Genomic DNA, 61099 nt, shown 5'->3' with positions numbered 1-61099 from the left:
GCAGACCTGGGCCTGGGCCTGCCCCCCTCCCCAGGCCCTCCCCCAGCCTCTAGACCCTCCGGTCCAACCCTTGCTGCGCACTCTTCCCAGGGACGCAGAGATCCAGGAGGACCAGTTCCTGGACAAGGAAGACTGGGGGGCCCGGCGGACCTCACAGGAAATCAGCCATTTGCACAATGATTGCATGAGGTGAGCTGGGCCGGGGCAGGTCGGGGCGGGTGGGGGGACAGGGCTTCCCCCCGCCCCCACTGAGGTCAGGGCCTCGGGCTTGACAGCGGTGGGTTTGCACCCTCGCGTGCCCCTCCTCCTTCCCCTCTTCTGCCTGCTCACCGTTCTGCACTGGATGACCTCCTCACTGGCCAGCAGGTCCCCTCCCTCCCCAGCATCGGTGCCCTCCTTCTGTGTGAGCGGAACCTGCCCCACAGGTGCAGGAGGCGACCGCTCTCTCCCATCGGGCAACTGGGTGCCCGCATGCCTGGTCAGCAAGGCTGCCTGCAAGGGGACCCCCACCTTTAACTGTCCAAGAACTTGAGGGGGCAGTTTGGTCTGTGGAGCAACGGGGGTGGGGCTCTGTTCTCCGGGTGCCAGGCTCTGGAGTCTGTGTAATTCCGCGGCCACTTGGCCCTCCGCGGTGATGCCAGGGTCAGACCTCTGCCTGGAGACAGAGGTTTGGGGGGTGGGGCAGGGGGACACGTTCCCTCCGGGCTGCACGCGGGCTCCCATAGCAGAGATCCGAGGGGTGGGCACATTGATTCATACCCAGAGCACTCGGGCCGGGCTACTTCCGGGGCCGACCCTCTTGCTGGCCTGGAACCACTCAGAATTCTGTCATGGTCCCCGCTGCAGCCCAACAGGCTGGGATGGCTAGCCTGTGGGACAGAGCAGTGGCCCTTCTCCGGCTGGAGAAGAGGAAGACACACTCTTCATTTCGGTCTGGGTCTCCTGCTGTGAGTCACTGGTGGGGGAGAGGAACCCGCCCCCACCTATGGCTTTGCCAGGACAAGACTGGACCCTTGGTGAAAGCCCGTTCCCAGGTGGCCTTTCCAGGTCACACAGCCCAGGCAGGAGACGCGTGTTGGGCGCTGCGGGGAAGCTGCTTAGGACAAGAGCCTGGGGGCTGAAGCGGGTCCCTTTCCATTCTAGACTTCGGGAGTCACTGAGCACCATCCAAGCAGACAACCTGGCCCTGGGGGAGAAGCTGCAAAGGCTGGTGAGCCCCTCAGCCCGGGACCCCCTTTCTTCGTTGTGCCTCCCCCTCCTCCCTGCCTCCCAGCCCAGCTAGAGGGCCTCATAACGGGCCTCAGACAGTCCTGTCCGGGGTCAGTACCCACCTCTGGGCCCTGCAACCTTTTGTTCCAGCTGAACTTGTCATATAAGAGCCTCCAGGAGGAAGCAGAGGCCCTCCAGGAGGAGGTGAAGGCCGTCCACGAGGGAGCCCAGGCCATCCAGGAGGGAGCCCAGGCCGATCCGGAGGAGGCCCAGGCTGTCCCGGAGGATGCCCGGGCCGTCCAGGGGGTGGCGCTGTCCCCGCTGCCCTGACAGCACCCCTGTGGCACGTGGGGAGCAAGGGCAGGCCTTCCCAGCCGCCCACTCAGCTCCCCTTGCCTGTAGCAACCCAGCTCCCAGGAGACAGCACTCGTCCTGCAACCTGGTGCTCCCGCCACCCACAGACACCAGCGTCAGCCCTGGCCAGGCCCGAGGCTGGAAACTGGTCGTCTCCTCTGGAAGACGTTCCAGCAGCTCCTCTCAGGTCCCAGCAATAAACTTCTCCGAAGTTGAGCAGCCACTCCCCGCGTGTTTGTGGGCCCTGGGAATCAGGTAGGGTGGGAGGTGACCAGCTCCAAAATGAGCTTGGTCCCTGGGCCCCCTCTGAGACACCCCACCCCCCCGCCTTGGTTCCCTGGCCCTGAACTCCCATCACACCGGAAGAGGTTCCAGGCCTGGTGGTGTCAGCCTCAAGGGCAATGTCCCCGTGATAAGCACTGGGGTGGGACTAGAAGCCCCCCCCCCCCCAAGGATGGAGGCCACAGGTCTAACTCCAAAGGGCAGAAAGAGACTAGGGAAGGGCTGGAAGAGCCACTACCCACCTTGTGACCTCTGATAAGTCTCTTCTCCTTTATAAGTCCAATCATGGGCAGGGGTGGGGGCTGGTAGTGGGAGTTCCACAGGGGCCCAACACCTGACACTCGTGAGACCTCTTGCCCTACACCCATGGGACTCTTCCTGCCCTGGCTGCGGCTGGCTGCCTTCCTGTATGACAGGAGCATGGTTCATTTGGTTTGGTGTTCAGACTCCTTAAAGAGGGGCGCCTGGGTGGCTCAGTCGGTTGATTTCAGCTCAAGTTCCTGGGATCGAGCCCGGAAGTCGGGCTCTGCGCGGGCAGTGCGGAGCCTGCCTGGGATGCTCTCTCCCTCTCTCTGCCCCTCCTGCGTGCTGTCTGTCTCTCTCAAAAATAAATAAACTTATTTTTTTAAAAAAAGAGAAAAACAACTCCTTAAGGAGGAAGAGGACAGAGCCAGCAAGATTGATGAGGTTTTTGGGGTGACTGTGGGGCTCGTGGGGTCTGGAGCCGACGACCAAGAAAGACAGGACCCGTGGGCAGGAAGAGCTGCCCCGGGACCCTGAAGAGAGACTGGTTAAAGTCCAGGGGAAGTTTCCAGTGAGATTTTCATATGCTAAAGACTCAAAGGTTACCGGAGGCCTAGCTATTGTCAAGCTAAGGCGGTTTTCTCTCCAGCAAATCATTAGCATTAAGACTGTAAGTTTCTGGGGAAACGTTTTACTCTGCCTGCCCCAAGTATTTATTTGTCAATGGGCTGCTGGTTAGAAGGAAATTGAGTTCTAGCTGCCATTTCTTTCTGCCTTTGTTCCCCACCTCACTATGGAGGGGTGATGGAGACTTTTAGGTCCTTCGGGACTATGATCTCTATCAGTTAACCATCTGTTTTTCCCCTTTCCTTTGTTCTCGGGCAGCCAGGAGTGCCCAAGGAATGTCACACAAGTCCCACCTTGGTGGGGGTGGGGGTGTTTGCGGCCTGTCAGCTTGCCTCGTGCTCCCTGATCAAGATGATGAAACCAGTTTAAAGGAGGATACAAGAAATCGACACGTGTGTGTGTGTGTGTGTGTGTGTGTGTGTGGTCAATGGGGGAAACAGGAGGAATCCTGAAATAAGATTGCTGTTGCTAAATTAGATCAATATTGGTCAATATCCTATAGAACAGTGTTTTTCAGGGGCACCCAGGGGGGTTCAGTCAGTTAGGCGTCTGACTTCGGCTCAGGTCATGATCTCACAGTTTGTGAGTTCGAGCCCCGTGTCGGGCTCTGTGCCGACAGCCTGGAGCCTGCTTCTGATTCTGTGTGTGTCTCTCTCTCCCAAAAATAAATATTAAAAAAAAAAGAGCAATGTTTTTCAAAGCCCCATGACCCCTAAGGTGATAAAATGTACTGGGCAGAAATTCTCTAGTATGACACGAAAGGACTGGGGCCGTCTTTCTGCCTCATACCCACTGCAGGGAACACTAACCAAGAGGATGGAAATTCAGGTTTGCGGCCCCTCTTCAGACCTAGTTTGACTTACACCAACCCCGGTGGGATCACACCCAGGCCAGTAACTCCCGACAGATTTGATTAGTGAAGGTTTGATTTGATCAGAGCTGAGCTGAGCTCTGACCTAGCAGCCGCCTCCTCCAGGACTCCACCCTCAGGGCCTGGATGGTTCTAGGAGTCCGAGGCGCCCCCCGCCCCGCCCCCCCCCCCCCCCCCCCACTTCCTGACCAGTTCTTGAAGGCGGCCCAGCTGTTACAAAACAGCAATCCTGCCATTTTCCTGAAGGGAATCATCTGATGCTCAGGCCGGAAGCATGATCCCCTTTGAGCCTGCTTCCCCCGAGAGTCTCCAGCATCTCAGCCTGGGAAAGCAAAGGTATGCGGCTACGTGAACACTGCAGGGAATGGAGTCGGTCACAGAGCCCTCTCTGCCCATTTGTCTCCAAACCACAGAAGAGCTGACAGGTGCCCCGGAGGCCCCAGCATTGTCCTGCCCTGAGCTCCATCCCTACAGCCGCTCCTGTTGACACAGCAAGGCAGCAAGGCAGGGAGGCCTTCCCAAGGAGGGGGGTCCCACAGCACAGCCATGTGGGCCCCGGGACATTCCCAGGTCTTTTAACACACACACACACACACACACACACACTACTGTGCCATTCACAAGCTGTGCCCCCCGATCGTCCAGGCCTCTCTGTCTTCAAGGCACTGAGGCTGGGTTGGCAAACCAGCCTCCTGCATCCCCGTGATTCCGCCTTGCGAGGAGCAGAATGGGATGCCCCTCTCCGCCCGGAGCCTGAGAGGTGGTGTAGCTTTGGAGAGAAGAAGTCCTGCTCCCGGGTTCTAATCTCAGCTCTGCCACGTGCCAGCCTGTGTGGCCTCGACCGAGTAACCACACGTGCTTCTTTTATCTGCAACATGCCCACTTCAGAGGCCCCCGTGAGGACTGGTGACCCAGTGCGGGCTCGGGGAGTTGTTAGCATGCAGCGAGGGTTGGCAAGTAGCCTACTTCCGGTGCATCTACCCACGCCTCCGACGTGGCTTCGGGGGGCCCCGTGGAAGCAGGGTGGAGTGGGGTACCCGAGCAGGCTCCCAACTCCCACCCCACCTGAAGGGGCTGCTATTCCTGCCTGTGAGGGTGGCTCGATCCCGCGGCCCAGCAGCAGCACCCTCTGGAAACATCCCGCCCTGGAGGACTGTTAGATCCCACATCCCCGTCTCACGAGGGCACTTGTGTCATGCAGGCCCCCACCCGTGGCCACCTCAGCGATCCCACTGGGGCTCATTCAGATGGGGTCTGTTTCCCAGGGGTTCTGAGCCCACCTTTTGTATCCCTTGGGGTTGCCCCAGGCCCCCTGCGTTCTGCTCCTTAAATCCCAGATAGCTGGGCCATGAATGCCCAACGCCGAGGAGGTGCGCTGGTCCAAGGCGGCTTTCCATCCATTCGACAGGCATGTGCTGAGTGCCTCCTATGTACCAGGCTCTGTTCTGGGCTCCGGAGATTCAGCGAGGGTGATTCAGTGAGATTCAGTGAGGGCGAAGCTTCCATCCGGGAGCGGGGAAGGGTGAGCAGGCCAGGACCAGGGAAAGACAACAGGACCACTGGGCAGTGCTGAGAGCCTGCCTGAGGTTTGGGCTCATAAAGGTAAAGCAAGACCAGTGAGGTCACGTGATTCTGCAGGCCCATTCAGGGTCAAGGGTACAGGTGCAGAGTGGGCAGAGCACCAGGTTTTTTTCCCCAGCGAATGTGACCAAAGCAGAAGAGGAAGCCGGTGGTGGAGAGGCTTTGTAAGGGGCTGGGCGAGGCCAGGAGGGAGGAGAGGGAAAGTGGGAAGAGCTGGCACCAATGGATCAGGGGTCCTGGAGGGACAGGAGAACTCCTGCAGGCAGCAGGATCAACAAATGAGGTGGGAAAATAAAGAGAACGCGGTAGCTACCTTAAGTGGTTCCATCAACACCACAATCCAAAATGTTCAGGGAGGGGCCACACCAGCCACCGAGCCAAGATGGGGAAAGGAAAATTGGCCAGGTTTACATCCGGTGCAGAATGCAGCGTAGACACCAGCTGACTCCAACAGCCTGAGCTGGGGTTCTCAGATGGCACACAGAGATGTCACACACCCTTGTCCACGTGTTGCCATCTGTAATTTCACAGGTTCAAGCGGCTAAATCCCTCCAGGAGGGGGTGGTGTGGGACCGTGGGGCTGTTCCTCATGCCGTCATCACCGTGTCTGTTCCTCAACTTATCAGCCGATCTTGACGTCCCTCCCACTGCCTGCCAGGTGGTGACAGTCCTCCTGGTCCTCAGGAATGTATACGCTCCCCACACTAACAGGCTTCTGATAAGATCCAAGGTCATATCTGGCGTGCTGATAACCACCTTGCAAAAACTGTGGCTTCCTGGTGTGCCTCCCTGAACCACTGATCACACTAAACCCCCCCATAGCCCTCCCATGCTGTCCTCCTGACCAGTAGCACCAGGGGGGATGGACACAGGAGGGTGGGGGGCAGGTGGTGCCCACAAAACAGGGTTGTGAGCAGGAAGGGGGCTGCTCTGGGAGTGGGCTGTGAAATCACACACACACCAAGTCTACCCTGCCCGGCTCGCCCAGCTCTTGGGGCATCTGTGGGACAATCAATGGGCTGCAGCCTGGCTGGGGAGAGGCCCAAGGCAAGATAGGTCATGGGGGTAGGAGGAGTCACAGCTTGAGCCCCAGGGATCTTTCCACCCTGCCTGGCTCTCTGAGGCCCAGAAGGGGCCCAATCAACATTTGTAGTGAGAACTTGGTGTCTTCCTCTCCTTCTCAGCCTTTGCGCGTGCTGGGCCATTTGCACGGATGGCCTGCCCCTTGCCTTCTCTGTCTGCTGAATGCCTTCTCATCCTTGGAAGATCCCCTCAAATATTCCCTCTTAGAATTCCTCATTCTCCCCACTGGGAACACACTGGTCCTCCCTCTATAGGGGCACTTACCACATGGTTGAGCCCAAAGTCTGCCTGTCTCCCCTCTGGACCTGAAATCTTGGGCACCTCTTCCTCCTCAGGCCCTAACACGGGTCTTGCACAGAGCTGGATGAATGGATACTTGCAGGTATAAGAGAAGGAGTGAATAAAGGAATGGATGGATGGGAGGGTGGGTGGATGCGTGGATAGAAAAATGGATGGGTAGGGGCGCCTGGGTGGCTCAGTCGGTTAAGCGTCCGACTTCGGCTCAGGTCATGATCTCACGGTCCATGGGTTCGAGCCCCGCATCGGGCTCTGTGCTGACAGCTCAGAGCCTGGAGCCTGTTTCGGATTCTGTGTCTCCATCTCTCTCTGACCCTCCCCCGTTCATGCTCTGTCTGTCTCTGTCTCAAAAATAAATAAAACATTTAAAAAAAAAAAAAAAAGAAAAATGGATGGGTAAATGGGTTAGTGGGTAGATGGATGGATGGGTGGATGGATGGATGGGTAGATGGGTGGATGGGTGGATAGATGGATGGATGGATGGAAGGATAGAAGAATAGAAGGATGGATGGATGGATGGGTGGAGGATGGTTGGATGGATGGATGGGTAGTTGGGTGGGTAGATGGATGGATGGACGGATGGGTGGGTGGCTGGATGGGAGAATAGATGGGTGGGGGAATAGGAGGGCGGGTGGATAAATAGTGGATGGATGGATGGATGGATGAACAGGTGAATGGATTCCAGAGAGGGCAGATAGGGTTAGAGGATGGAGGAGGAAGTCACCTTGCAAAGGAAGAAATGGCTTCCCTTTCTAAGAGGTCCACTTCCTCACATAAGCTGGGACCCCTGCAGGATACACACAGAGAATTCTTCTGGATCCCCTTTCTTCCTTTAGCCCCAGGTTTTGCATTTTAGGGAGTCAGATGAGGCAGGAGTGGCTAAAATGTACTGAGCTCCCATGATGTGCCAGACACTGGGCTAGATTTTTCTGCAGATGTGGTCTTGTTTAATGAAAACAGCACCAGTTTTGTGAAACGGATCTATTATCCCCATTTGACAGCTTTAACAAAACAAAACAAAACAGAGTCAGAGAAGCTAAACGAATTGCTCAGGGTCACACAGCTTACATCCGGCAAGGACGGCATTTGAACTCAAAACCTGCTCAAGCAGCGGGGGCTGGATGCGCTGGAAATCAAAGGGCGCTGAGAAGACAGAGGCGGGGTGGCTGGGGGCAGGCCCAGCCTTGCTCTGAACAGTGGCTCTGAGTTCCAGTTCTGCCTGAGACCTGGTCCCTCTCTGGGCCTCAGTGTGCCCGTGTGGACTTGATACCCTGGGGGTCGCTTCGGTGAATGATGCAGATATGGAGGTGGATGGGAACAGCTCGCGGCCCTCCCTGCAGGATGCTTGCTGACTCTCCCCGCCAGCGGAGGGCCAAAGGGCAGGGCCACCCATGGGGTAATGGTTAACTAGACCTGACACCCATCTATAAGGAGTGACCCCAGCTGGCCAAGACTCCACAGGATGCAGTGGGTGAAGGTGCTTGGGGGGTTGGTGGGGGCCTCTGCCCTCTTGGGCCTGGGGATCATCCTGGGCCGCTTCGCCATTCCCAAAGGGGCCGACGCACCGGCTCCCGGCGTCTCGGTCTCCCAGGACCTGGATCTGGAGATCCTTGAGACCGTCATGAAGCAGCTGGATGCCAGCAAGATCCGAGAGAACCTTAGGTGAGAGGGCTGTCTACCCTCCCCTCCTGTTCACCAGAGGCGCCTCCCTGACCCTGGGCCTGGCCCTTTGTCTCCCCGCAGAGAACTCTCCAGGGAGCCTCACCTGGCCTCCAGCCCCCGGGATGAGGCGCTGGCACAGCTCCTGCTGCACCGCTGGCGGGACCCGGAGTCAGGCCTGGACGCGGCGGAGGCCCCCACGTACGAAGTGTTGCTGTCCTTCCCCAGCCGGGAGCGGCCCAACCGGGTGGCTGTCGGTGAGGTCCCTCCCACTCAGGTCTGGGGATGCCCTTGGGGCGGGACCTGCCGGGCCCAGCTCTGATGCTGCCCCTCCTCCACAGTGGGTCCCACTGGGACCATCCTCTTCTCCTGCCGCCAGAGTGAACAGAACCTGACTGGGGAGCAGGGGGGCCCCGATGTGGTGCCACCTTATGCGGCCTACGCTCCCCCTGGAACCCCGCAGGTGGGCCTGGGACACTCCCTCCCCTCTGCCGAGGCCCAGTCCCCTCTGGCTCCACCCCAAATTCTCCCTTCCTGACCCAGGGCCCTTCCCCCTAAACTCCACTGCCACACCTTTTGCCCATCGCCTAGCCATTTTACAAACGCTGATGGCCCCATGTTCAAGGTCAGGCCCACTACAGGGCACCTGGCCCCAGAGGAAACGAGATGTGACTCCGTTCTTGGGAAGTTTACAAGCTCTGGGTGAGGCGGGGAAAATAGAATCAAAATCCTTCACTCTGCCACTCGGCCTCCCTCTCTCCTTTCCTCACCCCGTCTTTCCTGGGCCTGGCTCTGAGGATCACCTTCCCTTGGGACCAGGGCCTCCTCATCTATGCCAACCGGGGATCGGAAGAAGACTTTATGGAGCTACAGACTCAGGGCATCAGACTGGAAGGCACCATCGCGCTGACCCGCTATGGGGGTACAGGGCGTGGGGCCAAGGTGAGCAGCAGCCCCCAGTGCAGGAAACTGGTGTGTGTGTGTGTGTGTGTGTGTGTGTGTGTGTGTGATGGGGTGGTCAGCAGAGGACAGGAAGAAGAGAGAGGAAGAGGAAGGAGCAGGGTTGAGTGGCCTGCGGAGCCCTGGGCTGGGGCACAAGAGGTGAGCTATATTTGTGCTGTTACCACTCATGATGTGCTGTGTGACCCTGGATGCCTCCCCTAACCTCTCTGAGCCTTAGGAAATAAATGGATCAGGTAAACTTTGATATTCTGGGGGTCTAAGTTCTCCTGAATATTCAACTTAAGTCCCTCCTGTTGCCTCCCTCCCGGCCTGCATCTTTTCAGCTAAACATTTTGGCTGAGTAGTTCACATGTGTGTTTTTCAAAAATGCGGGATTTTTTTTTTTTTTTTAAACGTATAGAGCGAGAGAAGAGAATAGGGAGTTAGGGTTTAGCGAGTACAGAGTTTCAGATGTGCAAGATGAAGAATTCTGGAAGTGGGTGGGGGTGATGGTAGTGCAATAAAATGTGGATGTCCTCCCTGCGCTGAACAGCAGGCTATAAAATGGTTAGGGTAGTAAATTTCATGTAGATTTCGGTTGGGGGTCACAGGCTCAGGTCTTGATCTCACAGTTTGGGAGATTGAGCCCCTTGTCGGATAGCTCCCAGCCTGCTTGGGATTCTCTCTCTCTCTCTCTCTCTCTCTCTCTCTCTCTCTCCTCTCTCTGCCCCGCCCCCCCGCTTGCACACATGTTCTCTCTCAAAGTAAATAAATAAACTTAGAAAAAAAAAGAGAAGTGCCCATAATAAGATCTGCAAAAGAGAAAAGAGGAAGAGCCATAATGGAATTACACAAACTATAGAATTTCCAGTTAAAAAAAGGAAAAAGTTTAGAGTGCAAAAGCTTTCCTGTCATGCCATCCTCCAAAGAGGAATCTATCCACAGTTTCTTTTGGAAGAAATGCATATGAATATATATTTTTATTTCTCCCTCTTTTTGTATAAAAGCAGCATACTATACCCACCTTTTCAAGGTGTGCTTTTTTTCACCTTAATACATCCTGGAGATGATTCTCCATAGGCACATAAATTGTGTCCTTGTTCTTTCTTTCTTTCTTTCTTTCTTTCTTTCTTTTATGTACTATTATGTTTTCATTGTGCTAAAATATACCAGTATAAACTGACCGTGTTAACCATCTCTAACGGTACAATGCAGATGCATTAAGTAGCTTCACAATGCTGTGCAAACCATCACCACCATCCATTTCTAGGGCTCTCGATCATTCCAAACGAAACTCTGTGCCCATTAAACATAACGTCCCCTCTCTCCCTCCCCAGCTCCTGGTGACCTCTATTCTACCTTCCAGCTGTATGAGTTTGCCTATTCTAGAAACCTCATATAAGAGGAATCACACAATACTGACTTTTTGTGCCTGGCTTCTTCACTTAGCATAATGTTTTCAAGGCCCATCGATGTTGTATCAGAACTTCATTGCCTTTCAAGTCTGAGTAATTGCCTCTTGCCTGCTGTATACCACACATTGGCTTATCCATTCATTCTGCCCATGGACACTTGGGCTGCTTCTGCCTTTTGGCTCCTGTGAGCGGTGGCCCTGCTCTCCTACGCAGCTGCCCAGGGTGCCCTTGTGCGATGCCTCCGATCACGTGACAGCCCTGCTGATGAGCATCGACCTGCCTATGTCCAGAGGTCTTTTGCTCCCTCGAGCAGGGCTGCAGTAAATGACTTGTGCGAGCATCATCTTGCCTGTGGGAAGACAGATCCATCCTGGCTGCCGCAGTGAGGGAGGGAGCGGAACAGGACATGACATCCCCTCTCCTTTCCCCTAAACACAGCCTCATCCCCCTCCCGCAGGCTGTCAATGCGGCCAAGCACGGGGTAGCTGGGGTGCTGGTGTACACGGACCCCGCAGACATCAACGATGGGCACAGCTCCGCCAGCCAGACCTTTCCGAACTCTTGGCGCCTGCCTCCCTCAGGGGTGGAGCGAGGCTCCTACTATGAGTATTTTGGGGATCCTCTGACTCCCTACCTTCCGGCCAATCCTTCTTCCTTCCGCCTGAACCCTGATACTGTCCCTGGATTTCCTCCCATTCCCACTCAGCCCATTGGCTTTGAGGATGCAAAAATCCTTCTCTGGTAAGCTCTGGTGCCCCCCGGGAGCCCCTGCCCGCAATCCAGTGGCCCCCAACCTCCAACCCCCACACCCTCCACCTCCTCCTCAGTAACCTCCAGGGAACCTTGGCCCCAGCTGCCTGGCAGGGAGCACTGGGCTGTGACTACAAGTTGGGGCCTGGCTTCCGACCTGATGGAGACTTCCCAGCAGAGAGGTGAGGTGGGGCCCCGCTTCCTCAAGGCTCCTCTCCTCTTCCCTTGTTATGCTTCTCTGCCCACGTCAAGGCCTGGCCTTTTCCTTTCTTCTCTCTCCCAACCTTCCCCTGACTCCAAAATATCTGTCTTGTCTTTGGGGAAGCCACAAGGCCCTGTGGGGTTCCACCCGCCCTTCATCTACACCCTCTACTCTCCAGCCACCCTCTCTCTCTCGAACTCATTCCCAAACCAAGGCCTCTGCGCTTGCTTGCTGCTCCCTCTGCCTGAACACCATTCCCCACGCTCCTGCCACTCCTGGCCTGTCCTCCCCCCATCTGCCACCAGGTGTCCTCTTACAGGTCAACCTGTTAGTGTCCTCGCCACACCCCTTCACCGCCTGCAGGTGCTGTCTTCCTCGTGGTTTGTCTCGCAAAGGGGAGGGAGGTCCCCCCAAGGGCGGGGCCGTGTCTGTCTCAGGCCCTGCCCAGAGCCTAGTACGGTGCAGGCATACACTAAGTATCCAATAAATACTCTCACCTGAGTAAGTCAGTCCGTGAAAAGAACTGACTCTAAAGAGCGGGGCTCTAGCCTTGCTGCCTCTCCAGGTACTTCTGGGCAAGTGACCTCGTGGTGTCCCTTTCTCGCTCTGGGTCCCAGTTTCCCCTGTATTGGGTTGTGAGGGGAGCGGGCAGGGCCAAGACTCTGCTCGCCCCCTTGGCTCCCCAAGCCAGGTGAACGTGAGCGTCCACAACCGCCTGGAGCTGCGGAACTCCTCCAACGTCCTGGGGATCATCCGCGGGGCGGTGGAGCCCGGTGAGCGCCCCGTCGGGGCTCCCTGACCACGCCCCCTGCGCTCCGCCCGGCTGGCCCCGCCCACCCTCCTTCTTCCCTGGTTTCTGAGCCTCTGCTCCTCTCTCCAGACCGCTACGTGCTGTACGGAAACCACCGGGACAGCTGGGTACACGGGGCCGTGGACCCCAGCAGTGGCACTGCCGTCCTCCTGGAGCTCTCCCGAGTCCTGGGGACCCTGCTAAAGAAGGGTGAGGCAACCCCCGGTCCCCGGTCTAGGGACTCTCCCAGCAGGAGGTCACCCGCAGCCCACTCCTCCCCCCAGCTTCCCCCCCCCAGTCCTCTCCCACCTCCTCTCTCTCACTCTCCAGTGCCCACTTGTGCCAAGCCTGAGGGCCCTGTGGGACGACCTGCACGGACACCAGCCCTGGCCTTGCTCCGGTCGCCCGGTGGGACATGGGGAGCTCCTGCGGTGGCTTCTGAGAGCCTCCTGTGTCCCTCCAGTGGAGGGAAGCCGGGTGCCACCGTAAGGAAGGCAGTGCCCGGGCTCTGCCTTCAGCCTAGTTGAGGCAGGGATGACAGGCAGTCGTTAACTCAACAAACATGTCCCCTATGCCTACTACGTGCCAAGCCAGTTCTAGGCACAGCAGACCCCACAGTGAACACCTGAGTGGCTGTGTGTAAAGACAACCGTGGTCACAGTTTCTCCTGCTCCAAATGGGGAGGTTATGGGGAGTGAAGACCCTACATGGAGGGACCTGTCAGAGGCCTTGGCATCCTCAGGGCCAGGAGGGATAGTGGGCTTGGGCCAAGGTGGGGGCAATGGGAAGGAGGTCTGTGGGTGTCACAGGTGCGGGAGAGGATGAGTGGAGGACTCCTGGCTCCCTGATTGCTGGTTTGAGCAACCTATATATGGCAGTGCCATTTATGAAAAACAAATTGGGGTCAGAGGGCAGATCGAGGGGGAAGAACGTGAGGTTAGTTCTTTACATGTTGATTTTTTTTTTTTTTTAGCTTTTGTGTGTGTGTGGTAAAATATACGTGCCATACAATTTGCGCTTCTAACCAGTTTTAAGTGTACAACTATGGCATTAAGTATATTCTGTGTTGTACAACCATCACCCCCATCCATCTCTGGAACTTTTTCATCTTCCATTACCTATAACATCCTAAAGTTATCACTCCATAATTTGAATGGATACCAAGTTAATCTCATAGGAAACTCTACTGCTATAAAGCGCTGTCTTTCCTCTTTACGTTACTGATGTCACAGATCACATCGTTATACATGCGTGCCCGTTCACACATGGATTTTGAGGGGCCTAGGAGACATTCCCCCTGGGGAGAGGACAAGCAGGCAGTTGAAAGTGCTGATCTCCAGGTCAGAATAGAGACTCCAGAGATAAACTGGGGAGTTGGTGGCATAAATGGCATGTGAAATCACAGGTGTGGTAGAGATCAACTGATAAGTGGAAGGGGGGGCTGAGCTTGTGGCTTTATCCCCTTCGTTACAAGGGCAGGAATTTCTGTCTCTGTCGTTGCCGTTCAAGTTTTTTATTTTGAAATAATTTCTGGGGTGCCTGGGTGGCTCAGTCGGTTGAACATCCGACTTCGGGTCAGGTCATGATCTCTTGGTCCGTGAGTTCGAGCCCCGTGTCGGGCTCTGGGCTGATGGCTCAGATGCTGGAGCCTGCTTCGGATTCTGGGTCTCCCTCTCTCTCTGCCCCTCCCCTGCTCATGCTCTGTCTCTGTCTCAAAAATAAATAAAAACATTAAAAAATTAAAAAAATAATAATTTCAAGCTTACGCAAAGACTTGCCAACATAGTACAAAGAAGCCTTAGACACCCTTCATCCAGATACTCCTGATGTTAGGATTTTTACCTTGTTTTCTCCTTCTCTTTTTGTTTTCTGGAGTGTTTGAAAGTTGCAGAAATGCTGGACTTTTACCCATAAACTGTGTATTTCCTAAAAACAAGAACATTTCCCTTCATGACCACCATACAATGACCAGAATCAGGAAATTAACAATGGTCCCAGTTGTTCTCATAATGACCTTCAGAGGAAAAGAAATTTCTGGTTCAAGGGCCAATCCAGGATCACACATTGCATGTGTGGTAGTGGTATGTGTCATCTGTGGAGGGTTAGGGGGTGTCTGGAGGAGGTAAGGGGCAAGCGAGGGCTGCTAAGGCTTCTGGGAGGCGGCTGGAGACTGCGGCAAGAGCGGTGTGGCATCGAGATTGGAGATGGAAACGCGGTCGCCAGAGGCAGTGAGAGGGAGTGTGGGCAGCTAGTGAAGCCCCTGGACTCTGGAGCCGGGCTGTGGATTTGAACCCTGGCTCTGCTTCCTACCAGCTGTGTAACCCTGAGCAAGTCATTTAACTTCTCTGTGGCTCAGTGTCAATTGCGAAAAGGAGACTGTAACAGGCCCTCCCTCAAGGCATGGAGGACTGGCTTAATATGAATAATGCCCTAAGGAGAACATCAGCGTCTTATTATCAAGTGGAGAAGGTTCCGGAAGAGTTTGGCATAGGATGCTTGAAGGAGACGTTGGAGGGGCCGAGGGTCAGGATGTCTACCCAGAGCATGCCTATAAGGAAGGGGGAGGGAGGGCATCCTGGCAGAAGGGACCACCTGAGATTGGTATTGGGGGCAATTTTGTGGTGGGGTCATAGCTCAGGCCGGGGGCTGGAAAAAGGAGGCCAGAGGGAGCCTGGGCCAGAAGGCTGGGCTGGAGAGTAGCTGGGACCTACCTCCTGTCTCTGGCAGCCCCGCCCCGTCCAGCCCTTCCTCCTCTCCACGTTCTCAATATTTCCAAGCGACCCCAAGATCCGGGGACCCTGTCCTCCAGCCCTTTATCCCCCTCCCCAGGAACCTGGCGGCCCCGCAGATCAATAGTGTTTGCGAGCTGGGGGGCAGAGGAGTTTGGCCTCATTGGCTCCACAGAATTCACCGAGGTGAGTGAGCCCTGCAAGGCTGGCGGTCAAGGGGATTCCCGAGGCAGGGCACCGCTGAGCTGACGTCGGTCCTCCCACCCTCAGGAATTCTTCAGCAAGCTGCAAGAGCGCACCGTGGCCTACATCAACGTGGACATCTCCGTGTTTGGTATGGGGGGCAGCTGGGCTGGCTGGGGGAGGCGGGTAATGAGGGGCTGGGGCCTGAATAGAGGCTTTTCTGATCTTCCCACAGCCAATGCCACCTTGAGGGCTCAGGGAACACCCCCAGTCCAGAGCGTCATCTTCTCCGCGGCCAAACAGGTGAAAGGGAGTGGGGCCGGGAGGAGGGCTGTCCCAGGCGGGGTGGGCGGGGCTGGAGCTGGTACTTATTAGAGGGTCCTGGCGTTGGGACTGAGGCTGGGGGCAGGCTTTGTAGGAGCCGCAGGGCTATGCATAGGAAGGAGACTCTAGTGGGTAGAGAGGAGGACGACGGCCTCTTGGGCCTTGGGGAAGGCCAGCCCTGGACTGGATTCCTCTCCGGGTCAGATCCCCGCACCGGGCCTCGACGGCCTCAGCATCTACGACAACTGGATCCGGTATTTCAACCGTAGCAGCACAGCATACGGCCTGGTTCCCAGGTGAGCCCAGGGCCAGGACAGGGGCCCGGGAAGGGCGGGCTGGCCCAGCGGACTCCAACCCGACCATCTTTCTTTCCACAGCCTGGGCTCTCTGGGTGCTGGCAGCGACTACGCACCCTTCATTCACTTCCTGGGCATCTCCTCCATGGACATCGCCTACACCTATGACCGGGTGAGCAGGCACTCCTGTCTCCCAGCTCCGTACCTTGCTCCACAATCCCCTTCCTCTTTTAGAGCTGCTCTAGTGCAGATTGAATCCGGCTTCACCACTCCGTAGCTGTGCTACCTCAGCCAAGTGTCTTAACCTCTAGGAACATGTTTATGCTCACCTGTCAATTTATCAAATTTAAGATACTACTGATTTCAAGATGCAATATGATGATGTGCACTATTCAGGGGGGAAAAAAGCAACACTGCCTGTTAGTTGTAGGGTGACATTGACTTAAGAAGCATCCTGGGGCAGGGCACCTGGGTGGCTCGGTAGGTTCAGCATCTGACTTCTGCTCAGGTCATGATTTCATGGTTCGTGAGTGCAAGCCCCACATTAGGCTCCCTGACAGCTCAGAGCCCGCTTCGAATCCTCTGTTCCCGACTTGTGCTCTCTCTCAAAAAAAAAAAAAAAAAAAAAAAAAACATCCTGCGCTCCTGGCTGGCTCAGTGAAGCATGCAACTCTTGATCTCAGGGTTGTAAGTTTGAGCCCCACATTGGGTGTAGACATTACTTTAAAAAATCAATTTAAAAAACATTTGTTTAAATGTTCATTTATTGTTAAGAGAGAGTGCGAGCAGGGGAGGGGCAGAGAGAGAGGGAGACACAGAATCTGACGCAGGCTCCGGACCCCGAGATGTCAGCACAGATTCGGCTTGAACTCACGAACTGCGAGATCATGGCCTGAGCCAAAGTTGGACGCTTAACTGACTGAGCCACCCAGGCGCCCCAAGAAACAAATCTTACCACCAAAGAGGCATCCTGATTCCAGAGATCTTAAAATATGACAAAAATGTTTACCCCAGAATAGACTAAGTAACAGTATAAAACAGGGGTGATTCATAGCACTGGTGTGAGGGTAAAATGGGATAAGGGATATGGAGTGCCCAGCTTGTGTCTCCCTGCTTGATGTTCCAAGAAGCCACTTCTCTCATCCATGGCTATACTGCTGCAGGGCAGTAGAGCTGGGATTTGAACCCTCTTGTCTGATTCCCAAGCCCTCTTCTTCACGTGAAATAGGAAACTGGCACCTGACCCGGTTCTGCTACTCTTAGCTGTTTGGAGTCAGGCAGGTGACTTCACTTCTTGAGCCTCAGTTTCCTCCTCTGTAAAGTAGGAATTCTGGAACCTACCTCATACCCGTGGCGATGATTCGAGATAATGTCCCTGTGTTGTAGCTCGCTGTTGATTTGCCTTCTCCCAATTCTCCTCTCAAGCCTGTCGCTTGGCCTTGTTCCCCTAGAGCAAGACCTCGGCCAGGATCTACCCCACCTACCACACAGCCTTTGACACCTTTGGTTACGTGGACAAATTTGTGGACCCTGGTGAGGAAGGGGGCAGGGGGAATCCTGAGGCTGGAGGGCGGTGGGCTGAAGACTGAGCCCTGGCCTGATGGCATTCCTTGCAGGCTTCAGCAGCCATCAGGCTGTGGCCCGGACAGCAGGGAGCGTGCTGCTTAGGCTCAGTGACAGCCTCTTTCTGCCTCTTAACGTCAGTGACTACGGAGAGACCCTCCGAAATTTTCTGCAGGCTGCCCAGCGCGACCTTGGGGTCCTGTTGGAGCAGCACAGCATCAGCCTGGGTATGGAGCCCCCTTAACATGGAGGTGTGGGGAGCCCTGCACCTCCAGGGCTAAGATGCTGGCTGTTGCCCACAGGGCCTCTGGTGACTGCAGTGGAGAAGTTTGAGGGGGCAGCCGCGGCCTTGGGCCAACACGTATCAGCGCTGCAGAAAGACACCCCCGAGTGAGAAAGGGCAGCGAGCAGGTGTCTGGGAGGGTGGCCTCCGGGGCAGGATGCAGGCTGGCAGCTGGGCTGTTGGTTCCAGGGTGACAAGGTCCTGCCACTTCCAGCCCCCTGCAGGTCCGGATGCTCAACGACCAGCTGATGCTGCTGGAACGGACCTTCCTAAACCCGCGAGCCTTCCCAGAGGAACGATACTACAGGTGAGCCTGCTCAGGGCTCTTGGGAAGTGCTGCACGGTGGGGGCCGGGCAAGGGGCACCCATCTGAGGGCGGAGAGATGTCAGAGTTCTGCTGGCCTTTAGAGCACAGGACAGCCCTTTGAAACGGGTGGGCAATCAGCCTCAAAGGAGGGGAGGCAAATCAATCAAGGTCACCTTGGGGCTATAACGTACATCTCTCACCCCCACTGCGACGAGGGCCGCAGGTTTCAGAGGCGGTGGGGAGGCGCTTTTGTGCCTAGCTGTACAGAGAGGGGCCCCTCCAGGCTGAAGCTCCCTCCTCTCCTGGTCCCTGCGTGACTTTGCGTCTCCCCCATATCTGCTTGCAGCCATGTGCTCTGGGCACCCCGCACGGGCTCCGTAGCCACATTCCCAGGCCTGGCCAATGCCTGCTCCAGGGCCATGAACACGAGCCTAGGATCTGCAGCCTGGGCGGAAGTGCAGAGGCAGCTCAGCATCTTGGTGGTGGCCCTGGAGGGCGCGGCAGCCACCCTGCGGCCTGTGGCTGACCTCTGACCCCAGCCCTCTTTCTCCAGCTCCCACCATCCTTTATCCTAACCTTCTCCCACCCGAGTTCTTTTTGGGTGTGCCCCAGTCGTCCTTGATGCCAACCTAAGGCACTATCACTGGACCCTCCAGAGCTTGAGACAACAGCTCAGGGTCCTGCCAGTTGTGGACACCTGAAGGGAGTGACAAGCCTTCCTCGTCCTGGATCTTGGTCGGCAGAGGGTGAAGATCCGGAGACGGGGATGGTGGGGAGTGTCAAAACCACCAGCTGGGGGGGGCGCCTGGGTGGCTCAGTCGGTTAAGCGTCCGACGTCAGCCCGGGTCACGATCTTGCGGTCCGTGAGTTCAAGCCCCGCGTCGGGCTCTGGGCTGATGGCTCAGAGCCTGGAGCCTGCTTCCGATTCTGTCTCCCTCTCTCTCTGCCCCTCCCCCGTTCATGCTCTGTCTCTGTCTCAAAAATAAATAAACGTTAAAAAAAAAAAAAAAAACACCAGCTGCTCTTGGTGGTACGTGGGCAAGGGAGGGATGCATAATGCCAACCAGTGACCACCAGACCCACCCCTCAGGGACCAGCAGGGAAACTGAGGCCCAAGATGGCTAGGGCCTTGCCCAGGCTGGGTTCCTCTCTCCCTACATACCTATCGTGTCTCCACAACCCCCTGCCCTCCCCTACTTAAATCAATTATAGTTATTGTCCCTACAAAACAAATTCCTTTTATTGTGTAGGAATGATGAGAAAAGAAACCTGAGTGCTTGGATCCATTCCTGGGCTCTGGGAGAGGGCACAGCTCCTCACGCAGGGGACTTCCGTCTAGCCACACCCTCATCTTCCTCCTCCGCCATGACCACCTCCTCCAGGGTGCGCCCTCCCAGTTTGCTCGCCACCAACACACTGCAGGTCCCCGCAGGTGGCAGCCCTTTCTCCGTGTAGCGACCCCTGAGAAACACAACTCTCTCCTGTCCGTCCAAGGGCAGTCCGTGGGCCTGGCACAGATCCCGTGCCTCTTCCGGCCCATCCAGGGCCAGCAGGTGGACCATGAAGCCCAGGGGCAAGGTCTGGCCTTTGGGGGTGCTCAGGGCACGAGCGAGGCGGGCCAGGGCTCCCCGGCGGGCACGGCCTATGTGGCACTGCACTGCGCAGCTTTGCAGATAGGGCAGGATCCGGAGCAGGCGAAATAGGCGGGCGGTATTGCCTTCTCGAAAGGCCGAGTCCACAGCCAGGGCCCTGCGCAGGGCGGGGCAGGAACGCAGGGCGGCAGGTAGCTGCAGAACCTCATGAAGGGCCTCCACAGAGCCTGTGAGGGCGGAAGCCGGGGGACAGCTCAGTGTGTGTCTCTGATCAGGTCCACGTTCCGTGGCCTCCGGTTAGGCCTCTCCCCCACCCTAGCCTCCCACCTGCTGAGGTCCTCAGCCACGCCCACCCCCTCTGGCCTACCACCAAGCCCTTCTCCAACCTTGGGCCGCCCACCTTCCGCTCTGGCCACGCCCCTCCCCTGGGCCAAGCTTACTTTCCCTCCCCCTTTCTCCATCAGCCCGTTCCTGAGCCTTATTGGAATGAGGTGCAGAGAGAGCCCCTTCAAACAGTCTGGATCCTCTTAGCAGAGTGAAGCATTGTTTTCGGATGAGGGAGACAGGCCCAGATGATTTCACGACTTGGCCTGAGGCTGTCCTTGAGTTCGTACGTAGAATTTGACACACACACACACACACACACACACACAAATCTGTTTTCTGGCTTCAAACTCAGCTCTTTCTCCACTGCCCTAGCTGCGATACAGACGAGGAAGCTCGTTCTGCCACACCTTCCCTGTCTACCTGGTGAGGCCTTTTCTTCAAAGAGCTTCTGCCCCTGCTTCCCTTCCAGGAGAATCACAGACAATGGAACCTCGGGCCTCTTTTGTCAACTAAGGCTTCTGACCCATTAGTGGGTTGTGAAATCAAGAGCATTTTATTACAGTTAAATAGGATAGTATTAGAACGCACCATCCACACACAGGGAGGATCTAATGTCTTGAAACTTCTGTGTCAGAAGTCTCATGGGCATATATTCATGGCTGCTTTGCAACACTGAACTGCAGGTTTAAAAAAGGTTGAAAATCACTTAGGTGAATTTTCCCGTTCCAACCTTGTCCTCTCCACTTTTATTACAAAAACACCCGAGACCCAAATATGGGAATGGACAGTCCGGAAGGCCCACGTCGGGGCTCGGCGGATCTTGCGCATTGACTCGACAGACATCTAGAAGGCAGGGATGGGGAGGGAGCTAATGGTGAGATTGTAGAGCTTCCCGTTCCTTCCCTGGCCTCCACCGTCCGTCTACAGGGAGGCACCCTTCCCACGCCCCGCCCCCGCCCCCTGCCCTGACGCCGGGACCCGGACTCACCCAGGTTGTAGAGAAGAAAGAGGCCCTGGAAGACGGCCTCGCGGGGATGCGGCCCCGCGCCCTGAGCGTAGCAGCGCCGCAGAGAACCGAAGCCCTCCTGCACCTGGGCCTGTAGCAGCACCGGGTCCGCTGGCCCGCGCACGGCGTCGGGCCCCAGCCGCGCCACCACGGCCAGCAGCACTGCCAGCGCCGCCTCCAGCACCCCCGCCGCCTCGGCGTCGCCCGCGCCCTGCAGGGCCAGGTCCAGCCGCACGGCGCGCAGCCGGTCCGCCACGAAGCTGGCCACCTCGGCGCTGGATGCGTCGGCGCGCTCGGCCACCTCGCCGGCCAGGTAGCGCACGGTGGCCAGCAGCACGGACGGCGGACGCAGCTGGCTCGGCGGGGGCCGGGCCTTGCCGGCGGCCGGCCGCCTGTACTCCTTCACCGCGCGCTGCGGGTCCGCGCGGGGCCGGTCGCCGCGGCACCCCGGCGCCACCTCGAAGCGGTGCAGGCGGCGCTCCTTCTCGCGCTGAGCGCGCTCGGCGGCCGGGCACATGTCCGGGCACGTGCCCACCGGCAGCTTGCAGCCGGACATGGGTGGGCTGAGGGGAAAGGACAGGCTCTCAGCATCCCGGGGACCGCGGCGGCCAATCGCTCCATTCTACGCGAGGGCTGGCGGGGACTCTGGCGGCGGAGCTGGCTGATTGTGGCGGGGCCCCGCCTCCCCGCCTCCCCGCCCGGGGCCTGGCGTCCCCCCCGCCCAACTGGCAAGCGCCGTCCTCTCACCGAATCTTGTCCCCTCCCACAAGGCCTCCAGCAGGACTCCCGAGACGCCCCGCGTTGTAGTTCAGCGCCACCATCTCCGGATCAGGCGTCCCTGAAGCCTCCATGATGCACCGCGCACAGCCCCGCCCACTCCCATGACACACCAGTTTGTAGTCCCTTCCGCAACCAACCGCTTTGCAGGAGGGGCGGGGAAGGACTAGGGCCACGCCTTCCCAGGTTTCTGCCTGCCAAACCGTCGCTCTTCGCCTCTGGGCACCTCCCAAAATGGCTAACGCTAATTTGGGTTCCTCTTCATCATCCTTTTCACCCAATAACCTGGTTCAGTCGGTCCTGCTATCATTCTCTACTCTTGTTTCCCTGGAGACTATTCTCCCTATTTTCTAGACCAGGGGTCAGCAAACTTTTTCTGCAAAGGGCAGATAGTAAATGCTTTGGGATTTGCGGATTGGAATTCGTCGACTCTGCCACTATTCACCTCAGCTGGTGTAGTGGGAAAGCAGCCACAGACAATATTAAACGAATGAGCCTGATTGTGTTCCACATTTTATTCTTAGATACTTAAATTTCATGGAATTTTCACCTGTCACAGAATACTATTCTTTTCTTTTTTTTTTTTTTTCAACTATTAAAAAATGTAAAAACCTTTCTAGCTCATGGGCCTTACAGAAAAAGGCACTTAGGCAAAATGTGGCTGCTGGCCGTAGTTTGCAGAACCCTGTTCTAGATGGGTAAACAGCTAGTTTAGGACCAGAGATGCTGCTCACACAAGATAGGATCACAAGTAGGAGTCCCTGATTCCAAGGTGGCAGATGTGGTCAAGGAGCTTCAAATTCATTATTTGTCTCATTCTTGGTCCAGTTACATACAGAAATGACCCCTAGAGTTACAAGACCAGGATATAGGGCCAGGCCCCAGGGACAGTAAAAGGGAGTAGCTGGCAGTGTTGGAGCTAGTCCTGGGTAGGGGTTCATGTCCTCTCACGGGGGGAGCTGGGACAGATGCAGGTGCAAAATTTCTTCTGCCCGCTTTAGATATTCAGCTGCCTTCTTCTTCACACCCTCCCGGCGGGCAGGTGATGGGTCACCTATGGAGAGAGAATGGTTCAGCTGAGACACCTGGGTTCAGAACCCCTGGTCCAGCCCCTTACAGTTCACAGAGCATCAACATGCATCTTCCCCCCTCCCCACCCGCCCCGCTGCTCCCCCGCTCCCTGGGAATCAGATTTATTCTCCCCATTTTACAAATAAGAAAATTGAGGCCACAAGAGGTAAAGAAACTGCCCAAGGTTATATACCTGGTCAGGGACAACACTTCTCCCCCTGGACTTGCTTGTTTTGCACCTTCCCTTCCCTTCGCTGCACTATCTGAGACTCTGGGCCTGACCTTCCACCTTCCAGGCCTACTCACCAGGAACCCCCTGTAGCAGGATGTGCACGCCGTCCCGATAGCCCTGCAGGGCTGCAGGGTAGGCACCTGCCTTCTCATCCCGCAGAGCCTGGGTGATGAGCTCTGTGGCTTGGCTCAGATATGCAGGGACGGGCCGTTCTTCCTCCTCCTCTTCCTCCTCCTGCCCTCCAGGCTCCCAGGGTTCCTGGTCCAGCCTTTCAGACTCCGCCTCCATTGCTGCCAGCTCACCCAGGTGGGTTGGACTGGGGCCCGCACCTTCTACAATCAGATATGGAGGACTGAGGCCAGACTGGCCCTCCTTTTCCCAGGGCCTGCTGCCCATCCCCAGAACTCTCTTGCCCATCAAGGTACCAACCTGTTCCACGTGGAGGGAAGCAGTGCCTGAGCAACTCGAGAGCCGTTTGTGCATAGCAAACTAGCCATGACCTATTTAATTGATGCAGTCCTTTGCTTTTGTAAAAACAAAAACAATGACCTTCCTAATTCTTTCCTTGGGTACGCACTAACATTAGTTTGTGAGGTTTGGGTCACTGGGCCTACTCCTCTCCTGACTATAGTTGATCTACAAACGTAAGAATTCTCTCCACAAAGTTTAACGGAAGGATGCTAGAGCAACCATACCAGGCCAAGGATAGAAAGGCTCCAAACCTTGGAACGTTAGAATAACGGATTCAGAGAATCTCAGGTCTTACAACTTCAGTTGAGAACCCCCTCCATGGGGGGCCTTCCCCCTTCCATGGGGGCGGGGGGGGGGGGTCTTGTGGTGCCTCCACCTGCCAGCAGCTGCTGCAGGGCCTCCTGTGCTGCTCTCTGAGCCCAAGCCTCACCCCTCCCCGATCAACAGGCCTCTCCTGCCTTCAAGATCTGCAGCGTGACCCCGAGCCAGCCGGAAAACCCCCACCTTGGGCTTCCAATGGAAGGAACTCAAACCCTCCGAAGACAGGGTGACCCCTGCCTGTTCCAAAGCTTTCTCAGGGAGGAGGAGATCCCACGGTGGGAGGTGGCTCATTTCCTTCCTTTGTGGTTGCCCACTGTCCAGGGGCCTCCAGCTTATGTGCCCTGGCACAGGGCAGGGGGGAGTATGGGGGGTGGGGACCTGCTTCCGATTCTCACTAAGGCTGCGGGCTGCCCGAAGGGGGGCTCCTTTCTAGGATTCACACAGGCACGACACGAGCTAGTTGGTGGCTCTGCCTACTCTCCTTGCCCCCACATCAGCCCCCCTCTGCTTGTCCCAGCTTGTTACCTTCCCTGGAGAAGGGGTCGAAGAGGGCAAGCTCAGCCTCTGTGAGGGGGCCTCGGGCAGGGGAACCGGATGCCTCCTCGGTGCTCCCACAGTTAAAGAGGAGATCCAGGGCCTCCTGGGCAGGGCTGGATGGTGGGGGATCCGCTGAGGAATAGATCATTGGTGACATTTCATGCCTGTCCTTATCACTTCCCAGCTTTCAAAATGGAATTGCCTCTCATTAAATCCTTGTGGCACCCAAGGGCACAGATAAGCCCACGTTTAGGGTTGTACCCCTTTTACAGATTAAGAAACTAGAGCCTAGAGAAGTAAAATGGCCTGGCTAGAGCTCCTCAGCAAGTTAATGGTAGAGGGGCTGGAACACATCCCAGAATTTTTACTGGGGAAAATCTTTACTGGGGAGGAAGTGTGTGCCCGCCACCACCCCCAGACCCTCCAGCCCTGCCGCCCTCCCCACCCCCCATGTACCTGGCACCTCCAGTTCCTCAAGGCCTCTCCTCTCTGCAGGGAGCGGCTGGGGCAACCAGGGTTCCTCAGGGGGCGGTGTGGGGATCAGAGGGGGTGGCAGGATGTGTAGGTCCCTGGACATGTCAGAGGGCCGGGTTACCTCCCCACCCTGCGGGAGAGAAAGACAGGGATGGGGAAATCTCCAGCGCGGCCTCGAGGGCAGGTAGGTTTCCCAGGTACCCGGGAAGAGGGACAGCAGGTACACGCACCCGGAAGAACTCCTTGAGCTGGGGGCTGTTGTTGAGTGCAGGGATGTGCACCGTGAAGCGAAGCAGGTCCTCGGCCCCCTTCCGCCGCTCCTCAATCACTGAGGCCTCGAACCGGCCTGCAGCCGCCCCAAGGCAAGGGGTGGGGAGAGAGGCAGTGATCCACAGGGGTCACTTTCCTGGTTCAGCCGGAGAGGATCCCAGCAGCCTGCTGCCGTCCTCCCCATAATCTTCCCTGGCTCCTCCCGGGGAGGTGGGGTGAGGGTGCTTGCAAGCAGGGACCGAGCTCCCTAGTCATCCATTTGCCAGATGTTTATCGAGCACCTACTAACGCGCTAGATTGGTGTTGAGAAGGCGAAAGAGAGAAAAGCAAGGCCTCTGCTCTCATGGATATCACATCCTAGACAGGCAGGGCAGACAGCCAGCAAGAAACAAAATAGTTTCAGACGGTTTTGATGTAACGGAGAGGAAAGTAAGGCTCAGAGAGAGAAGTGACTCGGCCAAGGTCACACAGCAGGTAGCTCTGTGTTTACGGTTGCCCTGCTCTGTTCTAGATGTCCTGCAGAGTCACCTAGCTCTGACCTCGTCATCACGCTGCCAGGGGAGCAGCTGGCTGCGCTGCCCACAGCCTGGCATGACCTGCCAGCAGCAAGCCTTCTTCTTGCTGTGAAAGGGTAGCTCACGCGAGTCTACAGACGCAAGTAACGGGTCAGTCCCGGCCACCCAGAAATACATCATGAGTGGCATACGTAATTTGTCATTTTCTAGTCACCATGTTAAAAAAAAAAAAAAAAAGTAAAAAGAAACAGGTTAACTCGGTGTTAATAATATATTCCATTTGGGGCGCCTGGATGGGCTCAGTTGGTTAAGCGTCCGACTCTTGGTTTCCACGCAGGTCACGATCTCAAGGTTCATGGGTTCGAGCCCTGTGTCAGCCATCAGCATGGCGCCTGCTTGGGATTCTCTCTCTCCTTCTCTTGCCTCTCCTGTACACACACACACACACACACACACACACACACACACACACACCCTCTCTCTCTCAAAATAAATAAATAAGAGATTCTCTCTACAAAATAAATAAATAAATAAATAAATAAAAATATATAAATAAATATCTTTATATTGAGTTAAGTGAAATGCTTTATATATATGTTTCACTTCACCCAAGCAACCAAAATAATCTCCTTTGGACACGGGATCCATAGATAAGCTATCAGGATAATTTACATTCTATTTCAGTGTGCATTCAACCCACAGGCACACCTCAGCTCAGACTCATCATGTCTGGCTCACAGCTGCTGCTTTTGGACAGCGAGGGTCTGGAGGAAACACCGGCTTGTGGGGAGGCATTCTGGTTCTGCCACTTACAGGCCAAGCCCCTTCATGACCCTGCGTCCCAGCGGCCTTGTCATGAAAATGGGGCTAACGAAGACGGAATGTTAAAGGGCCTGAGACGCACACTAAAGGCTAGGTTGCTCTGAGCCTCAGTTTCCCCCTGTGTGGAAGGAGGTTGTCTCTAAGGGCCCTTCAGCTCCCCAAAAGTGTCTCTGCTGGCGGTCTGGGTTCCCCTCATCCAGCCCCCGCCAGCAGGGGTCCCCTTTGCCCACCTGTCCCTCTATCTGCGGCCTGAATGCCAGGATGAACACTTACCAAACACTTGGGCACGGGGGAAGGCCGGGAACTCCTCCAGGCGGCGGAAGAGGTTGCGGTGGGTGTAGGCCAGGTCTCCATGCAGCTTGCGGAAGTCGCTGTACCGCTTCCAGACCACCACCTAAGGGGGACACAAGACTTAACCCAGGCCGGCAACGGTGGAAAGAGGCTTCCCCGCCCCCACCCCCGCCTGGCCCCAGCGTGGGTGTGCAGATTGGGGCGTAGCACCCCCTCTTCCCAGGGCTGCGGAGTGATCAGTTGTTCCTTTACTGCTCCTGCATCTGGAATCGGGGAATGGTCCCCCTTCCTCCCAGGAGCCTCACCTCTTTGACATCCTCTGGGTCCCTCTTTGAGATGAACTGAGGAAGAAAGGCAAGAACCAGGTGAGTCCAGAGACTGACATCTGACACCCCATCACCCAGTAAAATCCAGGGAGGCCCCAGGTACCTCCCAGCCCCCTCTCAAAAGGGCAGTGGCCTCTGGCTGTTGACCACGGCTATCAAGGTGTCCTGGCTTCGAGGCTTTGTGTGGCTTGGAGTAGTTTTTCTACCATACGCCAGTTTCGTCATCTGCCCAACGCGAGGATCCCTAAGGACCCGTCCACACCCCTCGGTCCTCAGCCCAACTTTCATCTCAGTTCCTTCGTGAATTACATGCCATCCTTCTGCAGCGGCCACACTAACCTTCTCTGTGTCGTTCCAACTGTAGCTTACGTACCACCTAAGTGAGCACTATTTCAGTTCCTTCAAAGGGCCAAGTCCCTGAATTTCATACTGAAACCAAAGAACCTCAGGTTCTCCAAAGAATCAGGTTCCGTCCCAGGAGCCCCTCCTTCCTTAAGTGAGGGAGACGCTGTGGGCAAACACTCCTGAACACAGAAGAACGATCACCGGGGTTGTGACCTTCTGGAAGGGCAGACTGGGGTCTGAGGTGTAAAGACCCTGTATTCGCTATGTTACATTTCTTTTTTTTTTTTTAATTAAAAAGTTTTTTTTTTTTACATTTTTATTTCTTTTTGAGAGACAGAGAGAGACAGAGTGCAAGTGGGGCAGGGGCAGAGAGAGGGGGAGACACAGACTCCGAAGCAGGCTCCAGGCTCTGGGCGGTCAGCACAGAGCCCGACGCAGGGCTCGAACTCACAAATTGCGAGATTGTGACCTGAGCTGAAGCCGGACGCTCAACCAACTGAGCCACTCAGGCACCACCCCTCCTTTTTTAAAAAAATTTTTAATGTTTATTTATTTTTGAGTGAGACAGAGACAGAATGCGAGTGGGTTAGGGGCAGAAAGAGAGGGAGACACAGAATCCGAAGCAGGCTCCAGGCTCCAAGCTGTCAGCCCCGACGCAGGGCTTGAACTCATGAGCTGTGAGATCATAACCTGAGCTGAAGTCGGAAGCTCAATCGACTGAGCCACCCGGGCACCCCCACTATATTATATTTCTTTTTTTTTAATTTTTTTTAACATTTATTCATTTTTCAGAGACAGAGACAGAGTGGGAGTGGGGGAGGGGCAGAGAGAGGGGGAGACACAGAATCTGAAACAGGCTCCAGGCTCCGAGGCATCAGCACAGGGCCTGACGCGGGGCTCGAAGTCACGAACCGCGAGATCATGACCTGAGCTGAAGTCAGACGCTTAACAGACTGAGCCACCCAGGTACCCCAATACTGCAATAATTTTCTATGGCGACAGATGGTCAACTACACTTATCGTGGTCAACATTTCATCATAAGCGTCGAATCACTATGTGGTACACCTGAAAATAACATAATACTGTCTGTCAACTAAACCTCAGTTAAAAATAAAAATTCTTTAAAAATCACACAGCAAGTAAGAGGGACAGCTAGGACCAAAACCCTGGCTTTTGCTTTTCACAACAAACTTGCCTGAAATATGTTGGGTAAAAGAAACTAGATTTAAAAACTGTTGAGGAATATATATACCTGACAAAAAAAACCCCACCTCATATCCAGAATATATAAAGAACTCCTACAGATCAATACTAAAAAGATAACTCAACTTTTAAAATTGGGCAAAACAGGGGCGCCTGGGTGGCGCAGTCGGTTAAGCGTCCGACTTCAGCCAGGTCACGATCTCACGGTCTGTGAGTTCGAGCCCCGCGTCAGGCTCTGGGCTGATGGCTCGGAGCCTGGAGCCTGTTTCCGATTCTGTGTCTCCCTCTCTCTCTGCCCCTCCCCCGTTCATGCTCTGTCTCTCTCTGTCCCAAAAATAAATAAAAACGTTGAAAAAAAATTTTTTTAAAAAGGAACTTTTATGTAAACATCAAACAAACCAGTTAACAAAACTTAACTCCCAGAGACTGGAGACCTGATATTTGGATGGAACAGAGCTTTCCTCTTAATTTAGAGAAATTCACAGCCTGAAGTGAAGACACCACACGTCGGGCGTGGGAACCCACCTCTCCCACTCCGAGAACTGCCGTCCACGCCCTTTTAAAAGGACAGCGCCCTCCCAGGGCCTCGCCCCCTGAAGGCTAAAGAAGTAAACGAAGGCTCCTACCGCAGCCTCCCCTTAAAGGGGAAATCCATTTCTGTCGTCTAAAAAGGGAGCTTCCAGCTGCTCCTTGCCTTAAGGTAAAACCCGGCCCCCCTCTAGTTAAAAGGGTAAAGGTCCCCGCCGGGCCCCACCTCACCTGCGCGGTCACTTTATATTCGGTGTAGCCTTTGGGGTGGGTCCGGGGATCGGAGACGGTGTAGTGCCGCAGAAAGTCGTCCTTCGCCTGGCGGGACATGGCAACCGAGCTGGAGCGGAGCTGACCGCCGGCCTCTGCCTCCTCCACGCCGCCCCCGCCCCTCCGGGTCAGTCTCCGCCAGCCACCGCCTCAGCCGGGCTTGCGCCCTCCTTCCTTGGGCCTAGGGAGCAGTCGCAAGTGACGGCGCAGTTCTCGGCCCAGGCGGGCGGCCAGGGAGCGTCTAAAAAGTTCACGGTTGTTGGTAAAGCGTGAACTGGGGGATTGAAGCTGGGGAGGTTGGATCGTTCAGCTGTGACCCGAGGTCAAACCCGCCCCATCAAGCATCGCCAGCTTCTCCTCTGCTTCCCAATTCCCTGCTTTCATCTATCCACCCACCTTTCACTGTGTCCAAAGCGTGCCAGTTGTAGCCAAATCATTCCCTGTCTCCCTCCATAGGATTCGATAATTCATGTTTTCAGGAAACGTAGGGGAAGCAAAAGAGAATTCCAGAGAGGCAGGATGGCTTCACAAGTTCTGAAGTCACAATTTTTTTCTTCTTTTTTCTTTTCTCTTTTTTTGATAGCATTTTCTTTCATTTTTTAAATCAATTAATTAATTTGTTTATAGTTTAATTTACATCCAAGTTAGCACATGGTGCAATAATGATTTCAGGAGTAGATTCCTTAATGCCCCTGACCTATTTAGACCACCCCTCCTCCCGCAACCCCTCTGGCAATCCTCTGTTTGTTCTCCATATTTAAGAGTCTCTTACATTTTGTCCCGCTCCCTGTTTTTATATTATTTTTCCTTCCCTTCCCTTCTGTTCATCTGTTTAGTATCTTAAATTCATCATGTGAGCGAAGTCGTATGATATTTATCTTTCTCTGACTAATTTCGCTTAGCATAATACCCTCCAGTTCCATCCACATAGTTGCAAATGACTTTTTTTTTTTAATGTTTATTTTTGAGAGAAAGAGAGAGTGTGAGCAGGGGAGGGGCAGAAAGAGAGGGAGACCCAGAATGTAAAGCATGCTGCAGGCTCCGAGCTGTCAGCACAGAGCCTGTTGGGGCTCTTGAGCTCAAGAATGACTGAGCCACCCAGGCACCCCTGAGGTCACACTTCTTACCAGCTGTATGGGTTTCCTTTAATTACTGGAGCCTAAATCTCTCATCTCTAGGTTTATAATAGAGGGTGTTTTATAATAGAATCTCCTGCAGTGGATATTTCTTTTTTTCTCTTCTTGGCCTGTCCAGCATTCACCCCCTTCTCTCTGTTAGCACCGTATCTTTGTTTGAAGATAGTTCTCTATATGTGTAGCCCTTCAGCCTCCTGCCCCAGAATCCAAAGGTGTTGGCTCCTTTCCTTGCCCCAGCTCCTGGGTCGGGGTGGGGGACTCTCTCCTGAAGCCTGGGTACCTTGAGTGAGGGACCGAGGGCACAATGTCTGGCAAGGGGACCAATTTGTTCCTGGTGTGCAGTGTTGGCCGCAGATTTAGCTGCCCAGCCCCTGGGCACTCCTGACGTCTGGCATCCTGAGACCTCCGTCCGGGAGACCATGAGTTCCGGGTATCCTTCCAAGAACCATCCAGTTGGCTGGGGGCAGTTGTGATCAGTATCTGGGGCAGGCCGATGAGAACCCTGACTGATAACCACCGCCGCCAGGCTGTGAACCTTAAAAGCAGTAGTGTGAGTGAGGCCCTCAAGTGCTCAAGGCCACTCCTGGTGCAGGAACTCAGATGTGTGGGCACCGTACTGCCAGTCTCCAGACAGAGGTGAAGGAAACTCCCAAATAAGACTTGTGGAGGCTCAGGCAGAGGGTAGATAACCAGGAGGTGTTGGGGAGGGCGCTGAGATGGGATATCCCCTTGAACGGTACACACCTCTGCAGACCCATTTGCTTTGTTTATTTATAAGTGTTTATTTATTTATTTTTGAGAGAGAGGAGAGAGAGAGAGAGCACAGGCGGGGGAGGAGCAGAGAGAGAGAGGGAGACACAGAATCCGAAGCAGGCTCCAGGCTCTAAGCTGGGCACAGAGCCTCTGCGAGAGGGTAGCGGCAGCCAGGGTCTGCACGTAGCCTTTATTTCATGTTCCATTAGATATAAACATCAAAGAGCCTCAAAGTATGAAAGGGAGCACAAAGGGTCTTAAACATTAACGAGACCCACATCTCGTGTTTATGTGCAAGCACGCAGGGAGCGCGTGCAGTTTCACGGACTGCCAGGCAATTACAGTGGGTCTGTTTCTTAACTACCTTCTGGGGGAGCACGGGGCACCTCGTGATGCTGTCGCGTTCGACAGCCTTGAGACCAGAACACTGCGGATGTTTCAGCTGTTGCCCCCTTCGCCCTCCGGGGCTTACAATACATTTTCTAGAAATAACTCCACAAAGCCCCGTTCCTATCTAGATCAGTTTCCCCCCGCCCCCGGCCTTCAGACTCCAGCTCCGCCACTTCCATCGGTGGGAGGAGCACCACCATTTCCATCAGCGGGAGGAGCGGAGGGAGGCAAGTTGCAGATTCCCGCTGCCAGCAGGGCTCCCCACGTTCCCACTGGGCTGAGTGCAGGGTGCAGGCTTTCTGCCACAGCTCACACTCCCCATCTGCAAGCCTTGGTAATGAGTATGGCCTTGTTATTTTCTTCTTTTTCTCCACCCATGCATAATTCATGCTTTAACTCAAGGATGCTGCTTACTACTAAGGGCGCCCCGGGAGGACTTGAACCCTGTGATGACGCATCTGGATCAGTGGATGGCTGAATTCACATCCACTGGATCTGCTTGAGCTCTTACTGGTTCAAATAGTGATAATTATAGCTAACACTGTGCAGTGCTTGTGACACACAAGACACCCACCCATTTGGTCCTTGTCCCAAACTTAGCAGGTCGGTGCCATGGATCTCTCCCCCAGACGGGGACACTGTGGCACAGACAGGTTAGGCAACTTGCTCAGCACCGTCCGGTGAGTGGCAGAGCTGGGGTCTGGTTCTGGAGCCTGGGTGTGCTCACGCGCCATAGGGCTTGGGAGCGCGGGGACCACGGAGTGTCTCACACAGAGGACAGGGCAGGTCGTTTTAATCTTCCACACGGTAGGACAGGTTATGTTCTGAGTTTGTCTACCTAACGCCAATTTCCCCTCGTCCACCCTAACAGAGCCCGGATTTTGCACATTCCCTCTCCAGGAAGGAATCCTAGCACCAGTTTAGGAGCAAATCTCTGTGTCTTTCTCCCCTTTAACGTCAGTCCCTCTGGGGAGCCTGCCTGGACTCTTCCAAGTGGGATTCGTTGCCGCCCTGTCCTGTGCTCCTCTAATTCTTTGTCTGTCCCTGTGACACTGCCGCGGTTAACCCTCTGATTGAAATGACCCGTTCCTTTCTGTGCCCTGCTGCGCCCTGGGCTCCGGGTGGGGGTCTTAAAGCTGCTGGATCAACGCATGACTCTACCAGGAAGTGGGGCAGGGAACGGTTTATTCTCACAGCTGAGCAAAGGATGAGGCCCACAGCCTTGGTAGCAGCAGAGGCGGCCCCCTCCCAGCCCCAGCCCTCTCCTCCGCAGGCGGGCCGGGTCAGGAGCCAGGGTGACAGCCAGGGAAGCAGCCCTCCGGCCACGGGAGGCCGCCGAGAAGCAGTGGGTAGTGTTAGCAGCAGCAGGTTACGGAGTGGGGCGGGGGGGGGGTGTTAGCCAGCCTGGCCGACTGCCATCCCCCCCCCCCGTGGATGGTGCCTGATGAGGGCCGGGGGAGGGGGCTGGACTGTGAGGGGTGGGGGTGGGGGTGGGGAACGTCTGGAGTGGTTCAGTCGGCCGTGAAGACGCGGCTGGAAATGTCATCCAGGAGCCAGTCGATGCCAGGTAGGAGGTTCTCCCCGGTGACGGCGCTGCAGCCCTGGATGCACCAGTGGTGGCTGTGGATGGAGTCCAGCTCCAGGGCCTGGGAGGGGGGAAGATGACGGTGGGCCCTGGGGACCACAGGCCCTGCCCGCTCACCGCCTCTTCCCTCTCCTGGCCCACGGGAAATCCATGCCTCCCTTTAGGGCCTGCTCTCAGGAGCCTCCCCTGGCCCCTGGGGAAGATCTGTCAGCCCCTCAGGGCACCTGGGCTCTCAGCACCCAACCCCACCGGCGGCACCCAACCCCACAGTAACCGAACAGGGACGCAGGCTCCTGAGCATCTGCTAGGGTCCAGGCATTGTGCTACGAGCCCCACAAACGTCCTCCCATCCACTCTTCCCAAGGCCCAAGGAGCCAGGGATTGTTGGGCATTTTACTTAGAATACCTCAGAGAGCTTAAGCAACCTGCCTCAGGTCACACAGCTAGTAAGTGACAGAACCAAGATTCTAACCCTACTCTTTCTCATGCTGCTGCTTCAAGCCCTGGAATCAGAAGTAGGATCGATACAATTTGGGGACACAGAGGCCTGTGTTTAAATCCCGGCTTGTCTGCTCCCTGGCTGTGTGACCCTGGGTGAGTCGCCTAGCTTCTCTAAACCTGCTTCGCCATCTACAGAGTGATAGTAACAGTTCCTAGTTCGTGAGGCTGGGGTGAGGACTGAATGTCAAGATAATCCACGCAGAGAGCCTGGCATGGGAGCACTCACTACTGGCTGGCTGCTATTGTCCTGAAGGATCATGTTCGCAGGCCTGCCCTCCCCCAGGCTGTGGGGCACAACCGTGTCTCATTAATCACTGACTCTCCAGTGGCCTGCATAGGCCCTGCCACACAGGAGAGGCTACTAAATGCTTGTCGAACAAGTTAACAAAGAAAACGTGTGCCTCTTTTCCTCCACGAACCTGTGCCAAGGCCCGGACTCACCTCACAGATGGCGTTAGAGGACAGCGCTCCGGGTAGGTCCTGCTTATTGGCAAAGATGAGGAGGGTCGCTCCAGCCAGGCGCTGGGGGGAAAAAAACGGGGCGGGGGGTGGGTTGGGAGTGGGGGCTCAGAGGGCAGCCCGGCCCCTCCCCCTCAACACCCAGAGCAGGTGGGGTCAGAGTTCTACCTGGAAGATCAAGGCAAGGCCCTGGGGTGGTAGGAGAGGCCCAAGTGGGGTAGCCCCATGGCCATGGTCTATGAGTCCAGCCATACTTGGAGCGGGTTGGGGGGGGGTGCGGAGCCCTAGGCTGGGGCCCAGTGGGCACCTCTCCCCTCTATGCCTCAGTTTCCTCCTCCATAAATGGGGAGGGGGTGACGGACATGATGATCCCCAAGCCCTCTGGTTCTAAACGGCTCCCATATCCCATGACCTGATATGCGCAATGAATGCAACTGTCCTGGAGACCACGGGGTCTGCTGGAAGTGACCTTTCCCTCTTCCAAGTTCATGTTGCCCTTTAACTGTGCACTACCCTCACAGGCCTCACTCTTGGCCTCTGCTTCCAGTTAGTTCCACGTGTGTTATTTCCGCCGGGAGTCCCTCCGCATAAGCAGGTGGGTCTAGCCCTGACAAATGGCCTCGAGGTGCCAGGCCAGGGCTCAGCACTGACATCCATGATCTCACTGAACCTGCCTGACACCCCTTGGAGGTGGCTCCTGCTACCCCAGGTGACCTGTCCCTGTGTGCCCAGAACAGTCCTGTTGCTGTCTGTTGTCCCTGCGTAAGTATTAACAACTTTCTCTTTCATTCTTAAAAGTGTCCTTGTTTTCAACTAAATGCAGTGTCGTACCCCGGACAAATCCTGCAGCAGAAAAAGGAGATTGGTGGAAAAACTAGTGAAATCCAAGTAAAATTTCTAGTTAAGAGTGACTTACTAATGTTACTTTCTAAGTTTTGACAAATGCAGGGTGGTTGCATAAGATGTTAACAGGGGAAGCGGAGTGAAAAGTATTTCTGTTTCTTCGCTATCTTCGCAACTTTTCTGTAAAACTAAAATTTTACTTAGAGCGTTTTGGCCCAGCTAATAAGTTAGCAGAGCACCCTAATTATAATGCCCAGCTCAGAAACGAGGAAGTGGAGGTTCAGAGAGGTTAAGTGCCTTGCCTGAGGTCACACAGCGGAGAGGCCAACTCCCGAGCCAGGCTCCGCCCGCTTCCCAAAGCTCCACCCACTGGCCTCAGGTGAGCCTCCCGAGAGCCCCATTCACGGTGCAGAAACTGAAGTTCAGGGTGGTGGGGCGGTGACATCATGGGGACGTGAACCCAGGTCCCAGTTCATAGCATGCCCTGCCCACAGCACTGTGGGTTTCCCTGGGCCAAATGTACAGGTTGTCTCTGCCTCCCCAAGGGTGGGCACCTGGTGAGGGCTCAGTGAAGGAACAGAGCCCTCCCCCACCCCCCACCTCCCTCACGGACCCCTCAGGGAATCTGCTCACACATCCGCGTATGTGCACAAAGTGTGGGGGCCTGGATGGAAGCCTGGCTCCCCCCTGCTTGGCCAGCCAGCCTGCCCACCTCCTCCACCAATAGGCTCTGGAGCTCCCGCTGGCAGTCCTTCATGCGCTGGCGGTCGGCGCTGTCTACCACCCAGATGAGGCCGTCGGTGCTCTCAAAGTAGTTCCGCCAGTAGGACCGCAGGGACTTCTGGCCGCCCACATCCCAGATGTTCAGCTTGAATCTGGGCGGGAACGGGGTGGCCAGAGGGTCAGCCTGGCCCCTCACCCGCCCTCCCTGCCCTACTCTGGGCCAGCCCGCTGCAGGGCCCCCACTCACCCCCGGTGTTCCAGGGTCTTAATGTTGAAGCCCAGTGTCGGGGAGATGGTGTCGATGTCTTCCCCGTTGAACTTCTTGAGGATGGTTGTTTTGCCAGCATTGTCCAGGCCTCTGGGGCACACCAGGTTAAGGAGAAGTCCCCGTGCTCTGCCCAGGGTGGTGACATCACCGCCGTGCCCCTCTTTTAGGGGACCAAGCGTTTCCCGCCACGTATCGAATGAGTTGAGCATGTGCCTGAGCCCCAAGTTATCGGCCCGTGAGAAATGGGAAAGTATCAAGAAATAAAGATTTTATCATCTCGTCCTGACCGAAGATTCCTTCATTCGCTCTACAGTATTTATTGAATACTATGTGCCGGGCCCTCCTCTCGTGCTGGGGGGGGGGTACCCCAGAGTCAAAGTCCCCACCCTGTGCACCTTCTAGTCCAGTGTAGAGACAGGCGACAGAGTGCAAACAAATGAGAATCAAGGTACCGTCAGCTCCTGGTGAGTAAGGAATGCAGCTAAGAGGCTTTCGGGGAGGGCCTTTGCAGGAGCTTCCGTTAGCTCGGGGTCTTGGGCTGAGGCCCAAACGATAAGAAGCCAGTTTCCAAAGGGCTAAGGGAAGAGCATTCTAGGCAGAGGGAACAGCAGGAGCAAATATCTGGAGGTAGCCAGCCTCACCTTTCTGTTTCTGGAATATTCCAAACCCTCTGCTGCTGAGTGCGCAAACAAATGGGAACCACCCTCCTCTGTCCTTCCAACGCTCGAGGGGGCTTGCAGCTGGGAGCGGGCCCAGGCGACTCAAACCAGTGGAATGAGGGGGAACCAAGAAGCTCTCCTGAGACCCAGTCTTCACCTCCGATTATCCAACTCCAACTCCATCATCCACTGGATCATTCCCATCAGCAGACAAGCTGGTGTCTCTCCCACCTTAGGAGAAGCAAACGTCACCCTCTCTTGATCCCTTCTCCCTCTTATTCCTTTACTTCCTTCCCTTGACAGCAAATCTTCTCAAAACCATTGTTCGTCAGCACCCTCTCCAATTTCTGCCTTCCTGCTCGTTCTTGAGGCTTTTGCTGCCACTGCTTCCCTGAAACGGCTCCTACCAAGGTACCTAAAGACCTCGTGTTCTTCTCCTGCTGGGCAGTAACCAGGCCTCGTCTTCCCGCACCATCAGCAGCACCTGACACAGTGGCCTGCCCCCTCCTCCACTGCCTCACCTGGTTCTCATCGCCCTGACCTCTTATCTAGGTAAGCTCGGTCCTTTCCTCTGTCCACACTCATCCCTTAGAGCTCTCACCCAGGACCATGGCTTCAGATACCATCTGGGTTTTTTTTTTTTTTCTTTTTTAAGCTTATTTTATTTTAATTTTAAGAGCACATGCCAAGAAAAAAAAAAAAAAAAAAAAGAGCACATGCACAAGCAGGGAAGGGACAGAGAGAGAGAGGGAGAGAATCCCAAGCAGGCTCTGCACTGCCAGTGCAGAGCCCGATGTGGGGCTCGAACCCAGGAACCAAGAGATCGTGACCTGAGCCCAAATCGAGAGCCGGAAGCTCAATCAACTGAGCCACCCAGGTGCCCCGCAAATACCACCTTTATGCTAATGACTCCTAAAAGTACACATCCCACCCAGCTGCTCCCCTGGACTCAGTCCCTCTCTTCAGCTGCCCATCTGGCACTTAGAGGATGTCTCAGAGGCATCTTCCGTGGCCAAACCTGAGTTCTCCTCTTTCTGAACCTGCTCCTTGCCCCCCTTCCCCATCTCAGCAAGTGGTTCCTCATTCTTCGAACCGCTCTGGCCAGAAACCTCAGAGTCAGGCTTGACTTGGCTCTCCCTCTCACTTTGTGCCCAATCCAGGAGCGATTCCTGCTGGGCCTGTAGGCAAAATGTTCCCCATCTTCCATCACCTCCCTGCTTCCACCCTGATCCAAGCCACCATCCTATCTCGCCTGTGGCGGAGCAATGGCACACCTAACCTGAGATCATGCTTCCTCTCCACACTTCTCATCGAAAGGAAAAGCCAAAAACCAAAAGGTTCTTCAGTCCCCTCTGTCTTCATCTCGTAATCTAGTAATCACTTTCTCCAGCCACACTGCCCTCCTTGACATTCTTTTGAACACACCCGTTGAGTTCCTCCTTCCAGACCTTTGCGCTCGTTCCTTTTGCGTCAACAAATTTCCCTAGATATCCACGTGATTCAGTCCTCACCGCCTCATCTTTACTCAACTGTCAATTTCTCCATTGTGGCCTTCATTGACCACTTTATTTAAACTGCATTTTTACCCCCATACGTCCTATACAGCTTACCTATTTGCTTTCTCCCCACAGCATTATGGACCGTCCAAGACGGTGGGGTTTGGTTTTGCTGTTTTACCCCAGCCCCTAGGAGAGTGCCTAGTACACAGTAGGCACTCAGTAAATATTTAATTGGATGGGTGGATTCTCGGCGCCTTTCTAAAAGAGAGCTTTTTCAAAGAGACATGATGTGACTATTATAGTTATTTCTACACTTAAATGTCTTTTCTCCCCTGCTAGGGGAGCTCTGGGTGAAACCCGCCCAGCTCCGGGATCGCGGAGTCCCGACGCGGCCAGGATAAGAGGGGGCAGAAGGCGTGCAGGCGCCTGTTAACGGGACTCGGAAGGTCGGCGGGGCCCTCGGGCCTACACGCAGTCAGCCTGCGGAGGGGACGGGAGATAACGACCGGCCGCGGGGCCACACAGACGGGCAGTTGGACACAGGGGTGAAAACAACCCGAGGCGTCTACACCCGCCTCCCCCCCCCCCCAAAGCGAGGGCGGGGCTCGCACGCCCCCGGGATTCCGACCTTGAGGGCGGGGCCGGGGTCTGGCACCCTCGGACAGGGGAGGAAGGTCAGAGCCAGAGAGGACAGCGGCCTCACGCTCGGGCCAGACCGACGGGTGGTGGCATCCGAGTCGCCTCCGGCCCTCCTCCCCGCCCCCTGCATAGGGATATCTAGTCTAGCCGCTGCGCCTGTAGGCCCTCACCTTTGGCCTTGGCAACGGAGACCCCCCGCCCCGAGCCGGTGGTACGACCTCCTCACGCCCCCCCACCCCGCTAGAGCGATTGGTAGGGCCCACGTGCGTGACGCACAATGGGCAGTTGGTACGCGCCGGCCGCGCACCCCGCGCCCGGTAGGGGGCGCCTGGCACCGCCCGCCCGGCGGGGCCCCCGCTACCCTCGCGGCTCCGGCGTCCAGGAGGATACAGCATGAGCAGTCGCAGCTCCCGCTCTTTCTGCTTCATCTTCTTCAGAATGGTCAGAAGCCCCATGGTCCCAGTAGCCCCCTCCCGGCCGCCGTTTCTTCCTAGTCCCGGGACCCCTCTCCCTGCTCCTATTGGCTATCACGCCCACCGACAGCGCAACCTATTGGTCGGCCTGTCGCTGGGTCCCGCCCTCGCTCCCACGTGACCGCGAAGCCGCCTGGCGGTGGGGCCGAGATGGTCCCTCTAGCGGTGCTAGGGGCTTCTGCGGGGCCACCTGCGTTAACCCTTCGCTTCCCGAGGGCTTGGGGGACGAGGGCACCGCCATTCCTTCTTCCCCAGGAACCCAGACTCGGCCAGGAACGGAAACCTGGATTGTATCTTGGCTGCACAGGGGGTAGGAGTTGTGACTCAGGAGTCGGAATCGACAGCCCCAAGGATGTTGACAAGCTCGTCCGGGGGCCAGTGTAAGGCCCTGTTCCCCGGAAACATGATCCAGGTCCTGCTCATCTTAGGTCTCGGCATCATTCTAAACCTGCCAGTTACAGGGCCTCCCCTTTTCCCCGTCTCCTGGACTCGCAGAGGGTGGGCCGGGGATTCTTCGTCGCGGGCGAAAATGCCCCCTAGGGGCCGTTTCGAAATGTGCTGGAGCATTTTGGGCTTGTCCCAATTACAAGATATAGTTCCTGTTGTTTAGATGACACAAAGAGTTGTTCTGCCTAGGATGCCCATCATTTCTCGTTTGAGAAGCACTGGTTTTCATTTTGCCAGTGAGAATATTGAGACGCACACGATGGTTAGCACAATAACTGGCGTATGGTAGTTACTCAATAAATATTTGTTATTGAATGAATGACTGTCCCAAGAGTTTGGTTCTTTACCTTAGCGCTCAAGTCCTGAAGAAGTGAAGAAAATGAGGCCAGGGTCAGGCAAACTGTAAAGTCAGAAGGGTGAGCTAAGCTTATGTTCTTATTTTGAGCCCTTGCCCCATCCCACTGCAGGGTAAATGTGAGTGGGTAACAGAGTAGGCTCTGTCTGGTGCTGGGGAGAGAACAGTCAGGCACAAGCTGAAAATAATGGCTGATTTCTGTGTGATTTGTTTATAAAGCTCGCCACCTTTTCTACTTCACTCTCCTGGCAACCCCGAGAGGTTTCTTTTTTGTAGATAGTGATAGTGAAGTCCAGAGAACTTAAGGAGCTGGGGCAGCACTTTATCATTTTTTTAATATATATATATTTTTAACGTTTATTCACTTTTTGAGAGACTGAGACAGAGTGTGAGCAGGACAGGGACAGAGAGAGAGGGAGACACAGAATCCAAAGCAGGCTCCAGACTCTGAGCTGTCAGCACAGAGCCCGACTCGGGCTCGAACTCACAAACAAACCCTGAGATCTCGACCTGAGCCAAAGTCGGATGCTTAACCGGCTGAGCCAACTTGGGCAGCGCTTTAAACTCAGATCCGGGGGCACCTGGGTGGCTCAGTCGGTTGAGCGGCTGACTTCGGCCCAGGTCATGATCTCGCGGTCTGTGAGTCCGAGCCCCATGTGGGGCTCTGCTGACAGCTCGGAGCCTGGAGCCTGCTTCGGATTCTGTGTCTCCCTCTCTCTCTGCCCCTCCCCCACTCATGCTCTGTCTCTGTCAAAAATAAATAAACCTTAAAAAATATATATGAAAAAATAAAAAATAAACTCAGATCCGGTTGACATTAAAATGCACTGTTTTTCAGAGTCTCTCCATAGTGTTTGTCTAGAGAGGGAGAGGTCTGGAGCAAGCCTGAGCTTCCAGTCCTGCAGAAGAAGGTTGTGGACAGATGAGGGCTGGACAGAACAGGGTCCCTGGCTGAGCCCCCTTGGTCAGTACTGTTTTACCCTCCACCAAGCACACACAGGGGGAACCAAGTGAGCCTAACTCCCGTTCAAAGGCTTTGAGACACAGCAACATTTATGACGAGAAAGTTCACTGTGGTGGTTTGAAACGACAAGAAATTGGAAAACATCCAAGTGCCTTCAGTGGGGATCCCATGAAGCCTTTGAGAAGGGTGAGGTGGAGGGATAGTGTATCTGCAAGGAAAGATCTCATGCCATATGAAGTGAAATAAAAAAAAAAAAAAAACACGTTTTCTTTTTTTTTTTCAACGTTTATTTATTTTTGGGACAGAGAGAGACAGAGCATGAACGGGGGAGGGGCAGAGAGAGAGGGAGACACAGAATCGGAAACAGGCTCCAGGCTCTGAGCCATCAGCCCAGAGCCCGACGCGGGGCTCGAACTCACGGACCGCGAGATCGTGACCTGGCTGAAGTCGGACGCTTAACCGACTGCGCCACCCAGGCGCCCCCCAAAAAAAAACAAAAACAAAAAAAAAAAACACGTTTTCAATCTCATTTTCATTTTAAAAATAACAACCCACTAAACAGTGTTTCCCGGGTACGTGGGTGGCTCAGTTAAGAGTCTGACTCTTGATTTCAGCTCAGGTCGTGATCGTGAGACTGAGCCCCACATCCGGCTCCACACTACAGCAGGGAGACTTCTTGGGATTCTCTGTCTCCCTCTCTCTCTCTGCCCCTTTCCTGCTCGCTCATGCCCTTTCTCCCTCAAAATGAATAAATACGCTTAGAAACAAATAAAGTGCTTTCCTACGGGATGCAGCCCATTAAGTAGATTGTGAAATGATTGTAGTGTCACAAATTAGTCGAACCATATGAAGTCACCTGTATTTGACCATTTTGACTACGAAGTTGTCTGTTTCATGTGGTTCAACCTAGCAGCATTAGCAAAGATGCGGAATGAACAGATTAGACGATATCACTGCCTTTGCCTTCCGTGAAATAAAGTAATGTTTTTTTTATTTTTTTTAATGTCTATTTATTTTTGAGAGAGAGCGTGAGTGGGGGAGGAGCAGAGAGAGAGGGAGACACAGAATCCGAAGCAGGCTCCAGGCTCTGAGCTGTCAGCACAGAGCCCCACGCGGGGCTCGAACTCACCAACTGCGAGATCATGACCTGAGCCGAAGTCGAACGTCTACCAACGGAGCTACCCGGGTGCCCCAAGGTAAGTCATGTTTGTTGAAAAATCAGATATCTATATGTACGTGTGTGCGTCTTACTCAGAGTCCCAGTCATGAAAATCACTGTTTGAAAATCACTGCAATGCAACTGCTAACTCGAGTGGGTGTTTTTTTGGGGGGGTGGGGGTTGGTATTTTTATTTAATTTATTTTTAAAAATTTACATCCAAGTTAGTGAGCATATAGTGTAACAGTGATTTCAGGAGTAAGATTCCTTAATGCCCCTGACCCATTTAGCCCACCCACCCCCACAACCCCTCTAGCAACCCTCTGTTTGTTCTCCATGTTTAAGAGTCTCTAATGTTTTGTCCCCCTCCCTGTTTTTATATTATTTTTGTTTCCCTTCCCTTATGCTCATCTGTTTTGTCTCTTACAGTCCTCATAGGAGTGAAGTCATATGATATTTGTTTTTCTCTAATTTCACTTAGCATAATACCCTCCAGTTCCATCCACGTAGTTGCAAATGGCAAGATGTCATTCTTTTTGATTGCCGAGCAATACTCCATCGTATCTATATCCCACATCTTCTTTATCCATTCATCCGTGGATGGACATGTGGGCTCTTTCCATACTTTGGCTGTTGTCGATCGTGCTGCTATGAACATGGGGGTGCATGTGTCCCTTCGAAACAGCACACCTGTATCCCTTGGATAAATACCTAGCGGTGCCATTGCTGGGTCGTAGGGTAGTTCTATTTTTAGTTTTTCGAGGAACCTCCACGCTGTTTTCCAGAGCGGCTGCACCAGTTCACATTCCCATGGAGTGGGTTTGAAAGAAACTTAAAATGATTACCTTAAGCACGTCTGGATTGTTTCACTTTACTACCGCCACTAGTACTGAAATCCTTGTTTAAATGTCAGGATGGAAGTCCTGCCCTGTCCAAACTGGTCTAGCTTCCCAGGGGCCACAGGGTAGGATTACAATCAATATCAATTAAGTAAAAGAAAAACAACAACAACCTGGGAAGGAAGTAACTGTGTTTAAGTTTCAGATAACAATTGTCTGGAGCTACAAATCTGGAGTGGAGGGTGGGGAGGAGAAGTGGGGGGCTTTCAAAGACACGTGGAAGGGTCTAGCAGGTGACAGGCAGTATTTTCATTTGCCTCACTGAAAGGAGGAAAGGGTGCTCTTAAGGAAGTGAAATCTTTAGGGAAAACCTTTGGAAGAAAACTGGGAAAGATCTATAGAGCTGTAGTTATATATAGCTATGAATATATATATTCACGAGAAAGAATCATGGGATTGAAATACCAAATCTTGGCAGCTGTGAAACCTGCTTTTGAAGGGAGAGTTTCTGAGGCTAAGCTAAGTAAGTGGATTCTAAGTTGAGGATAGAATTATAGATGCCTTTTAAAAAGACGTGTGCTATATAAAAGTATGTATATTAAAAAGGCATGTATGTTTACCCAATGTCTGGGGAGGAACTTTTGGCACTATAATTTTAATTTTACGAGGTATAGCTTTTTTTAAAAGTAATCGCTACACCTCACGTGGGGCTCGAACTCATGACCCAGAGATCAGGCGTCACATGCTCTCCTGACTGAGCCAGCCAGGTGCCCCTTAAGAGGTATAGCCTTTTTTATTCATCTGTACCTTTCACGTATCACCTTTATAATCATAAAAGGGAAGTAACAAAACTCTTTATTTTGGAACAACAGCAAGCAGGGGAAAAGACCCCGCTTTAGTTAAATCGCTGGTCATTAAGCATTAGCAAGACTATACCTAAGTATTTTATCGATTTGTGTATATAAGTATTTATTTTTAAGCTTACTGTAGATAATTTTTTTTCCATTTCATTTATTTTATTTTTAAGTTTATTTATTTTTGAGAGAGAGACAGAGAAAGACAGGCAGAGAGGAGGGCGGGGACAGAGGGCCCAAAGCGGGCTCTGTGCTGACAGCAGAAAGCCCAATGTGGGGCTCGGTCCCATGACCCTGGGATCATGACCTGAGCCAAAACCAAGAGTTGGTCGCCCACCTGACTGAGCCACCCAGCACCCCTAGATGAATTTTCTATTTGACTCCTCAAAACTATAATCTACATCGAGGTTGTTTAACATAACGTTATAGTTTTGATAAGAGAAAAATCCTGTGTTTCTCCCCGGCGAGACACATCTGTGATGCAAGTTTTAGTTTTTGGAGCACATGCACAGGCCAGAAGCAGCAACTGGCACTTGGGGGCAGCATACCCAAGGGCAGGCTTTGTCCTACCAATCAGTAAACAAAGAATTGGAAGGTGGAGGGCGCGACCTCATCCCCGAAGTGGCCACTGCCTAGAGACCACAGTTCCGCCCTGGCCTGCTCTAGTAGGCCCACCCCTCATCTTCCTGTAGGCCTGAAGTATCCAGGAAAGGCCCTGTCCCCGGCGGTGTGTACAAGGTGCAGGCCACAGCCACAGCCGAATGCCTCAAATGGCGAGCCAGAGTGTTCAGGCGTCCTCATTACGGTCTCAGTCCAGCTGCCTCACGTGGGAAACAGCGGTGTCCTCTCCGACTCACAGATGACACTGTGAGCTGTTTACTCACACCTTTGTCATTCACCTAAGGGCACAGGACATTCTCCGGCTTTTCCAGAAACTTAGGAGTGGGGAAGGACTCGAAAATCTGAGTCTCTTCCAGGAAACGTCGGTGTCCCCTCACCTGTGCCTGTGGTATCCTCAAGGGCAAGGCTGAGCCGGTGATTCTGTCTCCACAGGGCCCGGGTGGGCGAACGTTTCACCTTCACTCTGCAACCGGAGAGGCAGGTACGGCTCTTCTCTGCACTTGACAGATGAGCCAGGGGCGCCACTCGCCTAATCACTGCAGCAGCCTCTCCACCCACCGTTCTCCCCAAGGCAGAGGGACATTTTTATCCTGTGCTCAAAGCCTTCCCCTGTCTGCTGGGTGCTCCCTGTGTCTTCCAGAGTTAGAGCCCAAGATCTTCGGGGGCCTACAAGGCCTGCGTGAATGGCCCACGAGGCTCTCTGCCCCCATCACCTCCTCCTCCCCTGCCCTTACCAATCCCCTGATACACCAGCACATTCCTACAGCCCCAAACCCGTACTTTCCTGTCCCCTCCCTCTCTTCAATTCTTGGCTCAAATTTCCAATCTCAAAAAAAATTGTTTTTGTTCGAATGTCTCATTGAGGCCCACCCTGACCACCCTATTTATTGTTTATTTTTATTTTTTAAATGTTTATTTATTTTGAGAGAGAGAGAAAGAGTGCGAGTGGGGGAAAGGGGCAGAAAGAGAGAGGGAGAGAGAGAATCCCAAGCACGCTCCATGCTGTCAGCGAAAAGCGTCTCAGGGCTCCATCTCATAAACTGCGAGATGACGACCTGACCCGAAATCAAGAGTCGGACGCTTAATGGACTGAGCCCCCCAGGCGCCCCTGGACCACCCTGTTTAAATCTGAAACCCCATAATCTGCCACCCACATTCCCCAAATCCTTGACTTTGCTCTGTATCCCCCCATGACACTGAAACCCTTCTACCAGGCTACATAATTCCTTTAAGTTGGTACGTTTATTCTCTCCCACCCCTCCGTCCACCCTACATCCTCCACAAGGCCTGGGATCTGGATTTTTTTCCACAGTGTCACTGCAAAATAATCGATATATGTCACCGTGAAAGTTGAAGGTCTACAGCTAAATGATTTCTGCGGTAGGTTTAGCTAATATCCATCTTCTTATACAAACAGAAAAAAAGAAGAAGGAAAGGAGAAAGGAAACAAAATTCTCCTTGTGAGGAGAACCCTTGGGATTTTTTTCTCTTCACTTTCCCATACAGCCTGCAGCACCGGTAGCTTTGGGCATGGCTTTGCACACCACACCCCCAGTACTGTGTTATCTTGTAACTGGAAGTTTGTCTCTTTTGACCACCTTCCTCCATTGCCCCCTCCCCTGATTATTCACCTCTGTTATTGGATCCATTTTATTTTTTGGTTTTTGTAGGGTTTGATTTTTGTTTTTTACTTAGAGAGGGAGGGAGAGAGAGAGAGCACACGCGCGTGCGTGCAAGCAGGGGCGGGGCAGAGGGAGACAGAAAGAGGATCCCAAGCAGGCTCTGTGCTCGGCGAGGAGCCCAACACGGGGCTCGATCCCACGACCCTGGGATCATGACCTGAGCCAAAATCAAGTCTGATGCTCAACCTACCAAGCCACCCAGGTGCCCCATGTCTGTTTGTTAAAAAAAAATTTTTTTTAAATTTTTTAACGTTTATTCATTTTTGAGAGATGGAGAGAGACAGAGCGTGAGCAGGGGAGGGGCAGAGAGAGAGGGAGACACAGAATCCGAAGCAGGCTCCAGGCTCTGAGCTGTCAACACAGAGGCCGACGCAGGGCTTGAACTCACAGGCAGTGAGATCATGAGCTGAACTGAAGTCGGACGCTTAACCGACTGAGCCGCCCAGGTGCCCCTGTTTGTTTTAAACAGGTGTCTCCCAGCAGGGAGAACAGAGCCTGCCACGTACTAGATGCTCAGTAAATATCTGTTGAGTAAAAGGGACAGGGGTAGGGGGTCCTGTTAACTGCTTCCCAGCTGTTCACTCGGCCAGAAAGCAGCAGAGCTCTGGGAGACTTGCTCTGAACCGCCAGGCTTGTCGGCCTCCAGACCAAGGCAGATCTGGCCCCGACCTTGGCCGCTGAGATCCTACAGACGCCAGTTCCCATACGGAACCGGGCGTCCCTTGGGCACCCCTTCCCCACCGTTGTGCAGCGGGAGAGCTGAGGCCTGGATTGGGGGGCAGGCAGGTGGCAGTGCCGGGAGAGGGACCCAGGCCTCCTGTGCCCAGGTACCTGCCCTCAGTTCAATGTCTCCTTGTCTGGTAGAAAGTGCCCTCGGTTGTCTCCATGGCACAGACCCCTGAGGCTCCCAGGTGTCTATCTCCCAGAAGACCTCAGGCTGGCCGCAGGCTCCAGCCACACCAAGAGGGGCCCCAGCAGGCCCATTGTCACATTCTTTCCTTTTACAAATGGGAAAGTGAGCCCCACAGAGGGCACGAGTCTGCCCAGGCCTCACGGCTGGCAGCACACGCTGCCAGTGAATCCAGTTTTCCTGGGACCCTCTCCTGGCCTTTCCTCTGGAGGGGGGCCGTTTTCGGCTTCAGGAACCCCGGCCCAGGACCTGCAGGGGTCAGCCATCGTTCCCCTGTGGGCCCACAGCCGGTTTCCTCCCCAGGTACGGTGTTCCCTGTCCTCCCGAGGGTGCTGTGAGTCCTCATTATTTCCACGCCAGGGCCAGAGGCCATGAGCTGGATCAAGAGGAGAATGGTGGGAAGAACATGCTGGGACTGGGGCTGGGGCAGGGCCTGTCGGCCTGATTCGGCTGCGTGCCTGCTCTTGGTCAAGTCCCCTCCTCTCGCTGAACCTTACTTTTCCCACCTATAAAGCAAGGAGACCGGATGGACAATCTCTAGACTCTTCTGACCGTGACCTAATGCCAACCTGCCTCGCCCAAGCTCTTGGCACCTTTGGTACAGTGCTTGGGATGGGTCGGCCAAGGCAAGCACTCTCTTGTCTCTTGCTTGGGAGACGCTGGCCACACTCAGTTGGGCTTTTATTTATTTATTTTTTGTAATTATTTGAGAGAGAGAGAGAGAGAGAGAGAGCGCACAAGTAGGGGAGAGGAAGAGGGAAGAGGGGCTGAGAGGGAAAGAGGGTTGGAAGCCGGCTCTGCCCTGACAGCAGAGAGCCCACTGCAGGGCGAGATCATGACCTGAGTCGTAAGTCAGACACTTAACCAGCTGAGTCACCCAGGCGCCCCTGGGCTTTTATATCCCACCCCTTTCCAGCCCTCCAGGCTCTTGCCCGTGACCCTGGCTGGCTGTTTCCCTCTACCAGCCTCCGAGTAAGAGGGACAAAAAGGGAGAAAGACCTTCCTGCCTCTCAGGGCTCTTGTGGGAACCAACACAGAAGACAAAGAGAAAGCCACTCGAGGAGTGGAAAGGCTCCCTCAAAGGCCAAGGTGACAGTCCCTTTTCTCCAGTGCCCAGGATCTTAGCAGGGCGCCCAGCCTGGGCTACTCTGCCATCTACAGTGGACTCTGGAGATGTGACGTCACAAGGGAAACCCACCCACGGGCACTGGGGCAAGAGGGAACTTGCTGGTGACTGCTTTCCGTATGTGGTTTCAGTCGTCATGACCGGGCTGACAGAGCAAGGGTACTATCCCCATTTTACAGACGAGGAAACCGAGGCCCAGAGACACAAACCGTGGGTCATGTCTGAAGTCACGCAGCTAGAAGGGGCAGAGCAGGGATTTGAACCCAAGCCGGTCTGGGACTCGGACCACCTGGAAAACCCAGGAGCTGTGCTCACCGGTGCCACATCCTGTAAAGCCCTGGAAGGTTTGCTGTCACTTTAGCACTCAGCTGTTCTCTTATTTATACTCCCTGCTTTTACTTCCAAGAGTTTGAGTCCGTTTCCCGACCTGGAAAGATGTGTACGTTAAAAGAATAGCAGACCCTCAGAAGCACAAAGCTCTGGAGGCAGCAGAGGGCCTGGCGGGACTGGGGGGGTGGGGACACGCGCCAGCTCCCGCTGACCCTGTGATGGTGTCACAGAGCCCTGGTGGAGTCACCCAGTTCGTGGGAGGCCTGGCTGTTTGCAGATTCCAGCTTTGATGTGTGCTCACGGTGCTGTGCTGAAGTGAAAGTCAGTCCTCTCCTCCCTACGGGCTGGGGAGTCCCCACGATGTCGCTGCCCCAGTCCTTGTGCAGCATTCAGGTCGTCTGGAATCTTCCCCTTAGCAAGCCTCCGCTTTCCCGCCCACGGGTCCCTGGGAAGCAACGGAAAGAGAGTGCAGGCTTGGTGTCCGGGACGTGTGGGGCACTGTGTCCATCCCACCTGGGGATGTGATTCTGCCAAGGGATGTGCCGCGAGCGGCAGCCTCCTCATATCTGAATCTGAGCCACGGTGGTGGATCAGACCAGCATCCGTTAACCCTTCTCCCGCCAACAGCTCTCTGGGAGTTGCCCTTCCCTCACCCCTAGTCCCTAGAGTTAAGGTGGGGTTGACCCTTTCCCCTGGCTCCAGGATGGTCCTCGGAGCCCAGCCTTGTCTACCTTATCCTGGCCACAGTGACTCATGTCAGCAATAGCCACAGCACCCAAGCCAAACCGAGGCCTGGCCCCTTGTTGAAACTTCTGGGAAAGTGGCGGGGTGGGTGGGTGGAGGGATGCACCCGCCCCTCCCAGGGCAGCTGAGCTGGTATTTCTGTTTTAGTAAGGAAACAGCTAGGGTGAGACACTGGCTCCTGATGGCATTGTTTGGGCCGCATGATCCAGCTGTGCCTGAAGCTGGCCCACTAGAGACTTGTCAGTAACTTAAGCTTGAGTTAGGTCATTTAGAAAACCAGGAATCCAGAGAGCGCTAGTTTCCCACCTTTTATGATGCTCCCTTGTAAGCATGAGAAATTGTGAGCCATTGACCTCAAATATTAAATGCTGCTTCTTACACGTGGACACAAACATTAACTTCTCTTCACTAAAAACGCATCATGTAGAAAAAAAATCTTTTAAAAAATATTTACTTATTTTTGACAGAGAGAGAGAGCGCAGGGGAGGAGCAGAGAGAGAGAGAGAGAATCCTAAGCAGTTTCCATGCTGTCAGTACACAGCCCAATATGGGACTCGAACCCATGAACCGTTAGGTAATGACCCAAGTTGAAATCAGTTGAATGCTTCAGGTGCCCCAGGAAAAAAATCTTATCCCTCGTGTATTCCACCATTTTTTTCTTAAAGAGTAATCGTGGAACAAAATACAAGCCTTTGGTCATGCCAACAGAAATTTATCAGATTTGGGGCGCCTGGGTGGCGCAGTCGGTTAAGCGTCCGACTTCAGCCAGGTCACGATCTCGCGGTCCGTGAGTTCGAGCCCCGCGTCGGGCTCTGGGCTGATGGCTCGGAGCCTGGAGCCTGTTTCCGATTCTGTGTCTCCCTCTCTCTCTGCCCCTCCCCCGTTTATGCTCTGTCTCTCTCTGTCCCAAAAATAAATAAACGTTGAAAAAAAAATTAAAAAAAAAAAAAGAAATTTATCAGATAGTTATCAAGTGCCTTTGCTAAAAGTTTAACGGATGTTTATGTGACTTGCTGTGTGCCGGGCACTGTTCTTTTTTTTTTTTTTAATTTTTTTTTAACGTTTATTTATTTTTGAGACAGAGAGAGACAGAGCATGAACGGGGGTGGGGGGGGGGACGGTCAGAGAGAGGGAGACACAGAATCCGAAACAGGCTCCAGGCTCTGAGTTGTCAGCACAGAGCCCGATGCGGGACTCGAACTCACAGACTGTGAGAGCATGACCCGAGCTGAAGTCGGACGCTTAACCGACTGAGCCACCCAGGCGCCCCTGCCGGGCACTGTTCTAAGCCCTTTACGTATATTACTTCCTCAAATCCTTATGTGATTATGCCCATGTTACAGAAGAGGCATGAAGGGTTAGGTAACTTGCCCAAGATCAAGTTCCAGGTCCCCGGATGGACCCCTGCCCATCCTTCCATGTCCTTGGTAAAGAGCTGCTTCTTGGAAAGTCTGCCCTGATTTCCTCAGTAAGGAAGTGCCCTCTGCTGCCACAGACCACACCCTGCCCTGTTGGCTGATGTGCTGGGCGTGTGTCACACACCCGGGCGCCTTGTGAGTTTGTGCCAGCTGAGGCGCAGCTCCCGCACAGGCCCATCCACACTTGCAGGCGGGCAGTCGATAGCCAGCCTCAGCCCCACCAGCAGCCACTTGGCCTCTTTCTCTGCTACCCGTCATCTGACGCTCCCTCGAGGTGCCCTGAGGAGGTCAGCCCTCAAATGAGGGGTGCACAGGGTGGGGAGACCTGGAAAGAGGGTCCTCATGCCTGGAAAACTGGAGACCCCTAGCATCTGTCCAACCTGGAAGGTGTGGGAAGGAACTGGGAGAGAGCATCAGTGCGTCCTAGCTTCTCCCAAACCAGCTGCGCGACTGTATCCTCCCTGTCCCTCTGTTTCCTCACTGGTCAAATGAGGAGGTTGGGTTGAGGACAGTCCCCCAGGAACCCAGGGCAGGTCCCGTGGGAATGAGTAAAGCAGAAGCTTCGTTACTCGTCCGGAAAGCTTTTGGGGTTTCTGGCAAGCTGTCTGCTGGGCTTTCATTGGTTTATTCATTCATTGAACACCCATCATGCAGAGACAGTGTTGAGGGGATATACCTCAGAGTAAGACAGGCAACGATCCTGTTGCCCAAGAGCTCCCTCGGTAGCTGTGGTTTGGGGAGGCCTCCCAGCCTTCACCCACGGGGACTGCAGGCTTTGAACCAGAGGCTCAGGGTGTGGAGGAGGACTGAGGCCTTGGAGGAGAGACGCGTGTCCTCTGCCCCCTGCCTCTGGGCCACCTGGCCTCTCGGGGCATTCGTTTCCTCATCTTCTAAGTGAGAGGCTGGACTGCATGGCCCTGAAGCCTGCCCTGCCAGCCTGGGAAGGCAACCACCTCTTTGGAGAAGCCACACACACGGCCGTTCAGGGTTAAACATTACCCACCCTGTGTCCCTCATCCCTGCCACTCCTCAGGGACAGCAAGCCATAAACGCTGCCTCCTTCAGACTTCCTCCAGGGCTGTGGCCTCCTGGGAGGGGCCGCAGGCACACTTGCCGACTGCCTCTCTTCCACCCAAAGCCGGGGTCTGGAGAGGGAAAGACTGGCGGTCCCGGTCTGGGGCTGGGGGCTGAGGTGGGGAGCAGTTGGGCCCTAGCTACTGCCCTCCGGCCCCACAGATGTGTTTTTCCTTGGTTACATCACGCGTGTGGCTTCCCCAGATCCTTCCCTGTGGAACTCCTGGACTGGCTTAATGAGCCCCTTAGGTGCCCGCCGCAGGCAAGGTGACCTGGCCCTCTTGGTTTTTCAGAAACAAAAACAATCCAGAGCAATCGAGGCAGCCTCACTGCAAGGGGTGCCCCATTTCAGCCTCTGTCCCCAGACCCCTTACAAGCAGGGAGGGCTGGGCGCAGCCGTCATGCCCAATCCCACCCACCTGGGCATTTGAAATCATGAGCCTTCATTAATCCCGTGTTCCCGCAAATCTCAATGCAAAGAGCTTTCTCCTCGGCTCCTTCTTCTCCATCCTCAAAACAGCTTTGTAAAATACATACGATTTCTCTGTCATCTGTCGCGTACATAGGACAGCACTGAGGCTCCAGGCTTTCAGACCTTGTAAGTGCGGGGTGTGAGGGTCAAGTCTAACTCTAAAGCCCAGACTGGTTTCATGCCCAGTTTTAGGCAGAGCAGTGGCAGCGGGGGGGGGGGGGGGGGGGGGGGGGGGGGGGGGGGGAGATGGTCACTCTCCAGGCCCTGCTCATGACAGACATCACTAATCGATCACGGCGTGGTCGATATGGCGAATCATTTGCAGTGCTCTTTTCTGAAAAGCTCAGAGGCAGCTGTGAAGTCCCCAACACAGCACTCCAGGACACCATTACGTATCAGAAGATCACGTCTACACTATTTGCCATTCCTGTGGTCCCACACCATCAGCCTGGAGCCCTCAGGACTCAGGCACAATCCCCAGAGGCTCTAGTCACCAGAGCAAGGGACCCTCTGTGCTCCACATCAGTTGCTATGCTGCTCTCGGGAGGGGCTTCCTGGCTCCTCTGGGTTCCCCCAGACAGATGTCCCTTCCAAGCATGTCCCTCCAACCATCCAGGTTTGCCTGAGGCTCCAGGGCTAGCTAGGTCTTTAATAGAAGTTTTTATTATGAAACATTTCAGGTATACGTGTGGAGAACAATAGCATCACAGAGTTTAAGCAACAAAACACCACAGACACAGCTGAAATCCCCGTGTGTCCCCCCTCAGCACACCACCCCCCCCAGGCCACCGCTCTCTGAATTTTGTGTTTCTCGTTCACAGGCACATTTCAGGACTTTCATTGCGTGTTTGCATACCCCTATCAGCAAACCCCACAGAAGTGATGTGGTTCAGACTTTCTTGCAGCTGTGGCCTCAGGCAATTGGATGTTACAGACTTTCAGGCACGATGATACGTGCAGCCTCGATCGTCCACCAGGTCGTAAGTGCAAATATTTGTTAAACTCTTACTCCGCGCCGGGCGTGGTCGCAGGCGCCTTGCCTTCCTGAACTCGTTTGCTGCTCACGACAGAATTATCTTGATCCCCGCTTTATAGATTTGGGGGGGGGGGAGGCACAGAACGGTGAAATTATGTACCCAAGTCACATAGCTTGGAAGCTGTTCCCCTAACTGCTAGACATCCCTCCCTCTACTGCTGCGTGGTCTGTTGAATGAAAACACAGTAATTTATCCATCTGTGCTCCTATTTAAAGGCCATCGCTTATTTTTGCACACTCGCCTCAACATTGGTGTCAGAGGGTTCGGGGGTGGTTGTATTACCTCGCTTAGTGCCTACATGAAGCCTGTGAGCGGGTATTTGTATCATCCCCCTGCCACCCCGTGCCCTTTTAGGGATGAAGAAACTAAGGCTCAGAGAGGGTGAATCGATTTCTCAAAGCTGCACAGCTCCAGGGTGCCAGAGGTGGGCCGTGAACCTGGACTCATGCCATTCCAGAGCCCAGAGGCTCTCCCGTGTCCCGCATGAGCCCTACGTCCCCTACTGGCTTCTCCTCTTGGTTCCGTGCCTGGCAGCCTGCCCTCCCTCCCCCAGGACACCCTCCCCGTAACCGGCTTTTGGTCTCCCCCCTCCTCTGGCCACCCTCTGTCATTCTCTTTCCAGAGAAGGGGCCCAACCGGAAGGCCAGTTCATGTTAGGAAATTCCAGCCACGTGAGCCAACCGGAGCCAGGGATTCTGAGCAGCCCGTGGCTTTAGAAGAAACTGAAACTTGTCTTGCCGGGGGCGGAGTGGTCACCGGGGATTTAAAGAGCTGCCACTTCCTAGGGCCCCCAGAGGGCACCAGGAGGTCACAGTAGCAGAGGGACACCTCTGCCCGCCCCTTGCCTAAGCCATGCACCTCTGCGAGGGCAATGCGCTGCTGACGAGGACGGTGAGTACGGGGAACCAGGGACAGGGGATGGGGAATATGCCCGAGGGTCCCCAGTTCCCGGGCAGGGAGGGATGTGGTCAGGGCTGTGTGACCAAGGGATCCATACGCCTCCTCCTGGGGGGCTTCAGGTCCCCCAGGTGATTGAAATGAGGGCTTTGGGGCTCTGCTATTTCAGAGCCAGACTCCAGTTTAGAGCGTGGCCTCTGAGCAACCTGTCCCCTAACCCACTCTCCCTTCATTGCCTTGATGGGAACATTCTCTTCCCTCCCCAAATTCTCAGACTTGGCTCGCCTTGGAGGCCCTGCCCCTCCCCCAGGACCCAAGTACCGAAATCCTACCCCTTTCTGTCCACTGCTGGTCTCTCCCCCAGGCTCCAGTCTCTTGGCACCCCCAGCACCTGGAGTGGGCCTGTCGTGACCTTGAACCGAGCAGCACAGAGTCCTCAGCAGGGAGGCCAGGGTCCTGCCTGAGCTCCCTACACTCAGAACATATGTCCAGAGTGACCTAGGGGAGGGCGACTGGAGCTGTGGGGCCTCCAACATTCCCTCTCACCTGACCTTCCAAAGCTCTGGGCATTTGGGTTAAAATATTTTGTCTCCATTTTCTCGACGCCCTAATGTGGGGACCAGGGCAGGGGGAGGGGTCCCGCTGTAAACCTTTGGAGTCCACTCACGCGTCCCTGCCGGGTTGCTGCCACACTGGAATGTGAACCACTTGGGGGCAGGGGTTTTTGCCTGGTTCCTCTGCGGCTCTGTTCCCCTAGCTCAGTAGCTGGCGCGCAGTAGGTGCTCGATAAATATTTGTCGAGTGACTGAACATCAGCTTCGGGTCTGAGCTGGGCAGGGGCTCACGGAGCCCAATCGGACCCTGGCCCTGCCCTTGCAGGTGGAGCCCACACCTGTTTTATGGCCTGTGAGGAAGGCAGTGGTGGCTCCGTTGTGCAGCTGAGGCGGTTGGGCTCAGAGAAGGGAGTGATTTGCCCAGAGCCAGATGGCTGGTAAGGAGAGTGTGGGTGTGAAGTCAGTTCTCTCCGGGTTCGAATTGAAGCTCTGGGCTTCTCTGTTTGTCCTCCCCCATCGCAGGCCGTAAGCAGGACGTGTGGGTGAGGCCGGCGTTCCAACATGGTGGGCCGTGCAAGGAGGGATGCTGTGCGCGCGCGCGCGTGCGTGTGTGTGTGTGTGTGTGTGTGTGCACGCGCGTGCGCGTGTGCGCCCCCAGGGAGACAGAGGAAGGAGCCCCCTGGGGAATTGAACTGGGGAAGGTGTGGCTTTACAGATGGCCTGGACAGAGGGTGCAAGCCCCTGCTGGGACCCCTGACCCCTCCGCCTCACACCCTGCAGGACCCCGAGGAGCATCAGAGGCTGAAGAAGAAACAGAAGAACCGCGCGGCCGCCCAGCGCAGCCGGCAGAAGCACACGGATAAAGCAGACGCCCTGCACCAGGTGGGGTTGCCTTCCTTTCCCCATCCTGACTCCACTCACCTGGCCCGGCCACCTCGTCTCCATCCGCCTATGAGCAGCTCCCCTTATACGCTGCATGTTTCCAGGTCACCTGAGTTTGAGAGAGGTGCTGAGATACACGCGGGGTCTCTGGGGACACAAAAGTGCATTTGCAGCCCAGCCCTGCCCTTAAGGCGCCCTGATCTAGAGAGAGGAGACAAGAGGTAGAAGCAAACAGAAGAACTCAGCACTCACACTATGAGAAACTCTGGTTCAGGGTTAAGGTGGGCAGGCTTTAGGGTCCCAGCTGCGGCACTCATAGCTACAAGGCACTTCCTTCACCTTCACTGTCCTCATCCAAAAAAATGGGGACAATAATCCCTGTCCCCTGGCAGGACCCCTGTGGAGATCAAAGGAGGCAAAGGAGCCTTGGAGGTGGGGGGGGGGGCGGGAGAGGGTTCCACTGTACTTGCCTCTTGACCTTGGATGGTAACTTGACCTTGGATCGTGACCTGACCCTTAGAGCTTTTCTTCTTTCTCTGTGCAGAGAGCAAGGATACTACCAGTTCCATCCCAGGGAAAGGATTAAGACCTGGGCTCAGGACCTGGCCCTTGGGAAGGCCGCACACCCCTTAGTCCTTATAGCGACGAGTGAAATTCACAGCCCTCCATGCCAAAGGCCCTACGCTCTCTGCGACCCCCACCCCTACCCCTCCGCCCCCCTCTCCTAACATCCCACGCCCTGTCCTCCCTGTTCTTTCGCTGGCCGAGCACATCCAACCTCAGGGGCTCTGTGTCAACTGTTCCCCTCTGTTCTCAGAGAACAGCCCAGCTAGACCTTCCCTTCTTTCCAGTTGTTTGGTTTATTTCTTATTTATTTTAATTTAAAAAAAATTTTTTTTAAGTTTTATTTATTTATTTTTGAGAGAGAGACAGAGAGAGTGAGTGGGGGAGGGGCAGAGAGAGGGAGAGAGAGAGAATCCCAAGCAGGCTCTGTGCTGTCAGCACGGAGCCCGACGCGGGGCTCGAACTCACACGCTGTGAGATCGTGACCTGAGCCGAAACCAAGAGTCGGACTCTTAACCGACTGAGCCACCCAGGCGCCCCTCAGTTGTTTGGTTTAAATGCTACCTCCTCAGAAGGACTTTTCTAAGCCATCTGATCTAAAGAGACGTCTACTTGTGACTCCGCTTTATTTTTCTTGTTAGCCCTGAACTTCAGTTACATATTCAGATATTTATCGCTTGTCTCCCTCACCAGACTGTAAGCGCCACGAAGGCAGGGAACGATTCTGTTCCTTGCTATTTGCCCATCACCCGGAACAGTGCCTGACAAACAGAGGGAACTCAGTAATGCCCTGTGAAGTGAATGACAGAGTCAGAATAGAGCACTCTAGGAACACACGGTGGGGGGGGGGGGGTAACACACGGGTAGCAGCAGTAGGATATTACCAGAGATGAAGTCTGAGCTGGTCTTGAAGGATGAATCGTTTTCCAAATGGATGGAGGTAAGAAAAGGCATTGCAGGCAAATGAAGGAGCCCGGGCTTGGGTGTGAGGGAGCAGCACCCCGTAGATTGTCCCGAGTGAGGACCGATGTCCAGTAGGGTGTCCGTCTGGCCGGGATAGGGGGCTTCATGCATTCATGTCTTCATTCCTCCCAGAAATGCCTATCGAGTGTCTCCTGGGTGACAGGTGTAAGTCTTAAGCATTGGAGATACAGCTGTGAACACAGCAGACGGAAGCCCACCCCACACTCTCCAGGGCTCGTATTCTCATGGGGGAGCCAGCCGGACAAATAAATTGTCTGTGAGGCATCTGGGATGTCAGCTGGTGATAAGCGCTATGGGGAAAAATACGGGGGGGGGTGTGGAGGGGGGGGAGATGGCAACCTAACTAGGGAAGCCTTCCCTGAGGAGGTAACATGTGAGTAGCCTGGAGGTGGCCAATGAACGAACGAAGGAACCGATGAGTGACTCAATTTCTGGAGTTGAATGGAAGCCTTTGGAGAATATTTTTTTTTTTTAAGATTTTTAAATTTTTTTTTTCAACGTTTATTTATTTTTGGGACAGAGAGAGACAGAGCATGAACGGGGGAGGGGCAGAGAGAGAGGGAGACAGAATCAGAAACAGGCTCCAGGCTCTGAGCCATCAGCCCAGAGCCTGACGCGGGGCTCGAACTCACGGACCGCGAGATCGTGACCTGGCTGAAGTCGGACGCTTAACCGACTGCGCCACCCAGGCGCCCCATTTTTTTTTAAGATTTTTAATATTTATTTTTGGGAGACAGAGATGTGGCACGAGTGGGGGAGGGTCAGAGAGAGAGGGAGACACAGAATCGGAAGCAGGCTCCGGGCTCCGAGCTGTCAGCACAGAGCCTGGCGCGGGGCTCGAACTCAGGAGCTGTGAGATCATGACCCGAGCCGAGGTCGGACGCTCAGCCGACGGAGCCGCCCAGGTGCCCCATAAGCCTCTGGAGAATTTAAGCGAGAGGTGACCTGATCACATGTTTTCAAAACGTTATTCCACGGGCAGAGACCAGCCTGGAAGCAGGGCCTTTGATTCCGTTAGAATTTTGAGTTCATGCCCGAAGCGACATTTTTATGTAAAACATCCTTGCCTCCTCTTTTAAAAATTGTCCACGAAAGAGATGAGGTTGGGGAGGGGACCAGAGGAAGTCACTCAGCCTTGGGAGCCGTGGAAAGAAAGTTCTTTTGTTGCTGTCGCTGTAAATGGTTGTTTAGAACTGCGTGCTATCAAGGGGGGGTCTCAGGACCCAGCGTCCAGCAGAACAGACCCTAACAGATGCTGACTCAGGGGTGCTGGATAGAACATAGTCGCCCTGTGAACCACTACCCTGGGCCCCTCCCACAGTGCCTCAGTGGGTGAGTCCTGGGCCCTGGGGAGGTCTGGCAGTGACACGAAGCAGCCCAGAGGTGCGTACGACAGAATGACCTCTCGGTTGTCATGAGAAGGCCACATCGGGATCGGCCCGGGAGAGGAGGTTGCTGGAAGGGTGCCAGGGAGAGGAGACAGGAAGTGTGGCAGAAAGCAGAGTCCGTTGGAGGGACAGGAAGTGAAGGGGAGCGGGAGGTGTGAGCCAGGCCCGCCGTGCACAGGGAGGTGTGGGAGCCTTTAACGTCCGGTTGATGATGCAATTGCCGGATGGCTCCTCTGGGCCGAGAGAACAGAGTGGTTTGAGGGGCGCCCCAGTCGGTACAGCTCCCAGGTGAGTGGAGGTGACAGGCTGGTGGAGCACGGCTGGCTCAGGGAACTGGTGGCGGGGATGGAGAGCAGCCCAATCTGCCCCCGTGGGAGTAGAAGGGGCAAGACGTGGCGGGCGGTGGCGAAGAGCTGGCCAGAGACGAGGAGCCAAGGGGCCCTTAGCTTAGACATTCAGATGGTAGTAGTATCTTCCCTCCTAAGTTAAGGAGCCTGGGGGCAGGGTACGGGGCTCGTGCTGGGACCCTAATGCCGGCTGACACCCCCTTCCCCACCCTTCTGCTTCTGCCCCCAGCAGCACGAGACGCTGGAGAAACACAACCGCTTGCTGCGGAAGGAGATCCAGACTCTGCAAGCTGAGCTGGGGTGGTGGAGCCGGACCCTGCGTGCGCACGAGCGCCTGTGCCTGATGGACCGCGCCAACCGCTTGGCTCCGGTGCCCCCTGGCTGCTGGGGCCAGACTGAGCAGCCCCCGGACCCCATGCCCTGTGGACAATATGGCTTCCAGGAACAGCCGGGCCTGTTCCAGACCCCCGTCTCTTCTCCCTCGGCCCACCAGCTCTCTTCACATCTGCGGCCTCATAGTTCCCCTGGCCTCCTCCTGTCCCCTCTGCCTTCTCTGTCCCTTGGCTCCGCCGCGGCCCCTGCACCCCCTCCCCAGCTGTCCCCCAGCCCTGTCCAGTCAGCCTCGCCCGCTGGCTCCGGCCTGCTAAGGCCTTCCTCCAGGCTCGACGCCCTCCTGCCCAACCCCCCAGCCCAACCTGCCCCTCTACAGCCCCTTGGGGTGGAGCACCCCACCAGGGGGAAGCTGGGGTCCCCACCTGACAGCGCCTCACCTGCTCTGGGGCTGGCCGGCCTGCAGGGTAGGGAGCACAAGCCTGCGTCAGCAGCAGCAGACCGGCAAGGGCTGGGTGTAGATCCCGGTCCCCACCCACTCCTGGCCTTCCCCCTGCTCTCCTCTGCTCAAGTTCACTTCTAAACCACCCCCTGGAGCTGAGCCAGCCCCTTCCTGGGGCTGAAGGAGCAGCCATAGCACACAGGGACCTCCTCCATCACCCCTGGAGGTTGCCTTTCTTGGCTGACCCGCTGGCCCAGCATTTCGCCAAGAAAAGAGAGTCATTCCTGCTGCCCACCCCTCTGCCGGGCCCTGTCGCTGCTATTATCTTATGTCGAGTCTGTGGTCATTGCGCAAAATCCGGATCGTCGCTCCCCTTTCTTAGATCAGGAGATAGAGGCCAGAGAAGCCGTGTGATGTGCCCAAGGTCACGTGGCCTTTTTTGGGATCTGAAACCCCACCATCTGCTCCTCCTTTTCTTGGTGGGATCCTGGCCCGGGCACCCTAGGAACTGACGTCCTAGGAAGCGGGGGCTGGCGTGAAGAGGTTGAAGCGCCGGGAGCAAGGAGGAGACCTTTCTTCTGGTCTGTGCCTCCCAGGGCCACAGATCCCTGCAGTCCTTGAAACCTCGCCCTACCGGGGCTGGTCCAGAGTCCAGGCCTAGATGGGGAGAGGCCAGCCAAGCAGGAGCCCGGAAATGGACTCTTTCTTCCCTAGCCGTGCTTTCAGTGCCAAGGAACCGCACTTGTGAGTTGGAGTTGGGGAGAAGCCTAGAACAGTCTCCCCGGGGATGTCTGCCGGAGGGGCACCTATAGACATGCCAAGACCTCTAGGAGGGTCTCCAGGGTCAGCTCTCCAGGCTCTTCCCAAACAGCTCCCTGCCTTTCCCAGGCAGGAGCTCAGCTGTAGTATCGGCTGGGATTGGGGGTGGGGGTTCTCACTCAGACTCAGCCCACGCTCCGTAAGGGGCCTGAGCCGAGAAACCCCAATCCTCCACCTGGATTTTCATACAGACACTATGCAAGTATTCGACACGCTCCAAGATGCTGAGCACGTCTTGGCGTACGTGTTGTGGTAAATACATTAAAGTGTTTTCCAATTCTTTTTGCTTTGGCTAGTTTTTTTAAAGCTCTGATTGTACTCTACGTGATTGAAACTGAAGGGCCTTTGAAAGAGGAGGGAATAGTCTAGGGGCTTAGAGGTGGGCAATCCCTCATGGGCCTCCCAATCTAGCCCCCTCCCCATATTGCCGATGAGGAAGCTGAGGCCCAGAGATGGGATGTACTTGTCCGGGGCCACGCAGCTAGACCAAGGGTGATGGTTTCAGGATTGTGGGTGGTGCCGGGGGTGGGGGTCTGAACCACAGGTTCATAGAAAGCAGACTGG

At 55.0% G+C, this 61099-nt stretch overlaps 5 protein-coding genes and 1 non-coding gene across 12 annotated transcripts; 2 read left to right on the top strand and 4 right to left on the bottom strand.

The window, feature by feature from the left end:
• The first annotated feature begins 8009 nt into the window (after window positions 1-8009).
• Window positions 8010-18844, top strand: NAALADL1 (N-acetylated alpha-linked acidic dipeptidase like 1). The gene is made up of 18 exons (XM_047072350.1): window positions 8010-8209; window positions 8291-8463; window positions 8548-8669; window positions 9026-9148; window positions 11021-11304; window positions 11391-11495; window positions 12203-12288; window positions 12396-12515; window positions 15135-15220; window positions 15305-15368; window positions 15453-15520; window positions 15746-15837; window positions 15919-16009; window positions 17289-17370; window positions 17454-17627; window positions 17703-17790; window positions 17898-17990; window positions 18337-18844. The coding sequence occupies exons 1-18, from the start codon at window positions 8010-8012 to the stop codon at window positions 18521-18523; spliced, it is 2238 nt and encodes a 745-aa protein (XP_046928306.1). The 3' UTR covers window positions 18524-18844.
• Window positions 18845-19208: 364 nt separating this feature from the next.
• Window positions 19209-22106, bottom strand: SAC3D1 (SAC3 domain containing 1). Its single transcript, XM_047071090.1, has 3 exons — window positions 21663-22106; window positions 20898-21478; window positions 19209-19809 (listed from the first exon to the last, which is right to left on the bottom strand). Exons 1-3 carry the CDS (start codon window positions 21764-21766, stop codon window positions 19307-19309), a joined length of 1188 nt encoding a protein of 395 aa, XP_046927046.1. The 5' UTR covers window positions 21767-22106; the 3' UTR covers window positions 19209-19306.
• An 86-nt stretch (window positions 22107-22192) lies between these two features.
• SNX15 (sorting nexin 15) lies at window positions 22193-29517 on the bottom strand. The gene is made up of 8 exons (XM_047071091.1): window positions 29331-29517; window positions 27002-27037; window positions 26679-26799; window positions 25029-25144; window positions 24781-24928; window positions 24313-24456; window positions 23070-23327; window positions 22193-22746 (listed from the first exon to the last, which is right to left on the bottom strand). The coding sequence occupies exons 1-8, from the start codon at window positions 29427-29429 to the stop codon at window positions 22640-22642; spliced, it is 1029 nt and encodes a 342-aa protein (XP_046927047.1). The 5' UTR covers window positions 29430-29517; the 3' UTR covers window positions 22193-22639.
• LOC124506556 (U6 spliceosomal RNA) lies at window positions 27302-27410 on the bottom strand. The gene has a single exon (XR_006960807.1). It is a non-coding gene; the product is annotated as a U6 spliceosomal RNA (small nuclear RNA).
• A 3299-nt stretch (window positions 29518-32816) lies between the features above and the next one.
• ARL2 (ADP ribosylation factor like GTPase 2) lies at window positions 32817-39363 on the bottom strand. Of its 6 annotated transcripts, XM_047071182.1 has the most exons (6): window positions 37966-38053; window positions 36844-36917; window positions 36007-36240; window positions 35749-35911; window positions 34176-34256; window positions 32817-33294 (listed from the first exon to the last, which is right to left on the bottom strand). In XM_047071182.1, exons 2-6 carry the CDS (start codon window positions 36888-36890, stop codon window positions 33160-33162), a joined length of 660 nt encoding a protein of 219 aa, XP_046927138.1. In that variant the 5' UTR covers window positions 36891-36917; window positions 37966-38053; the 3' UTR covers window positions 32817-33159. The 6 variants fall into 6 exon arrangements, with proteins under 6 accessions (XP_046927138.1, XP_046927141.1, XP_046927136.1 ...); XM_047071185.1 differs by lacking the exons at window positions 36844-36917; window positions 37966-38053 and adding an exon at window positions 39215-39363 and having other exon boundaries at window positions 36007-36117; XM_047071180.1 differs by lacking the exon at window positions 36844-36917 and having other exon boundaries at window positions 37966-38734.
• Window positions 39364-53116: 13753 nt separating this feature from the next.
• On the top strand, window positions 53117-60817 carry BATF2 (basic leucine zipper ATF-like transcription factor 2). 2 transcript variants are annotated; one of them, XR_006960590.1, is made up of 4 exons: window positions 53117-53271; window positions 53951-54219; window positions 55560-55661; window positions 56206-56581. XR_006960590.1 is itself a non-coding variant. In XM_047071126.1 (4 exons), exons 2-4 carry the CDS (start codon window positions 54181-54183, stop codon window positions 59855-59857), a joined length of 825 nt encoding a protein of 274 aa, XP_046927082.1. In that variant the 5' UTR covers window positions 53117-53271; window positions 53951-54180; the 3' UTR covers window positions 59858-60817. The 2 variants fall into 2 exon arrangements, 1 of the variants encoding a protein (XP_046927082.1); XM_047071126.1 differs by lacking the exon at window positions 56206-56581 and adding an exon at window positions 59174-60817.
• Window positions 60818-61099: the final 282 nt, after the last annotated feature.

The sequence above is a fragment of the Lynx rufus genome, unplaced genomic scaffold, assembly GCF_022079265.1.
Source record: "Lynx rufus isolate CCGP_SWC_20201006 ecotype Redwood Valley unplaced genomic scaffold, mLynRuf1.p SCAF_9, whole genome shotgun sequence".
NCBI lineage: Eukaryota > Metazoa > Chordata > Mammalia > Carnivora > Felidae > Lynx > Lynx rufus.
The sequence above is the reverse complement of the archived record's forward strand: the minus strand, read 5'-3'. Positions and strand labels throughout refer to the sequence as shown.

What these genes read in the sequence shown, in the direction of transcription:
- NAALADL1 (XM_047072350.1), top strand. Translation starts at nt 8,010, where the DNA reads ATGCAGTGGGTGAAGGTGCTTGGGGGGTTGGTGGGGGCCTCTGCCCTC. An exon ending in AAGATCCGAGAGAACCTTAG is followed by an intron (nt 8,210 to 8,290) that starts GTGAGAGGGCTG and finishes GTCTCCCCGCAG; the next exon opens with AGAACTCTCCAGGGAGCCTC. An exon ending in GCATACGGCCTGGTTCCCAG is followed by an intron (nt 15,838 to 15,918) that starts GTGAGCCCAGGG and finishes TTCTTTCCACAG; the next exon opens with CCTGGGCTCTCTGGGTGCTG.
- SAC3D1 (XM_047071090.1), bottom strand. Translation starts at nt 21,766, where the DNA reads ATGGAGGCTTCAGGGACGCCTGATCCGGAGATGGTGGCGCTGAACTAC. An exon ending in GTGGGAGGGGACAAGATTCG is followed by an intron (nt 21,479 to 21,662) that starts GTGAGAGGACGG and finishes CTTTCCCCTCAG; the next exon opens with CCCACCCATGTCCGGCTGCA. An exon ending in CTTTCTTCTCTACAACCTGG is followed by an intron (nt 19,810 to 20,897) that starts GTGAGTCCGGGT and finishes CCGCCCTCACAG; the next exon opens with GCTCTGTGGAGGCCCTTCAT.
- SNX15 (XM_047071091.1), bottom strand. Translation starts at nt 29,429, where the DNA reads ATGTCCCGCCAGGCGAAGGACGACTTTCTGCGGCACTACACCGTCTCC. An exon ending in AATATAAAGTGACCGCGCAG is followed by an intron (nt 27,038 to 29,330) that starts GTGAGGTGGGGC and finishes TTTCTTCCTCAG; the next exon opens with TTCATCTCAAAGAGGGACCC. An exon ending in TGAGGAACTGGAGGTGCCAG is followed by an intron (nt 24,457 to 24,780) that starts GTACATGGGGGG and finishes TCTATTCCTCAG; the next exon opens with CGGATCCCCCACCATCCAGC.
- ARL2 (XM_047071180.1), bottom strand. Translation starts at nt 38,048, where the DNA reads ATGAAGACAGAGGGGACTGAAGAACCTTTTGGTTTTTGGCTTTTCCTT. An exon ending in GAGAGGAAGCATGATCTCAG is followed by an intron (nt 36,241 to 37,965) that starts GTTAGGTGTGCC and finishes CTTGGGGCTCAG; the next exon opens with GCACATGCTCAACTCATTCG. An exon ending in AAGACCCTGGAACACCGGGG is followed by an intron (nt 35,912 to 36,006) that starts GTGAGTGGGGGC and finishes GTTCCCGCCCAG; the next exon opens with ATTCAAGCTGAACATCTGGG.
- BATF2 (XM_047071126.1), top strand. Translation starts at nt 54,181, where the DNA reads ATGCACCTCTGCGAGGGCAATGCGCTGCTGACGAGGACG. An exon ending in ATGCGCTGCTGACGAGGACG is followed by an intron (nt 54,220 to 55,559) that starts GTGAGTACGGGG and finishes CACACCCTGCAG; the next exon opens with GACCCCGAGGAGCATCAGAG. An exon ending in AAGCAGACGCCCTGCACCAG is followed by an intron (nt 55,662 to 59,173) that starts GTGGGGTTGCCT and finishes TTCTGCCCCCAG; the next exon opens with CAGCACGAGACGCTGGAGAA.